The sequence below is a fragment of the Macrotis lagotis genome, chromosome X, assembly GCF_037893015.1.
Source record: "Macrotis lagotis isolate mMagLag1 chromosome X, bilby.v1.9.chrom.fasta, whole genome shotgun sequence".
In the NCBI taxonomy this organism is placed as follows: Eukaryota; Metazoa; Chordata; class Mammalia; order Peramelemorphia; family Peramelidae; genus Macrotis; species Macrotis lagotis.
Genome location: NC_133666.1, coordinates 252,967,180 through 253,039,268, shown reverse-complemented (window position 1 = coordinate 253,039,268; position 72,089 = coordinate 252,967,180).

Sequence of the window (72,089 nt, the reverse complement as noted above, 5' to 3'; positions counted from 1 at the left end):
AGTTCCATGAAAGTAAAGTTATCTTTAAATTATTTTATGCCACTCTAACATTGATCTCTCCTTCACCATTATAGAAAATATATTAATTAAGATATTAATATTTTTTGCTTGTTATGCTCTATTTTGAGTGACTAATGAAACTACTGATTACTTTGCCATAGTATTTTCTGTGAGACTATGATAGTCATATATGATCCTTAGTGAAAAATATCTTAGCCATAAAAAGCTGAACACAGCAAAGAAGGCTTCCCACTTAAACAAGAGTGCTGAACTGGGAATTACATTTGCTATCAATTTGCCATCATGACAAATGTCAATGAATAGAATTATCTTTGTATCAGTAGTTTTGGGGCACCTCAGACATTTCCTAAGAATCTTGTGGACTTGGGCACTGCCCACAGAGTAAACTCAGTCTATCTTTAGTGGTCAATACTGGAGTCTACAAAAATCCTTATGGTCTTGCTCATTGTTAGTGTTGAGGTAATTTTCTTGGTATGCACAAATAAACATTTTTCATGGATTACAAAGAAACATATGGAGACAGAGAAGCTTTCCTGTAGGAGAGATGGCACTTAGGCTACTTTGGAGGCTGCCAAGATAAATTGAGTGAATAGTCAGATTCCAGCATCCTCATAGCAGATATACATCCAAGAGAAAGGATGCCAGATGAACTTTGAGGTAATGGAAGGAATCACCTATAAGTTGCAATGGACTTGCCTGTCTCCTTTGAGTTGTGTATGAATGACTAAGATGAATCAATCTTTATTCAATATATGAAAATAAAAACTGAAGTTTTCAGGAAACCAACGATTATTGTATGTGAGGCTAAATTCCAGTTTCTGTTTTAAAGACATAAAGTCTGGAACTACAAAAGAATAGAGAGTATCATTTATATAAACTCTCTGGCTCATTCCAGAGAATTGTTGTTTTGCTTCCTTAGCCTCTAAGTAGGTTTGTCTCTACCTTTTCTCTGATGTGTGGTCTGAGAGCTGCTGATCCTTTTGAATATGTTGATATTATAACAATGATGAAAAGTACAGCAAATGACACCCTTTTACAGGGTACCTTGTTTAGTCTCCTTGGTTACACCATCAGCCATGGACTAGGCAATAAGTCAAATGAAGCTTAAATGTGGTCCCTGTACTCTGGCCTCATGTCCATTTGGCAACAATAATTTTGTTCTGTGGGATTAAGTGGCCAATTGTGTAGTTATGTAGTTGCAGATGCTTTTATCCACAGCCACAAAGTCTTCATGGGTGGTTAGTTGGGGGCCCACAATTGAGCAAAAAGGAAACAAAAAAGGTCAATCAGTGGCCCTTTGAAATTTGGGCCCCAAAATGCTAGTTAGTGTTAAGGAGAAACATGGTTACCATGGCAGAGATGAATTGAATTGGCAGATTTTTGAGGAAGGTATGCAGGAAAATGGAGTGAATGTAAATGCACAAAAGGCATGGTACAAGAGAAATGAATTTCTGATGTTTAAATTAAACATAGTCAAGGCCAATGCTTATGTCACCCAGATGGAGAGATGGTTGTTTGTTCTGTCCAAATGTTTGGATGAGCCCAAGGAAACATCTGGTTGGAAGCATTTTCTACTTAAGTACCCCCTTCAGGACCAACACTTTAATCAGGTAGAGAAAGTAGAAACACAGAGTGAAAGAATGTGTCCATATGTTGAACTAGGGAACATACTCCTCTGGTCACTGAAAATGAAAAAGGTAGAGGACAAAGTGAGGCATAAAGTCATGATGTAGTTGAAAGAACACTGGACCAGGAGTCGAGATCTTAATCCAAATCCTGGTTCTTCTACTGACCACCTGGGGATGTCCTTTTATTTCTAGGAATTTCAGTTTCCTCTTCTGTAAAATATGTGAGGGGCAATTTGATAATCTTAGATGACTAGGTGGGAGCACAGGGAATAGAGCATTGTTCAAAATCAACCTCAGACCCTTCTGAGCTGTGACCCAGAACAAGGCACTTCATGCTGGTTGCCTCAGTTTCCTAACCTGTAAAATGAGCTAGAAAAGGAAATGGCAAACTACTCTAGTGTTTTTGCCAAGAAAACCCCAAATGGAATCATAAAGAGGTGGACACAACTGAAGACCTTTTAGGTCTGATATCCTTCATAAAAATGATTTTGTGCCTAAGTTAATATTTGATGACTGTTCCTAGTACTGACTGGGATTAGTGTGGGCAAATCTTACATCATATTTTCCTTCCCATTAGTCAAAAATTCTGTCTGTCATGGTGGGTTCTGAAAGATCAGAACGCTTGTAGTTGGGAAGTTTAACTAAAAGGATTTAATATTTTGTAATAATTCTTAAGGAGGTTTAAATATTATAAATTTAAGTCCTTTGTTGTAAATATTGTATTGACATGCTTTTTGGGAAATGAAGGAAATTATAAGACTTTAAAAACAAAGTTAAGATCCATTAGCCCTCTCTCCCCAGTGTTCACCATCAGCTTTATGCTATTCCCAGAATGGAAAATGAGATGACAATAATTATTCAGTGTTTGTACAATAAATAAAGCACCAAGCCCTAGAAGTCTCTTTGATTGTATTTACAATAAACTTTGGTTTGCCAAAGTAGAACAGGCTTTTCTAATTAACTGGATGTTCTATTAAGTGAAGATTACCTTATATATCATAGATGAGAGATACAGAATGGTGAAGTCAGTGTTGAATTTCGGATGATCTAAGTTCAAATCTTGCCACTGACATTCTGGCATTTAATCTCTCTGGGGCTAGTATAACTCTTATTATAAGAAGGAATTTGCTTACTGGGAGTTTTCTATACCTGTGTTCTCCAAAGTAGAGGTTACAGTACTAGAGAGGCCATGGACTGACCACAAAAAGCCTATGTCCTCAGCCCCATGGTGTATCTCCAACCACTCAAACAACTGGAGTCTGGGAAGATGATTTGCATCCCACTTTCCCTGTAATAGCTAATTGCAGAGTTTGTCCACAAGACATAGATATCTACCCTTATCCTGCAACATTCTCCTTCTCTGCCCCCTCCTCTAGTGTGAAAGCTCGTAACTTCTCCCCATGCCCTCCTCTTTTCTGAGCCTGGCCTCAGCTCTGCAGGGAAATTATAGTCTAACCACACCCAGAGCAGTAGTTGTCTAGGTTGCATTGGGCAGTTCTTGATCCTTGATACTCCATAACATATCTCTACTAGCCAGATTTCACCAGAGTTTAGGTTCTGTGCTCCAGAGATATAACAAGTGATTAAGAGTCCCCCCTCCCCTTTTTCTTTGGAAGGAGACAGTGAGTAACATGATTACCTTGAGGTTTGTTACAAATCTCATTACCCACTCATCTTTTGTATTTTCCTGTTACTGTGGAGGGTCTCACTGTCCTTCCAGCACCCAGATTCCCCACCTTAGCCTCATTTTTGATTTCTAACTCTCCTTTACCTCAGCCTCCCCCCCCCCCATCTTGTCTCTATCTTGAAAATACTTATTTCCTCCACTCTGCTCACATAAGTGCCATCAAATAAAAGCCCTCATCACTTCTCACCTAGACTATTAAAACTGCCTCCTAATTGGCTTCTCTGCCTCAAGTTTGTCCCTCTTCCAACCCATCTACCCAAAGCTGTCAGAGTATAGGTCTCACAGTATTACTCCCCTGCTCAATAAAATCTGGTGACTCGTAAGGATCAAACATCATTTTATTTTTATCATGTTCTTTTAAAAAGTTCATTTATATATAATTCTATAATTTATATAAGTATTAGCAAAATAATGCATTTAATTTATAAATAGCTAAATATATATATTGAAAATATATGTATATATATATATATATATATATATATTTGACAATGAGAGGGATATATGATTAAAAACCATTAGAGATCATTGGACAATACCAAGAAATCTCATCTTTTCCCTCCTGCCCCTATGCTTCCCCAAATAATGTGAATATGAATATATTGTATTTCACAATTTATTTATGCTCTAGATAATTTAATTTTTCTCTGATTATTAGGAAACATCCTTGAGGCTTTGTAGGCATCTCAAAAATCATCATTTATGTTACTATATTATAGTACCATTAGAAAGTTAGATATGTTTTAAGGACATAGGTTTGAGCTCAAAAAGCCTAGGGATCATTGTGTGGATTCGATTGGATCTTTTGCATGATACTCCCTGGAAGTCGCCTTTTAAAAAAAATCTTGTATCTTGTTATCCAACTATCAGGTACATTTTCACCCTGAAATTCACTTCAGGTTCTGGGTTTTTCTCATAAATTTTCCTTTGCCATGCCAAAGACAACTGAAGGACAAGGGATAAGGTACTGGACCTGAAATCAGGAAGAACTAAATTCAAATCCAGCCTTAGACATTTATCAGCTATATAGTCTTAGGCAAGTCACTTTTTAGTTTCCTCAACTGTAAAATGGGAATATTGATAGTACCTACTATGTAGGATTGCTGTAAAGGTCAAATATTTGTAAAAAATGTTTACTAGAGAGGCAATTAAGTGGCACAGTGAATTAAATACCACCCTGGAGTCAGGAAGACCTGATTCCAGATACTTAATATTTGCTTAGATGTGTAACTTTGGGCAAAGGTCCTTTGCAAAAACCAATGGAAAAAAAATGTTTAGTAGAGTGTCTGGCACATTGTTGATTCTCTGTAGCTGCTTATTCCCTTCCCATTCCCCTCATGCCATTCTTCCCCTTTCTCCCCCATTGGTGAATTCCTTTTGTTATTAGTAATGTTAAGTCATTTTCAGTTTTGTTCAACTCTTCATATCCTCATTTGGCATTTTCTTGGAAGGGAAACTGGAGAACTGTGCTATTTTCTTTTCCACCTCATTTGACAGATTAGAAAACTGAGACAAACAAGGTGAAATGACTTGTCCAGGGCCACTTAGCAACATGTATCTGAGACCAGATTTAAACTTCTTTAGTCCAGGGCCTGTACTCTATCCACTATGCCATCTGGCTGTCAATTATACCCACTGTCTAGGATCTCATGCTTAGGAACCAAATCCTAGATCCCAGAGTCTACACTCATTGGAACATAGTGATATGAGGCATTTTGGGGGGGGACCCCTTCTTTTGGGCATGGCTGTGTTTCATTTCCTTCCTGGCTGTGGCTTTAATGCTGTGTACTTCCCCATCATACCCTGATGTGGGCAGCTTCAATTTTCCCTCCCTCTCACTATTCAACTCCTTTTTGTGTGTTGTCTTTTCCTATTTGAACTTAAGTTCTTTGAGAGTAGAGAGTCTTTCTTTCTGCTCATAGTGGTATTCCTAGCACTAGGAACAGTTAGGTTATTACAGTTGGAATATATTTTTTCCTTAGAAATACTGCTATAAATGATGAATAGCTTTCCAGGTTACACCACAAAATTCTATTTGATTAATAATATAGTTGGAATACATTTACATTGAAACATAGTATGAAACAATTCTGTTTAAAAGATAGTGTTACCTTAATATGTTGAACCATTTTAGTGGGGTAGCCTAGAAACCTAGCCATCATTTATAACATTGTTTCTCATGAAAAAAAATTATTTTATGTTTCTTGGGATAGGGAAGGTAAGTGAGAAGGCACTAGGAATGTGGCCCCTTTCTCCTCTCCCTAATATTTTACAAGCCTTTATGTTGTTATGTTTCATGATCTATCTACCTTCTCTAGGCATAATGTTCATTGATAATATCCCACATCTCTTATTTAATTTTGCACTAGAAATTGGTAAGCTATAGCCAACTCACTCTATCATGTATATATATTCAATATAGATTCTTTAGAGTTTGTGATTTTCTATGATTCACAGCCATGTAGCACCACTGTAAGACTATGGTTCTTGAAAATATTGATCTTTGTTTCAGAGAGAAACTGCACAGAACCTTGAGTTCTATTTAATACTGGATATACCTTGTTAACTATAGGCCACATCTGATAGGTCAGCTCTAGCAATTGTCCATTCAACTGCAAATTGGAGACTGAATTGTAGTTGAAGGGAATATTAAACATTTTTCATCTGCTTGGCTTTTCTACATGAAGAGTTAGTGGGGCAGCCTAGAAACCTAAACATTTATAACATTGTTTCTTTCTGGAGAAGCCATGGATCTTTTTTTTCAGAGAAGCCGCAGTATTCTATGACTTGATGCAATCAATACAAAGTCATCACCTGGAAAAAAAATACTTGGATGACCTCCCACTTAGCCTTTATTCTAGATGTCTTCCATGACAGGAAAAAAGAAATAACTTCGGCAAACTTCTCTTTGCTTTATGTCTTGCTTGATATTACATCTTAGTCATCCAGCATAATCATCTCTGTTGCTATATTTTTGAAGGAATTATAATTGTTGGAAGAGAGTATTTAAGGTAGCATTCTGCTGTAACAAATCAAATGCTTTTTTAAAAAAAAGTAATAGGTATATAAAAATTAGAAAAGGTAAAATCTTTTTTTCTAACCTGATGTATTATTGGTTGGTGTCTTTGGATATGGGCTGTTTATTAGGATAAGAAAACGTTGTGAAGAAGATTGAGGTAGGATTCTGTAGGGGGTCATTCCAAAGATTCTCAGGACATGTGATGACTGGTATATTCATGTGTAAAGGAAAAAACAAACTTCATTTTCCCAAATAATTTTTACATTAGGAAAAGACTAAATATTCTCATTTAGAGAGAGAAGAGATATCTAGGGATGACTGACTATTCTTTGAAGGAACCCAGCAAGAAATTCATAAGGTAGGAAATATGTATTCCAGTCTATCCCTTTTATTTTCTCAAGAGAATAGCTACTTCTCTATTTCTATGAATCTTTGGTTTCTCCCTATGCAAACATAATTTGGAATTTGTGTGTGTGTTTTCCTTTATTTTGCACATGAACATGTCAGTCATCACATGTCCCCAGATATTTCATTTTCAAAGAATAAATTCTCTACAGTGGCCATGAGAAAACCACAGTCCTTTCATCTCAAAGATGATGCAGCAATTAATTCAATTGCTTCCCTGCCTGCCTTCCATCTGCCTCTTTCTTTAGCTACTTTCACTAGGCTTCCCTAACTTGGTAAATGCCCTCATCATTCTCTTAGCCAAAGAGGAATTTAAGGTATTAACAGTGCTTCTATTTTGGAGTCACTACTATACAATATTTAATTTATATAAGAAAAGAAATTTAGATGACAAAAGAAATTCTACTAACATCATCAAGAGATGGCATAGAAAAGATGGTGTAATTTAGATGAATTTACCTTGGAACATCTGGACTGGCTGATACTTCTTATGTTATATTTTATAGGAGTATCAAGTTAGCTCTGGAAGGAATCTTAAGGAACACCAAAATTCACTATCATTTAACAGATGACAAGACTGAAAAACAGACTTTGCTTGACTGGCTCAGGCTTCTAGTCAAAATCTGAGGTAATATTAAATGTAGTTCTTTTTGGGTCCAAATCCAGTGTTAAATATACTATTTCACACCAGTCCCTCACACTCTCATAGAGAAGCACAAAACTTGAAGTTTTTATAACAGGATGAATGGAGGCATATGGATGTAAAAAATGTTCCAGAGGAGAAAGGACAGTGATGAGGATAAGGGGGCGGGGGGAGGGAGGGGAATTCAGTTACATCTTTGAAAAATTTCCTGAAAAAGATGAGAATTTAAGCCCTCCTCATCCCACCTCTGCTCTAACTTGATGCAGCTTACTCAAGTGAAAATGAAAATGAATTCTCTGTGAGATGCTGCATTAGTTTTTGTTGACTTTTCCAAAGTCTCCTAATAGGGCCAGTCCATGAAGTAGACACTGCATTCCACACAAATTAATCGACTAGGAAGTTGAATTTTGCACTTGGGTGCTGGGAGAACTCTAGGCAAGTAGGAGTCTATGCTCAAAATGAATGTCTTTTTTAGGCTGAGGAATATATGAGAAGTGGTCAGGGAGAAAGAAAAAAAAGATTGCCCATGGCAGGTCCTGAGAAAAGAAAAGACTCCACAAATGCAGGAAATGAAAATGATATAAAAATCCTAGCCAAGGACTGGCAGAGTTAAGACCCATGAAAAGCTTGGCTTAAGTGAAAAAGTTTTCACAGTAGAGGAATTGGAAAGAACAAGTGAGTTGGGTTCACAAGAAGTTGATCAGCACCAGATTTCTGGATATATTTATCTCTCATGATGAGTTAAAGTGACTCCCCATTCGTGGTATGTTGCTGTCATGGAAACTGACATCTCATAGTCTTTGCCTGAAGTAACAGGTTGTATGGTAGAAAAGAATCCTCATATACCTTGATACTTGGATAGCAACTCATCATCTTAATTCATAATTTATAGAATGCAGAAATAAAAATACAAAATAGCATTTCCCTCAAAACAACCTGAAGAGGTAGTATTTTTTGTTGTTGTTCAGTTGTTTTCAGTTGTACCCAACTCTTCATGACCTTATTTGGAATTTTCTTGGCAAAGATAATAGAATGGCTTGCTATTCCTTTCTCAGATGAGGAAAATGAGACAATTTAAATGACTTGCTTAGAGTCACACAGCTAATAAGATTTGAAGTCAAGAAGTTGAGTCTTCCTGTTGCCAGGCCCATTGTTTTATCCACTGCACCTTACCCATTTTACAGATGAAGAAACTGAACTCAGAGCCAGAAAGTGTACCTTCTGCCTCTCTGACCAATATTCTTTCTACTGCCTGCCACTACTATTCTCCTGTGACTGGGAAGGTCATTTTTTTAAAATTTTCTCTTGAAAATATCCAGCAAAGCAGCTTCCTCAGCCTCCCTTGAGTGATGAGTTATGGTGTCAAACCACCCACCATATGGAAGAAGAGAGAAAGGTCATCAATTTTGTTCTCATTCCTACTTTACAAGAAAGAATGCCAGCTATTTCAACACTAGCATCAAACATAGTAAAATATCCAATTCTATTCTGTTTTTGCCTTTCAGTGCAATGTCACAGGAAAACACCAATCTTTTCTTAGGTGATTTAAGGGGACTGGAGAAATAGCAGAGCATACTGGGAATTTTTTTTTATGAAGACAAGATTCCACCCCCACATTCTTTCTTAAAGAGTCCCTGGGTTTAAATAATTTAATCATTCATTAGGGTTTACTATGTGGAAACCATGTGAGCAAATAAATATAAGTATATGGCAAATTCCTGCCATCAAGAATTACACTTTGGTAGAAGGGATTAAACAAGTGCACAGATAACCAAAATAGAAGACAGAAAGTGATAAAAAAAAACAACAGTGAAGAAACCCCAAAGGAGGCAAAGGAGGAGAAAATGTGTTTCATGAAGATTTGTTTAACATTTGAATTTTCATCAAACTTGAGACAATCTTTCAATTCTTGATGAATTTGAGCTACAGAAATTTTTGTTTCTGCTGGCAAAATATATGTAATCTTAGAGGCTTTATAGATGTTTAAAGATTTCCATTTGAAATCACATCTTTTTTTTTCAACTTTATCTGTAATCTTTCTTCCTTGGATGGGGATTACATTATCTACCAACAACTAGAAAGACATAGGAGTGTGAAAGAGAGCCTTTCATCATCAACCTATCATCAAGTTGATTTTATTCTAAAATCAATTTGAAAAGGTCAGATTAGATGAACTAAGAGTTGTCTTGGCTATTCATGTAATAGATTTATTACTTATTGGAGTTTGGAAGAACCTCTTCTAATCTGTGGATTCCTCATTTAGATTAGAGTGAGGGATTTACACATTGAAATGCTGTTCCATGAGATGTCTTACCCATCTATGGGCATTAATGTGTCTCTGGCTTTTTGGACATATTTTACTTGACTTATAAACCAAAGAAACCCAGGGAAGTTTAGCTTAATATTTGAATTCCAAGATTATTCTAAACATCAAATTCTTTGAACTCTCATAGTATGTGATTTTGGACAGTTTTTTAAAATTAAGGTCTAATTAAAATCCATGGAATTTGAGGGAGTGCCCCAAAATTATGGATCAGATTGGAGTTTAGGAGGCTAATATTAATCAATCAGTCATTCAATGATCTATTAAGTGCTTACTAAATTCAAACTCTGTGCCAAATGCTGGGGGTAGGGGAAATAGAAAGAAATGATATATTTGCCTTAAAAAAACTTACATTCTAATAGGAGAGATAATATACAAAACAAATGTTCAAATATAAGATAAATGAATGAAGGAAGTAAACAAACAAACAAACAAATAAGTGGATGAATGAATAAATACACACCATGTAAAAGGAAAGTTGTTTCCTTAATTGTTTTTGCCCCCTCACCCTCAAATCTGAAAAGAATTTCCAAATAATTTCAAGCAGATCTGTCCTCCCGACAGGACTAATTTTTGTATGGAATATAAGAGCATGGGAAAAATAATCACACAAAGCACGGTGACCAGCTGTTGTTCTCGATTGAGAACAGAATGAGAGGAAATGGATTTAAGATGCAGCCGAAGATATTTAGGCTGTAATGTACGCAGGGCAGGCAAACTGTACAGGGCAGTCTGTCCCAAGTCCAGCTCCCTGGTAACAATCTGGAAAGTACAAAGGGGTGATTGAGGCTGTGATGAGAAGGAAAAGTGCATCAAATGATTGGTCTAGCAATATCTCTTTACATTTCTGGATTTGAATTAGATATAAGGGAAAATTCCCTGATAGATAACATGTATACATGTTTAAATGGAATGATCAGAATGGTTTTGGAACCTCCCTTAAATGGTTTTTGAAAGTGTTTTGAGTATTTTTTTCATTCAATATATTTTACTGTATGTCCACAAAATGCTGAGTACTGGTGGGGAAAAAGATGCATATAATACATGATCCTTGATGTCCAGGAAACTCAACTCTGTACAAAAAAATCAAGTTAGGGCTGGAAATCAGTTAATGGCAGAAACCCAAAGAAGCCTCCACAAAGCATGAGCATGGGAGGAGGATTCTAAGACAGGAGCACAAAAAGAGGATATGTAAGGCTAAAGGAAAAAGAGAATTGATTCCAAGGAATAACAGAGAAACAAAAGTGGGAACCTTATCACAATCTAGTAGGGTTAGGGGGAAAATGCTTAAAAACCAGCTCTCTGGAAATACACACACACACACACACACACACACACACACACACACAATTTTAAAGGGAATACCCTTGTAGGTAAACCAGTTCCATAAATAAGGACATTAAGGAAAATAAATTAAAAACAAACAAGCAAAGAATAAGGCCTCCTGACTAAGTTAGAAAAGGAGATGGGTTGTTGAACATTGTTAGGAGACCCCCAAAGGATAGATTCCAGTATGAATATCTGGTGTTAGAGATTTGGACCCCAAAACTAAGTCTGTGACTTTAGGGACACTGTTGAACTTTTTTGGGGAGGTCCATTTCCTCATATGAAAAATGAAAGAGTTGGACTAGATCACCATTAAGGTCTCCTTCAGTTTTAAATCTAAATTCTCTAATCTCTGATTTTGGGGGGTTCCATTTCCCTTCTTTGCATTTTCTTCTGTAAGTCATAAAGTCTAGTGGACTCATCTTTTCTATTTGTGTTGAATAGAGCAGTGACACTAACCCATTCTGTCTGATTGATTAATAAGTAACAGAAAAAAATTGGAAAACAATTCAGTGTTGGAGAGCGTCAACTTGTGACTAAAATAACCTAGTACTTCATTTACTAACCTAAGCTCATCAGTTGTATGTCTGAGACTTTATCAGCTGGATAGTACAAAGGATACTGGACCTGAAGTCAGCAAGATTTGAATTCATATTCGGTTTCAGACACTTGCTATATGACCCTGGACAAGCCATTTAGTCATTGTCTACTTCAGCTTCCTCAACTATAAAATAGATAACCTGGGAGCACCTACCTCTCAGGGTTTTTATGAGTTATCAAATGAGATAATATTTGCTTAACATTTGTTGCTGATCACTCATTTTTGGTCATATCCTGCTCTTCAGTATCCCATTTGGGTCACGATACTGGAATGGTTAACTATTTCCTTCTCCAGCTCATTTTCCAGATGAGGATCTGAGGCAAAAAGGATTAAGTGACTTGCCCAGAATCACACCTCTAGGAAGTGTCTGAGGCTGGATTTTAACTCAGGAAGATAAATTTTCCCAATTCTAAGTCCATCATTCAATCCACTTAGTCATCTACCTGTCTTAGAATACAAGGTACTTCTTAAATTATTAATAAATAATAAAAAAAATTCCCTTTTACTAGTGATAAAGGAAGAGAATCTGTGAGAAATAAATCTCATTTTAATAATGAAATATGCCTTGATTTGTTCTCTGTGATCCCCTTATTCCTCTACTGCTGGAGCTCTTGTGGTCAGAAAGTTATCTGAGGTTCTGGTAACCCGAGGTTTTATAACTCTAATTTCAGAGTAATTTACATCAAAGAGTTGGTGAACTTATATTGTATGGGATGCTATGGGAATGATGGAAAGTAAATTCCATTTTATGCTATATTCAACTAAGTTATAAATAGGTTGGGAATTGGCTATAAGGGAGAGTGGAGGTGCTTGGGGTGAGTTCATAAAAAGGTTATTAAATCTCCCTGTAACTAGAAAAAATTAGTATATTATAAGGTTACATATCTTCAAATATATAGATACCTTTTCACTTGACTTCTAAGGAATTTAAAAAGAGTGGAGTAATAGAGAACTGGTTAAAAGTAAGTATTGTACTGCATCTGGGTTAAGATGACTAATATCTATTAGAACTTCCTCAAATTCCTAGCCTTCTGTCCCTACATTAATCAGAAATAAGAAGCCTCTCTGGACCTCCAACCCTTACTCTGATTGAAGACTGGTTTCTGTGAAGATTTACTTGTCCTAGCTTCTTTTCACAGAAGAAAACAGGAGAAAAGGTTTCTGGACTGATTTAGGACATGTAGGTTTGGTCCTGAGATCTGAGCTCATCTTTGGTGTCCCTTTATTTTTGATCTCTAAAACTCCCTCTCTCCTTGATCCTTTTCTTGTTAGAAACTCTTGTACCTACATTCTTCTCTTTGAGTTAGATGATTGTAGGAAATCAACTTCTTTTCATTTGTCAAATTAAGAGATACAGAAGGAGTTGAAAGAAAAGTTTGTTGAACAGAACTGCATGGAAACTGAGGGTTCAGTTAAGTAGTCCTTGAATCAACCAGCCATTGTTATTAAATTATCCTATTGCTTTAACTCTTCCTCTGATTGTGAAGCTTATACAATATTATAGTGACAATTTCATAATGATTACTGAAATCAATTAATATGCATACCTATTTATTTTAATAAACCTTTTTTAATATTTCAAAACCAATAAATAAAGAAAACAGAAAGTCCCTTCCTTCCCTTCTAATCCATCTCATTTCCTTACCCCTTTTCCTTTATTCTCCTGCCATATTAATGAAATGGCCCCATAGAACCTGAAGCTAGAACCAAGGTTACACTCATTTTAGGTGTGATGACAACTTGTTTGTAAAGAATAAATTGCTTTCTAGAGAGTTGTTCTTGAATATTTCAATCCTATAAAGTGATGGTAAAAGTCTTAGTGTCATTTATTTTTGGACTGTGACTTATGATAAATGTAGTTTCATGTATATAGATAAAGGCAGTTTTGAGGTATACATTTTCAATTGTTTTCTCTGAAAACATCTGGGACTTTGCAGATGGTGTATTTGTTTGCAGGGGAAAAATATTTATTCAACACTGGATTATTAGTTGAGCATACAGTTTAGAGCTAGCCAGAGTCTTTCATTTTCTGCTTTTTATTCTTTTTTGGTTCTTATTAATTCCCCATATGTCAGATGGTAGAAAATATAAAAGCAAAAGAATCCACCTAGACTTTCTCTGGGACAAATGAATCACTCAAATTAAGAGAAAAGAGAGATAGTCACACAACTATTTCAAATACTCTGTATAACTATTTGCCAGACATAAATTCATTTTTCATTTTTTTTTATATTTGAGATCTGGCAGCTAAGTGGCACAGTGAGCTTGGAGTCACGAGTTTGGGAGTTCGAATCCAGCCTCAGACACTAGACACTTACTAGCTGTGTGACCTTGGGCAAGTCATTTAACCCTGACTGCCTCACATCTAGGGACATCTCCAATAATCTTGTTTCATATCTGACCACTGGACCCATATGACTGGAAGATAAAATGTGACTGGTAACTTCACATAGTATCTCCCTCACTCAAATCCAACTCATGTGTTTGTCCTGGCATCATCTCCCTGATGTCATGGTCTTCTTCAAGAATGAATATTCTTAGTTAAAAGTAAGTACTGTACTGGTTAAAGGTATCTGAGTGCAAGGTAACATAAATATATATTGTATAGTTAGGGAACCCTTCAACAGATTATTACTATGCAATATTGAGTATGGCTTCCTGGTGGTGCTGAGCTGATTCTGGAAAAGGAGAAAGATTATCCTTCGTTTTTTTTATGCCCAAAGAAATCACATAATTCAGAACAAAAAAAGTTTGGTTTTCCTTCACTAACTCACCCTGACCAGGATTTAATTAAGAAGAAATTGACATATTTAAGGATTAGTCAGAGGTACAAAATTGTAGCTTATCTTTAAACCTTGCTCTACTTGTGTATTCTATTTAAGGAAATCAATTTAGAGTGATGAATAATATTGCATAATACACAGGAATAAAAAACCCAGAGATAATTCAAAGCATAAACATAAACAAAGACTTAAGTTACCTGAATTAAGCAAAGTAGAGGAAATAAATTGAGAAATGACCAGAGTTGAATTACTGTAGAGAATAATTTAACTCTTGTCAAGTGACTTATGGTGACATCTGCTCCTTTCCTGTCCTTTATTCCCTAGAAAGAAATGAATGGGAACAGCAGTACCCTAATACCCTGGAAGTTTTGGCTAGTACTTAATAATTTGATGAATTTTGATTTCATTTTAAGTGGTTACTCTGTCAATATTATGATATTTTCCTTTCTGTTTCTATCCCTTCACTCAGGTGGTAGTTGTAGAAATAAATCATGTTACTCTGATAATTTAATCCCAGGACATGCTATATTAAGAACATGACATCTTCCTTCATTTGGTATGTACCAGAAAATGTCAACTGGACAACTGTTAAATGGACTGAGAGATTAATTCATTAAGCAGAAGTACATTTTAAAAATTATAGAAATAATATTTTGTGGTTTTAGGTTTCCTGTATCTAGTTTACATGGCAGTATGGGAATATTCCCAATAAATTTATATATGCAAGGTAAATTAACTGCTCTAAGACTGCAGAAAAGAAAAGGCATACCTCATAATTGGTGATAGGGATAGGTTAATGATGAGATATCAGGTCTAATTTCTCATGCATTGAGATTCTCAGGAAAATGTATCAATAGACATTACATTACTTCTACTGGAGTCATCTGTGATAATCTGAAACAATTGGTAAAAGTGCAGCCTATTTTAGTCTCAAGAACTTCCTATCATGGGGCTCAATAAAAGCCTAGGTCCTTCTAGTGAAATATGTGACAGAGAGTGCTTCCAACCTCGTTCAATTCATTCTCTTATTTGGAACACAGATGAAGCCAGCTTTTGTTTTCCTTCCAGGAAGGAAAGATGGGAGGGGAATGCTCTCCTTTTCCCATCTTAAAAACAATGACAACTACATGCATATGACAACTAGAACATGTGTTTCTCTAGCCCTGCCTGAGACTGACCCTCAAGTCCTCTGCTGCCTCATCTTGTCTGGTCTGCATTTTTTTCTTTAGCTGCCAATCTTGAGTTTCTTTTAGCAAGGGGTGGGGCAGACCATGCATTTCCTCACCACAAGTCAGATCACTACTGCCCCAGCTTCACTGAAGATGACCCAGTCTACTAGAGCAATGAGTTCCCTTGATCTCTGTAATATAAGGTCAGTTCAGGGTTTTTCTTTGTAATATTTAATGAATCAATGCATATAAAATACTGTGCAAACCTTAATATGCTATATAAATAATATCTATTATCTATAAACTTATTGCAGCCATACTTTCTGAATCAAAAACAGAACACATGGTCTAATAAAGGAAATTCATTTTACAAAATTTCTTTTCTTGAAATTTTAACTGTTCTAGAAAAATCTAGTGTCCTTGATGACAATCTCTGCCCTAGAGGGGTAAATATCTTGGCTTTTGATTCAGATTTTATTTCAACCCCAGGTTCCCTTTTTTCAGATTTCTCTGTAGACAGACTATGGAGTTCTAAAAATTGTTTGGGAATTATTAAACCTAGGCAATGATGATGAGGATCATACTACTCACATCTACATTACAATTTTCATGCACATTTATTTATTGCATTTGAATTTTACAGCAACTTCATAAGGAAAATAGGGCAGTTATGATTATACCCATCTGACAGATGAAGAAAAACAATCTGCTTCTGCTCACACAGTTAATTAAGGACAGAGTCAGGACCAGAACCCAGGTCTCCAGACTCCCAGTAATACCCTTTGACAAATCACAATTTATTCTGCTAATAATTTGTCAACTGCTTAGAGCATAGTTTCTGGAACCCTTGTACTCAAGTCATCATTATTTCTACTGATTCACCTTGTCTACTTACACATTAAACCAATATCATTCTCAAAACATTTCCTGGGCCAGCTAGGTGGTGTAGTGGATAAAGCCTTGGAGTCAGGAGTACCTGGGTTCAAATCCAATCTCAGACACTTATTAATTGCCTAGCTGTGTGGCCTTGGGCAAGCCACTTAACCCCATTTGCCTTGCAAAAAAACCTAAAAAAAAATTTCCTTCTGAGATATTTGTAACAATAACATGGCTTTAGATAACTAACTCATCAATGACAAAATTTTCTGATGGTTTAAACTTTTTTCTTGGTTAATGAACAAAGCACTAATTAAGTTATAATCACTGAAATATAAAAACAAATTGTAGATCACACACTGTTCCAAAAATGAAGCCAAGGTCCAATTATAACCTTAAATTCTTGTCAGGTTACTAATTTACAAGGGTAAGATGTGAATTTAAGAAAAATTGTAGCTAAGGAAGTTTTCTGGGCTCAAATTTACCTAACATTTTCTTTTTTCCTATCACTCATATGCAGTACAACTCAGGGGCAGGAAAAGATCTCATCACTTCCCACTCATCTCACCTGAGTCCATTCTTTTTATTTTTGACCACTTCTTGGATATTTTCTAAGTCACAAGTCACTAAGTCACTGCTTTGGGACACTCAGCTACACTCTTTTGATTTGAAAAGAACATTCCTAACATCTCCAGGAGTAAGTAAAATTTAACTGATTTGTGTGATTTTGTCTACTTATCATATATTTTACAATCATCTACTAATCTAGCCATGTCTAACATTAGCATGTGCCTCGAATTTTTAAAGAACTGGGTAAATGAACCTGATAGGATAGTCCTACCTTCACAGAAAGAAGATTTTTACTAGAAAAAGGAGCAAAGTGGCAAGACAGTGAAAACTGGAAGTAAACAAATTTACTCTAAGCTTGGTCTTTGGGGTCTATCATTAACACTCATTTATAAGCCAGTAGAATTCATACATGACATGATCTAGATTAGATGAATGATTTGCTTGACTGTCATGTCTTTGTTTTGGGCAAATGAATACTGCTTACTCTTTGATACTGCTTTGCCATTTAGTTTCCCTATTTAAAATGCTAAAGAAACATCATAGACAAAGAGCAAGTTATTGCCTCTATGGGTCTGGAGTGAGCCACTGATTGCAGATTGTTCTGTGTGCTAAAGAAAGTTTCTAGAATTGGAAGGAATTTTTAGAGTTCATCAAAAAGCTATTTCCAATGACATTCTGGAGAAGTGGCCATTCACAAGGAGAGAGATGTTCTCTATGTACCAGAGACCATGGGCTTTGCTTTAAGAAAAAAATTAATTTGTGCTCACATTTTAGAAAAGGCAAAGTTAAAAGAATGTTTCATTTATATAGTTCCAGAATTCCAATTTTAGCTATGCCAGCTATTAACCTATATGATATGGAGGATGTCATTTCATCTCACTGACTTCCATTTCTTATCAGTAAAATGAGGAGTCTGAACTCAATAGCTTCTCATACTTCTTCCTCTTCTGATTCCTAATAATTCAGTTAGGATTTATAGGTTGGACTACATAGCCTTTGAGGTCCCTTTGAACTCTGCTATTCTGTGATCCTGTGACTGAAATGCTTTGCTTCATATACTAAAGCCAAGTAAAAACCAGTACTGAAGAGAGACTTTGCTTAATTTCTGACTTTGAAATAGACCTTTTGCTCTTTTGAATTTTCATCCCATGATCAGTGGAGAAAGTGTTTGGTAGTAATTCTAGCCAAACACCGCTCTTATTTGTGGTACATTGCTAGTATTTGGGTCAGAATACCTTCCCATATGTACAAATTATGTGTTCCTTTAAGGTTATAATTGGACCTTGGCTTCATTTTTGGAACACTGTGTGATCTACAATTTGTTTTTATATTTCAGTGATTATAACTTGTTTAGTGCTTTGTTCACTGACCAAGAAAAAAGTTTAAATCATCAGAAAATTTTGTCATTGGTGATTTAGTTATCTAAAGTCTTGTTATTGTTACAAATATCTTAGAAGGAAAGGTTTTGAGAATGGTATTGGTTTAATGTGTAAGTAGATAAGGTGAATCAGTAGAAATTGAATAGTTGTGGTAACGGGATTTTGAGGAAGTGTTCCTTAATCAACAGAAAGTTGGACAAAGATTTTCTATCTTCTTTTCTTTCTCTATTTTATGGAAGAGGAGAGAAGATGGATGAGAAATTCTGTGCAAAGGAGATAATTTTAAGAAGTATTTATGAACTTATTTTAAGGGGCTGCCTAAACTAAAGGAAATTCAAGCAGCAGTTTATACTGATTTTCCAAACTGTGCTCATGGAAACCTACCTAATGCCATTAGTAGTTTATTTATACCTACTATTATAAAGTTATAAATTGACATTATGGATACAGTATAATATATATATATATATATATATATACACACACACACACACACACACACACATATATATATATATATATATACACACATATTAAAAAACTGTGTGCTATTTCTCTCCTGTTATTTAAGTTGTTCCACATTTTCTGACAGTTTTTTTAATGATTGCTCTCTACATGACCCCTTTTGGGGTTTTCTTGGCAAAGATACTGGTGTGGTTTGTCATTTCCTTCTTCAGCTCATTTTAAAGATGAGGAAACAGAGACAAATAGGGTGGGGTGACTTGCTGAGGGTCACATAGCTAATAAATGTCTGAAGTCAAATTTGAACTCAAGAATATGAGTCTTCCTGACTCAGGTCTGGTGCTCTATCCACTGAATCACCTAGCTGTCCCTCTGAAATCATAGCATATTTAATTATCAGTCCTCTGGAATCATGAATAATCATATTGATTATAGTTCTTAGAGCTTTCAAAGTTGTCTTTGCATTGCTGTTTTTACTATATAAATCATGCTTGTTATGCTCAATGCATTCTTTTTCAGTTTATAAAAGTCTTCATAATTGTTCATTCTTAGAATGTTGACATTATAATATAGATTGTCTTTCTGATTCTTCTCACTTCATCCTGCCCCCTTATATAACTCTGAAGGTCATTAAATCATAGATTTAGAAAAGGAATTCTAAAGGTCCTAAAGTATACTTTGATTTGAATTGAACTAAAGTTCAATTCTCTCATCTATTAGTTGAGGAAACTAAAACCCAGTGAAGTTGAGGGACTTGCCTAATATCACACAGATAGTAAGTAGCAAGATTGGAATATGAATCTAGGTCCTTTGATTCCAAATTCATCATTCTTTCCATTGTACTAGTTACAAAATAGGCCTGAGCTTCCCGGAAAGAAAGATAAGTAACATATGTCTTTGGGAGACAAATAAAATCCTTTGAAGTCATCCCTAGTTCATGTCTGCTATACATTTATGCTCAAAGAATTTAAAAGAGAGCATGCATAAAGTTGTCTGCATTCCCAAAGAGAACAAAAGGGGTATTATTAACACTTACTATAAAACCTCCTTTTTGAACTTGCTTCAGAACCTTTATCCCTGGTTGAATGTTTTTCTTTCCATAAAGTTCATTTCCTGGCCCTTCTCTTTAATATTCTTTTTCATGGGATAGAATTTAACACAATTGAGCAGATTAACCATAGATTTCTCTAATTCTGTGCCTTTGCATATGCTGTCCCCTATACAATTCTCTGCCTCTTCAGTTGTACTTGGAAGAAGCACCATCTCACTCAAAATCAAAATGACATCATTATGTCAGAGATGAGCTATAGTGCGCCTATAGTTATAAGTGACTGATCAGACCAATACAAGCTTGGAATGCTTTTCCTCAAACTGTGCATGTGAACACCTGGGCTGCTTACTCTAAATTTACTTTTGCAACATTTCTTTTGAGCTGCTTCAATTTTGCCTTCCTCATAGAATGCAGCATCGTCACTGATGAGGGCATGCCATGGTGGGCAGTCCTATGACAGTGTCTCCCATGCTGTAAATCATTTCTAGCATTCTTAAGAGAGACCTACAGGGTGTCCTGGTATAACTTCTTCTGCCCCTTTTGTAAACTTTTGCTTTGTATGAGTTCTCCATAAAATAATCTTTTTGGCAAGCATATATTTGGCATTCTAACAACATGCCCTGATCATTGTAGTTACACTATCTATAGTAATGTTTGAATGCTTAACAGTTTAACTCAAGAAAGGACCTCAGTATCTGGTATCTTCCTCTTCCAGGTGATCTTCAGAATCTTCCTAAGACAATTTAAATGGGAACAATTCAGTTTCTTGGCATGGCTCTGCTACACTCCTGGTTTCAGAGACATACAGCAATGAGGTCAGTGCAACGGCTCTGTAGACTTGCAGTTTGATAGTCTAATATCTCTTCTCTCCCACACTTTCTTTTGGAACCTCCCAGATAATGAACTAGCTCTGGCAATGTATGTGTCAACCTCTTTATCAATGTGTAGCTCCCTGCAAAGAACATTGCCAGGCTAAGTGAAGGAATCCACAATGCTCAAAACTTCTCCATTTGCTGTAACCAGTAGTTCCACATATGTATGGTGTGGTGTTGGCTGATGGAGAAAATGGGCAATGATTCCACAGAGTGGGCAAACATGGAGATATCAGTAACTCCCTCACTGAAGGGCATATTCATGCCAATGTCTTCAATTGGGGAGAATCCTCCTTTCCTCTGCCCCTTGGAATAACTAGTTCTTCAAGGGCCAACTCAAATATCATTGCCTATAGGAGATTTTTCCTTTATCAAATATCAGTAAAGCATAAGGTAAAAAGCAAGGGAAATAAAATCATAGTCTTAATTTGTGTCATTGAGAAGAACATTGAGTTCTGAAACTGGAGCAGTATCATCAGAAAGGTATTGCAAATATTTTGTCACCAGTGCACAACTTGGGAATTGTAGTTCTCTTTGCCAACAACAGTCAAATTTTTCAGAATTTGGCCTGATTTTCTTATTGGAATAACAAATGTTGTAGCCAAAGCTGGAGATTGGTCTGGCTTCTCAGCTTCAAGCAACATCTGAGTTTGAAACCTTAAACATCTGAGTTCTAAGTCAGAATTCAGGTATCAAATATACTCCCTTCTCCCTGCCCCAAATCAACAAGCCTCCTTAACCCTTTCCTAAACTAGAGACAAAATGTCTGTCTGTGGCTCCTTCTCTATAAGTTTGGATGCTCCAATTAATTATTTCAATTGCTTCCTTTATAGGAAAAACAAATCTATAGTATTCAAATTAATATAAGAAATAACTATTGTAATACTGGGCTCTTTATTATTAGACATGCCAGAAAAGTAATAGAAAAATTATCTGATTTTGGGGGGTTCCATGAGTGACCCCATGAATCTTTTTCCTTTAGTAGACTGAGGACTCAGTTTCTTAGAGTTCTCTATTGGTTTTTGGTTATTTTTTTTTAACATGTGGTTCTCCAACAGCCAGGTTGCCAGCCGGAAATGAAGCAGGTTCTTTTCTCTGTCTCTTCTCTTTAGAAATAATGTTAGAGTCTTCTTTTCTGAATTTTATTTTATTTATTTTTTGAAAGATTTTATTTATTTTGAGTTTTACAATTTACCCCTATTCTTGCTTCTCTCCCCCCACCCCCTCACAGAAGGCAGTCAGTTAGTTTTTACATTGTTTCCATGGTATGCACAGATCTAAGTTGAGTGTGATGAGAGAGAAATCATATCCTTAAGGAAGAAAAATAAAGTATAAGAGATAGCAAAATTACATAATAAGATAATGGTTTTTCCCTCATAATTTGAAGGTAATAGTCCTTGGTCTTTGTTCAAACTCCACAATTCTTTCTCTGGATACAGATGGTACTCTCCAACGCAGTTAGCCCAAAATTGTCCCTGATTTTTGCATTGATGGAATGAGCAAGTTCATCAAGGATGATGATCATCCTCATGTTTCTGTTAGTATGCACAGTGTTCTCCTGGTTCTGCTCATCCCGCTCAACACCAGTTCATGCAAATACCTCCATGCTTCCCTGAATTCCCATCCCTCCTGGTTTCTTTTCTTTTCTTGTCTTTTCTTTTCTTTTCTTGTCTTTTCTTTTCTTTTCAGTTAATATGACTTTATTTATATATTACTAAAATCTTGTTTAAAAGTAAACATAATACCCCCTCCCCCACAAAAATATAGAACCTCATGAGAAATAAAGTAATAGAAAGAGAAAAAGTGTATTTTAGTCTGTGTTCTGATACCATCATCTCTGTTTTGGGTGGATCACATTCTTTATCATAAGTCCATTATAGAAGTTATTTCCATATTTTTCTTTTTTTTAAGGTTTTTTTGCAAGGCAGTGGGGTTAAATAGCTTGCCCAAGGCCACACAACTAGGTAATTATTAAGTGTGTGAAACCAGATTTGAACTCAGGTACTCCTGACTCCAGGGCTGGTGCTCTCTCCACTTCACCACCTAGCCACCCCCTTCAATATTTTTCCACAGTTGCTGTTGCTGATTATAATTCCTTCCATCCATTCCTCCTGACTACCACATATTATTTTTCTCTCTCCTTTCACTCTGTCCCTCTTTTAAAATGTGCTGTAGGGTAGCTACAGCAGACAGAGCACCATCACTGGGGCCAAGAGGCCCCAAGCCCACATACAACCCCAGAGACCCAGTCGCCACTCTACCCCGTGGTCCCGGACAGGCCACCCAATCCCAGCACCTTGCAAAAAAGTAAAAAAAAGAAAATGTGTTACATTTGACTATTCTCTCCTATGTTCTACCCTCCCCTCTTTCACCCATATCCCCCCCTTCACCATGTCCCCCTTCTCTACTGTTTATTCTAGATGTCTCTACTGATTGTGTATGCTGTTTCCTCTCTGAACCATTTCTGAGGAGAGTGAAGGTTCCCTCATTCCCGTTCGTCTTCCCCCTTTCCATATCATTGCAAAGGCTCATTGTGAAACAAAAATATATCTTTTATATGAAATAGCCTATTCCATCTCTCCTTTCTCTTACTCCCTGTACACTTCCCTTTTAGCCATTGACTCCATTTTTACAAAATATTATATCTTCAAATTCAGCTCTTTCCTTTGCTTCATCTATAAAGCTCCTTCTACCTGTGCCTGATTTTGGGGTGCTTCCTGAGCTTTTCAGGATTATTGGGATACTTCCACAAGGACCTCACTGTGTGAGGCTCTGATTGCTCTCCTGGTCTGTGAATGACAACAAGTGTACCCTTCTGCCACTGGCTGGGGAGTGGGGTCCCTGTTTTATGGGAGGCCCAGACTGATCAGCATCTGAATGTAGTCAGAGTCCCAGAGTCCTGTTCCAGGGGCAGAGGACAGACCTCGGAAGTCTCCCTCCACTCCTTTACCTTCAGCTGCCTAGAGGCTCCTGCTTCCATTTCCTGGGATCTGGGCTATGTTGAGTGCTGCAGCCATGCTGAGTGTTGTAAGTGGCTGAAGGCCTAGGCTTTACGCTCGCTCTGGCAGAGGTCTCCCTGCTGATCTTGCAAGCTGTGCTTTGTGCTCTCTGGGGTGCAGGTCAGGAAACTGCTTCTGCTGCTGGGAGCCACAGTTCCCAGGCACCCTAGGGCTGTTCCTGGGAGGCTGAAGTTTCTTCACTCTGGTGGGCTGCCCCCCCTAACCCCTTGGAACAGAGTTTTTCCACTGTTTTCCAGGTTACCTTGGACTGGAGACTTGCCTCACTGGATATTTCTGTGGGTTCTATCCCTCAAAAATTTAGTTAGATTCATACTTTTAAGAGTCATACTTTTAAGATTTTTGAAATATTTTGGAGGGAGCACCTAAGGGAGGCTCTCCTTCTGCTGTCATCTTGCCTCTGCCTCCTTCTTTTATGAATTTTAAAAAGTCTTTCATTACTAATATAGTGAACCATTTGGGGGTTAAAATAACAAATGGAAGGAAAACATACAGATTTCATAGGATTACCAGTAAACTTTGGTTCTTTAAAAAACTGTTCTTTAGACTAGGTCTCATTATTGCTTACTTTAGAGTAACCTCACTGTCCTCCCTTCTGCTGCCTGTGTGACCAAGTCCCATCTTCCAGCTCTTTCTGGTAGGGGAGAGGGAGCAATCTATTAGATTAGGTTCTCTTAGAGTTTTACCTTCCATTCTTTTTTTTTAACAGAAGAAACAGAATTTTTAATTGCTCTCTCTACCTATGAGTTTTATTGAAAGCATTCCAGACTTTAAGATGACATAATAAGAGCATATGGGACATAACTAGCACTAGAAAGAATTAATTTATGTCTCAAGGGGGTTCTTTTAGTATGTCAGTCTTCAATCTAAATAACCTCCTGCTTTAGGTAAGAAAGTCTTCCACAGTTTTCACAAATAATTTATCCTCAATTTCTATAGGAGGTAAACATAAGGAAAGAAGCCAAGATATATTTGTTCTCCCCCTCTCATCTCCTTCACTTCAATAGATATTCTCTATCCTTATTTTTAGAGGGAAGGTCTATTATAGAATCATAGAATATTAATTCTGAAAGAACCTCAAGAAATCATCAAGTCCAACTCTTTGATTATAGATAAGGAAACAGAAGGCCATAGAGCTAATACCAACTCACCAAGTTCACATAACTAATTGTGACACATCTAAGACCTGAATTCAGGACTCATAACCACAGTTCAAGTGTTCTTTCCATTATGTAAAATAACCCAACACATGAGTTTTCTTATGAGGATTTAGGAAGCAAAAACCTTATTAAATAAGTGAGACTTGGAAATGCTTGTAGGAGATACCATGCTTAAGTGGAGTTCCAAGGAATGAATAGGAATTCAACAAATGGGAAATAAAGAGATAATCTCAGGGTAGGGAACATCATGAGCAAAGGGATTGAAATAGAAAAGTGTGGGTGAGTGGGTGGGTGAGTGAAATTTAGAATGGATGGTGTCATCACATTTGAATAAAATAATGATTATGTGAAGGGGTAGGATGAGTAAAATGAGATAAAGCTGAAAAGATGGGATGGTGCTATAATTATGTACTTCCTTGTATATTAGGCAAAGAAATATGAACTATACTTAGTTTAAGTAGAGAAATGATAACAGTTGAGAAGATAATGTCCCATCTGCTTCAAACTCTTTGAGAATAAGAATCTATAATTAAATATTTTCCATGCATATTAGCCCATCTCTGAGGCTTATTAGCTCAGGGGCTACTTGGTACTCCAGGTTAGGATCATCTGGGTCAATGGAAAAAAGTCTCATTTTTCTAAGACAGTTTCAGTTTCAAGAAAAACATGCAATATGCTTAACTTGACTTTATGAAAGGACTTTCATAAGGTCAAGTTAAGCATATTCTATTTTTTAATACAATTGACTAACTAAAGTAAAAGTAACATCTTAAAAACTCTGTTCTAGAAAGATACCTCTAATCCTTACAACAATATGATTTAAGATTCCTTGAAAAGTTAATGAGAGAAAACTTATTTGATGATACTCTGCTTACAATATCTGTGAAGTCATAAAACAGAAAGACAGAAACCTGCTGGTAATTTTTTGTCACTGAATTACAAGTGATTTTATGCAGAGTTCAAGTTGGAAAGGGATTGCCTATGGATGCTGAGATCTTCCAGACATTCCTCTTACAGATAGCATTGTTCTGTTTGTATCAAATCAAACACATCCTCCTGGAAGGGCTCTCTAATGACTCAAAAGAGTTTGATATACTATACATGCAGAAAAAAAGTAAAAATAATGGATGAATAATGCTATATTATCCAGATTAAGGCATGAAGCTACTGTATAGCTCATATACATATACAAATATACATGCCATATATATGTATTATATATATATATATATATATATATATATATATATATATATATATATATGTTTAGATTTATGTATTTAGCACTAAGGAATAGAGAGCCAACTTCAAATCCAAGATGTCCTGAGTTCAAGTCAAGCCTCTGATACTTTTTTGTTATTTGATCCTGTTAAAGTCACTTTAATTTGTAGGTTTCTTAGGCAGCTATCTAATACTATAAATTGCAGAGAAAACATTGACCTACATTGTTAAAAGAAGTTTCCTACAACAGTAAAAAAAAAAAACAAACCAGGTCCTACTCCTATACTGGTGTGTGCATGTATATATTTCCAATATAGTACTGTTTTCCATTTCTACATTCTCTTTTTTCTTTTTCCCTTTTCTTCTCACTTTTCTTTTAGGTTTTTGCAAGGCAAACGGGGTTAAGTGGCTTGCCCAAGGCCACACAGATAGGTAATTATTAAGTGTCTGAGGCTGGATTTGAATTCAGGTACTCCTGACTCCAGAGCCGGTGCTCTATCCACTGCATTACCTAGCCGCCCTCTTCTCACCTTTTCAATGATCAATTTTCTCTTATTTCCACAGACTTTCTCTATATCTCTATCTCTGTCTATGTCTCTCCCTCTCTCTGGCTCTGTTGAACACATTCCTTTGATGTATATCATATACATATACATATATATATATATATACATATATATATATATGTATATATACAAATATTAAAGGACGATAAGTTGGAACCAGAACTAAATGATGAGGGGTGGCTAGGTGGCGTAGTGGATAGAGCACCGGCCCTGGAGTCAGGAGTACCTGGGTTCAAATCCAGTCTCAGACACTTAGTAATTACCTAGCTGTGTGGCCTTGGGCAAGCCACTTAACCCCGTTTGTTTTACAAAAAAAAAAAAAAAACACCAAAAAAAAAGAACTAAATGATGAGCAGGGTCAGAGGGATATATTGTATTATCTTTTAAAAACTGAAAAAAAGGGTTCTTTTGGATCTCTAATTTTTCTTTTTTTTCTTTTTTTTAAAGATTTTTCAAGGCAATGGGGTTAAGTGGCTTGCTGAAGGTTACACTGCTAGGTAATTATTAAGTGTCTGAGGTCGGATTTGAACCCAGGTACTCCTGACTCCAAGGCCGGTGCTCTATCCACTGTGCCACCTAGCCGCCCCAATATCTAATTTTTCTCAGAAACATATATGCCATCTTTTTAATATTAATATTTTAATCTTGAAAGACATGTATTATATAGTCTACTAGATAGAGAGCTACATTATGTAACAAAGGACAAAGTAGGAGCATAAAAATCAGGAAAGGACATCATCAGGTAAATACATAATAAAAAAGTAAAATGCACAGTTAACAGGTCTAAATCCAAGAATGTCCTAATGGATAATCCTTGTACTCCAATGGTAGCATATTGATATGAGGAGAAAACTGGAAAGGCATCCAACACATTGGATAAAATTATTGTGAAGAACTTATAAGAAGAGATAGGACAGAATCACACATTATGTGTAATTATGAATAGACTGAAATGCAGAAGGAATTGCCCACCCTAGTGAGATCATAGGTTCAATAGAATGTCTGAGTATTCAGTAGGGGTCAGTAATATTGAAATGATAGGTATTCAATCAGAATAATATGATGAGGACAAGATAGCATGATAGAGTAGGTGAACAAGAGGCCTCAAGTCTCTTGCAACTATGTCCTATTAGATTTGTTGGGTGGTAGTACATGGGCCACATGGATGTGGTAGCTAAAGCCAGAGAGAGAGGGAGGGCGAGAGAGAGAGAGAGAGACAGAGAGACAGAGAGACAGAGAGACAGAGACAGAGACAGAAATGGAGAGATAGAGAAATTCTATGGAAATAAGAGAAGATTGATCATTTAAAAGATGAGAAGAAAAGAGAAAAAGAAAAAAAAGAGAAAAGTAGAAAAGAAAAACATATTTCACTTACTGCTGCTTCTTTCCCTACCCTCCACCCTTATTCAATCTTACTAGCTAGGTATCAGGCTTTATTTGACCTCCTCACCATTTTCTTAATTTGATTTATCCTTGTCCTATTGCTGAAGCAGCATTTGGTTGCAGCACCCCATCCTTTAGTTCCTGTTTCTTAAAATAAAGTTTCATTTGAAAAAGACAAGAAGTAAATAGAAAGATCAAGACTCAGAATAATGATATAAATTGTGATACCAAAAATAACTACTTGTATCTCAAGATTTGGAAAACTACTTTTAAAAATTGGTCTGTGTCTGTCAAAGCAAAGTATAAAACAACTGGATAGTTTTAGATGAGTGATATTCTGTGATCTTAAGCATGGCCATTTAAGAAGTCTCAAAGTAGTTAAAGAACTTTCTTTAAGAACTTATGATTTTTAACCATCAGCAAACATTATGTGTAATAGGAATAAACTTGGAGCATTTCCAATAAAATCAGGGGTGAAACAAGGATGCCCATTATCACCATTCTATTCAACATAGTATTAGAAATGCTAGCTATAGCAATAAGAGAAGGAAAAGAAATTGAAGGAATCAGAATTGGCAATGAGGAAGCAAGCTTTTACTCTTTGCAGATATGATGATGTATTTAGACAACCTGAGAAAATCATCTAAAAAACTACTGGAAACAATTAACAAATTCAGCAAAATAGCAAGATATTAAATGAACCCACATAAATCTTCAACATTTATATATATAAACAGCAAAGTCCAAGAGTAATATATAGAAAGAGAAATTCCATTTAAAGTAACTATGTACAACATTAAATACTCGGGAAATTTGCCTCCCAAGAAAAACCAGAAACTGTGCGAATTCAATTATAAAGCCCTTCTCACCCAAATAAAGTCAGATCTAAATAATTGTAAAAATGTCAATTATTCATGGTTAGGTTGAGCTAATATAATAAAAATGACCATTCTACACAAATTAAATTACATATTTAATTCCATATAACTATTTTATGGAGCTAGAACAAAATTCATCTGGAGCCAAAAAAGGTCAAGGATGAAAAAGGTAAATGAAAGTAGCCTAGTTCTACCAGATCTAAAACTATATTCTAAAGCAGCAGTCATCAGAACTGCCTGGATACTAGTTAAGAAATAGAGTAATGGATCAGTGAATTATGATAGATTCAAAAGAAACTGCAGTAAATGACTACTGCAATCTTTTGTTTTACAAACCCAAGGACATTAGATTCTGGAATAAGAACTCACTAACGAAAGTTGTTGGAAAAAACTGAAAAATATTATGGCAAAAACTAGGCATAGACCCACATCTCACACCCTATACCAAAATAAGGTCAAAATGGGTCCAGGATTTAGACATAAAGGGCAACACCATAGATAAATTAATAGGCCAAAAATACCCTACCTATCAGATCTATGGAAAGGGAATAAATTTATGATCAAACAAAATTTAAAGTATATTATAGGAGTGGCTAGTTGGCGTAGTGGATAAGGCACCGGCCCTGGAGTCAGGAGTACCTGGGTTCAAATCCTGTCTCAGACACTTAATAATTACCTAGCTGTGTGGCCTTGGGCAAGACACTTAATCCCATTGCCTTGCAAAAACCTAAAAAAAAAAAAAAAAGTATATTATAAACTGTAAAATGAATGATTTTGACTATATTAAATTAAAAGGTTTTTGCACTAAGAAAATCAATGCTGCCAAAATTAGTATAAGCTACTCACTTAGACATTTTGGGCCTCAGGGTACAATTTAGGAAAGGAACAGCATAGGCCATGGCATGGAAGTAAGACATGAGAGTCAAGCCCTAGGGAGAACAAGTTAGCCAAATTGACTGAAATGCAGATTTCATGAATGAGAGTAATGAAAAGAACAGCTGACAACATTTTCCCCCTTTTCCACTTAGGGAGATGCTGCTAAATTTATTTTTTTTGAAGGATCTCAGTTTTCTTATCTGTAAAACAGAGAAATTGAATTTTAAAGCAACTTTTTCAATTCGAGCAATTCACGGTTCCATAAAAAGATATATAAATATGCAAAGTATTTGTGATTTTGTTGGCTTTGAAATTTCAACCTGTCTTTGACTTAGGAGTCAATTTTTAGGGAGTTGTTTAAAGAATAAAGAGCTTAAGGGATTTATGTAGAGTAACACCAGAAATAACAGAGATGGTGTTTCAACCTAGACCTTTCCAGCTTCAAGTTCTGCACTCTCTCTGCTAATACAATGTTACTTCCATGCAAAAAGTTGTCATTGAGAAAATTAATGTTTACAAGTATAATTGATATCATATTGCTTGCCTTTTCAGTGGGTAGGAAGGGAGGAAGGAAAATAATTTGGAAATCAAAATTTGAAAAGAAGAGAATGTTATAAATAAATAAATATTTTAGAAAGAAAAAAAAAGAAAATTGATATCTAAATTCTTAAAATCCAGACTCCCTTCCCCAATTGTCTATTGTATATTTTGATCTGTATGTTTCATAGACATCTTATACTTACCATTTAGAAGATAGAAATCATTATCCTTGTAACTCTGCTCTGCAGTTTTTCTTAACTTTCCTATTACTGTTGTGTATACCACCACACTCCCAGTCACTCACTCAGACCCAAAACTTAAGAGTCATTCTCAACTTCTCTTTCTCTCATCCCTCATATCTTATCCGTTGCCCATTCCTATCATATCCCCCATATTCCTTTCTTTCTCTCCTTAAATTTGCCCTCATCCTGGAAAAGATTTAAAAGTTGCCTGCTACAATAACTTTCTGATTCTAGTCTTCTCTCCCCATTCAATATTCTCTAGTGATTCTTTATTGCCTCCAGGATCAAATATAAATTCCTCTGTTTGGATTCCAAAGCTCTTTATAACCCAACTTGCTCCTACCTTTTCAATCTTTTTTACACCTTACTTACCCCACTGTACTGTAGGTGAAGTACCCCAAGCCTTCTGCAATCTAATCATATTGGCCTTCTTTCAAGCACTTGGAAAAGGTCTCTATCTCCAAAATTCTGGACATTTTCATTGCCTCTCTACTATATTTGGAATTATCTTCTTCTTTATTCTCCTTTAAGGAAAAATGTGCCTTACTTTGGCAACCCTTTTTGGGTACTGAGCAAGGGAAAACCATGAATTTCCATGCCTGAACTATTTGTCTAAAGAATAGGATTTTCTTCTCCTATAGAAATATATAACATTGATGCTAAGGTATATTAATATTAATGAGATTTTCATATTAAAGAACTTACAATAAATACTGAACTCTATTTCTTCAGTATTAAGAAAGAAGAGACCTGAGAGGAACGGGTGGTTTACTGAATTCTATTTTTGAAGTCATTTGGCTAAATTTAATTTTTTGGATATTCATCTTTTATGTGGCTCAATTAGGTAAATCAGATAATGATGCTAAGCATAAAATGCTTTAATTAAATAAGATATATTTTCCTCCAGACAAGCCAGATGTAGAAAAAATAAACTAGAGATGATAGGCCTTCCTTGGCAGGTCAACAAACCAAGTTTCAGGAGTCAAAGATATGTAGATAACATTTTAGCCTTTCTATCACTTGGAGGCAAATGACTTTAAAAATATTTTTTTTTAGTTTTTTTGTAAATCAGTGGGGTTAAGTGACTTGCCCAAGGCCACACAGCTAGGTAATTATTATTAAGTGTCTGAGGCCGGATTTGAACTCGGGTACTCCTGATGCCAGGGCCAGGCCAGTGCTCTGTCTACTTCACCACCATGACTTTTTGACATTAGATACCTACATCTTCTTTTTTCACAGAGGACAAGAAAAGGTAAAACTAGATAATATGTCTTTAGCATAATATGGGGTGATGAAAAAATCTGATATATATATATATATATATTTGTTATTTTCTTTCCTTTGAATTTCAATGAAATATTCTACCTATTAAATTCATTGCTAGGACTTTATCTCAGAAACAATTAAAAAAAGAGGGAGGGGAGGGAACTACTCATCTGTACAAAAAATATTCATAGCTGTTCTATTATAAAATGTCAGAAAATATGAAATAGATATGTGTCTGGAGGTTATGGGAGTATGTACTTAGTGTGTATGGTTTGCCTGCACACTGCACACCTTGCAGGCTGCTTTCTTGGTTTTATTTCCTCTGAGGAAAGAAGAGTCTTGATAATGAGTACCCATATCCTCTACATCTATAATTGAAAATAGCCCTAATTATCAATTTATCAATGATTATAGAAAGACTGAATAAATCAAGCTCCATTAACATAATATTAGAGAACTAAAAAATATAATTGTGAATGAAATATAGAGAAATATATAGGAAGTGATACAAAGAAAATTCAGTAGAGGAACAGCCATTAAACACATTAGCTATATATGTATATATATATATATATATATATATATATATATATATATATATATATATATATATATGGAAGGAAGAGATTGAGGAATTAAAGGAAAGAGGGAAAGAAGAAAGGAAGAAGGGGCAGAAAGAAGGAAGAAAACAAAGCTGTCATTGTGTCCTTCTTCTAACCCATCCTCCACTCTGTTGTCAGAAAAATCTTTGTGATTCAGACTTGTTCATGTCAACCTCTTCCCCCAATTCAATGAACTGCAATTGCTCCTAATTATTAGCAGGATCAAATATAAAATCTGGCTTTTGAAGACCTTCAAAACCTCTTCCTTGCTTATTATTTTTTTGGGGGGTGGGTTGCAAGGCAGCAGGGTTAGATGACTTTTCCAAGGTCACACAACTAGGTAATTATTAAGTATCTGAGGCTAGATTTGAACTTAGGTGCCAGTACCAGTGCTCTTTCCACTGTGCCACCCAGATGTTCCATTCCCCTCCTTTTTGACCTTACATTTTATTGTGTTCCTCTACTCTTTCCCATGCACTTCATGATATGGTGAGATTAATTTGCTTGCCCAAAACATTCCATCTCCTAATTCCTGATTCTTACACTATTCCTTCATCTTTCCTTTGTTCCATAGTGATGAACTGATACCCAACTTCTTCATGTATTTCCTGATTCTATACTATTTATCTATGGTTATGCCCTAGCAACAGAGTTATTTCTGTTTCTCCCTTCATTGATCTTTCTATTGATAGCACTTATTATTTTTCCCTTCTTTGGTTCTTGCATTTCCTCCTCTAAATATACTTTCTTAAAATACAATTCTACTCTTTTCCTGTAGTTTTTATCTATTTTGTTTCTTTTAAATAAAGTATAATCATCTAGGGCTATATTCCAGCCTCAGTGGTCATTATGAAGAGGAATCTACCACTTTTCCTTTTATTTCTTTGTACTTGTTATATTAGCTTTGAGCATTTGAAATAGATGTGAGAAGTCATGGATTTTAATAATCGTTTCTTTCTTGAATTTTTTTCCTCCTCTGAATATCTGGCTAACTACTCTTCTTTCTTTTCCTTCATGGTAGCTGTTGTTTATGGTATCTAAATCAGTGGATATATACAAGCATATTTTGGCTGCCCTAAAGCTAGAATACGCCTTCATGGAAATTGAACTGAAATTCTAGAGTTTGAATTTAGGTTATACTCAAAATACTAGACACAAATCCTAGTAACGTCATCATAGTGCCTAGTAGTTTGGAATTCTGGATTCATCCATCCCTGCTATCTCTCAGAAACTCTGAGTGTAATCTTGGCTGAATAAGATAGATTTTAGACTTTTTTGCTTGCCTTGGTATAGCAATTTGTTTATAATGGGTAAACATACATGCAAAGGTAATGCAATCCATATCGATGTTTCTTCTTTCATCTATTTTCTATAATAAACTTCAACCATTCATTTACATAGGACAATTTTTTAAAAAATTACAAAATATGTATTTTCTTCATTTTAGTCTAACAAGATTTGTATTTGTACTTTTAATTTTTACCCTTATTTATTCATTTATTTTCTAATTACATGCAAAGATAAGATTTATATTTTTAAAAAGGTTTTTTTGATGCTCTTAGATATACTATCACATTCATTTGTGGATTTAATCCTTTTACAGCCTCTGGTCAATAAACTTCCTCTTGTAAAAAAAAATTTTTAATAATAAACAGCAAACCAACTGATGAAATGACCATATCTGAAAACATATGCAGTGTTTTATGCCAATAATCTTGCAATTCTTGATGACAGAGCTGATTTGTTCAAACTTGATTTTTGATTCAAAAATTCCTCTAGTCTAACCCTATCATTTAATAGATGAGGAAACTAAAGCCTCCTGACTCCATGACTTTTGTTTTCACTTTTTTAATATTTTGTCTTAGAAGGAAGTGAATAAGTATTTATTTTTTAAGATTTATGTATTAATTTATTACTTTTATAATTTTCCTCCTAATCTCTCTTCCTTCCCCACAACCCCCACAGAAGGCAATCTGATACCCTTTACATTGTTTCTATGGTATATGCAATGATCTAAATTGAATGTGTTGAGAGAGTTTTTCCTTAAGGAAAAAAATAAAATATAAGAGATAGCTAAATTACATAATAACATAACTTTAAAAAAATTAAAGATAATAGTCTTTGGTCTTTGTTCAAATTCCACAATTCTTTCTCTGGATATAGATGGTATTATCCATTGGGGATACTCCCAAATTGTCCCTGATTGTTGCACTGATGGAATGAGCAAGTCCATCAAGGTTGCTCATCAACCCATGTTATTGTTATATGCTCTTCTGGGTCTGCTCATCTTGCTCAGCATCAGTTCATGTAAATCCTTCCAGGCTTCCCCGAATTCCCATCCCTACTGGTTTCTAATAGAACAATACATACATATGCTACAATTTTTTTATCCATTCCTCAATTGATGGACATTTACTTAATTTCCAATTCTTTGCCACCACAAAAAAAGCTGCTATGAATATTGTTGTACAAGTGATGTTTTTATCCTTTTTCATGATCTTTTCAGGGTATAGACTCAGTAGTGGTATTGCTGGATCAAAGGGTATGCACATTTTATTGGCCTTTGGGCATAATTCCAAATTGATCTCCAGAAAGGTTGGATGAGTGCACAGCTACACCAATGTATCAGTGTTCCAGATTTCCCACATCCCTTCCAACATTGATCATTGTCATTTCTGGTCATATTGGCTAATCTGAGAGGTATGAGGTGGTATCCCAGAGATGCTTTAATTTGCATTTCTCTAATAAGTAATGATTTAAAACAATTTTTCATATGACTATTGATCGCTTTGTTTTCCTCAGTTGTAAATTGCCTTTGCATATCCTTTGACCATTTGTCAATTGGGTAATGGCTTGTTTTTTGAAAATTTGACTCAGTACTCTATATATTTTAGAAATGAATCCTTTGTTAGAAATACTAGTTGTAAAAGTTGTTTCCCAATTTACTACCTTTCTTTTGATCTTGGTTACAGTGGTTTTGTCTGTGCAAAAGCTTTTTAATTTAAGGTAATCAAAATTATCTAGTTTGTTTTGAATTATATTCGCTATCTCTTCCTTGGTCATAAATTTCTTCCCCTTCCATAGATCTGACAGGTAAAATACTCCTTAAACTTCTAGTTTGTTTATAATGTTTTTTATGTCTAAATCCTCTATCCATTTTGATCTTATCTTGGTATAGAGTGTGAGGTGTTGGTCTAATCCAAGTTTCTTCCTTACTAACTTACAATTTTCCCAACAGTTTTTATCAAAGAGAGAGTTTTTAACCCAAAAGCTGGACTCTTTGGGTTTATCAAGCAGCAGATTACTATAATCATTCCCTGCTATGGCATCTAGTCTATTCCACTGATCCACCACTCTATTTCATTAGCCAATACCAGACAGCTTTAATGACTGATGTTTTATAATAAAATTTTAGATCTGGTAGGGCTAAGCCACCTACTTTTACAATTTTTTTCATTAAATCCCTGGAAATTCTTCACTTTATTTCTTCATATGAATTTACATACAATTTTTTCTAACTCATTAATGTAATTTTTTGGAATTTTTATTGGTAGGGCACTAAATAAGTTGTTTAATTTGGGTAGAATTGTCATTGTCATTTTTATTATATTAGCTCAGCCTATCCATGAGCCGTTGATATTTGTCCAGTTATTTAAATCTGATTTTATTTGTGTGAGAAGTGTTTTGTAATTGTTTTCTTTTTTTTAATTTCTTTTTTAAATTTTTTTCTTAATTTCCACAATACTAAAATATACTTGTTTAAGAGTAAACACAGTACCCCCTCTCCCACAAAAATATAAAACCTCATGAGAAATAAAGTAAAAGAAGGAGAAAAAAATGTGTTTCAGTCTGTGTTCTGATACCATCAGCTCTCTCTGTTGGATCACTTTCTTTATCATAAGTCCATCATAGAAATTACTTCCATACTTTTCCACAGTTACTTTCGCTGATTGTAATTCTCTACATCCATTCCTCCCCATTACCATCTATTATATTTTCTCTCTCCTTTCATTCTGTCCCTCTTCAAAAATGTGCTGTGGGGCAGCCAAGTGGTGCAGTGGAGAGAGCACTGGTCCTGGGACCAAGAGGCCCCAAGCCCACATCCCACCCCAGAGACCCAGCAACCACCCAGCCCCATGGTCCCAGACAGACCACCCAATCCCACCACCTTACAAAAAAGTAAAAAAGAAAATGTGTTACATCTGACTATCCTCTCCTATGATTTACCCTTTCCTTTTCACCCACATCCTCCCTCCCCTCCCCCTGTCCTTCTCTCCCCTTTCTTCAAGATGTCTATACCCTAATGAGTATGTATGCTGTTTCCTCTATGAGACATTTCTGATGAGAATGAAGGTTCCCTCATTCCCCTTTTCCTTTCCCCTTCCATACAATTGCAAAAGTTACATGAAATGTCTTTTATATGAAATATCTTAGCCTGTTCTACCTCTCCTTTCTCTTACTCCCACTATATTTCCCTTTCACCCACTGACTTCATTTTTACAATATATCTTCAAATTCAGCTCTCTCCTGTGCTTCATCTATAAAAGCTCCTTCTGTCTGCTCTTTTAGATGAGAAGATTCATATGACTATTATCAATATCATCTTTCTGTGCAGGAATACATGAAGTTCATCATCATTAAGTTCCTCATAATTTATCCTTCTCATCCTCCCCTCCCTATGCTTCACCTGAGTCCTGTACTTGAAGGTCAAACTTTCTGTTCAGCTCTGGTCATTTCAACAGGGATACTTGAAATTCCCCTGTTTCATTGAAAGTCCATCTTTCCCCCTGGATGAGGTTGTTCAGTTTTGCTGGGTAGTTGATTCTCGTTTGCATTATAAGCTCTTTAGCCTTCCTGAATATTATATTCCAAGCCCTTAATGTAGTTGCTGCTAAGTCCTGTGTGATCCTGACTGCAACTCCATGATATTTGAATTGTGTCCTGGCTGCTTGTAATATTTTCTATTTGACTTAGGAGTTCTGGAACTTTGCTGTAATTTTCCTGAGGGTTGTTTTTGTTTTTGATCCCTTTCTGGAGGAGATCAGTGGACTTTCTCAATTTCTATTTTGCCCTCTGCTTCTAGGATATCAGGGCAATGTTCCTGTAGGAATTCTTTAAAAATGAGGTCAAGGTTCTTTTCCTGAATGTGACTTTCAGGTAGCCCAATAATTTTTAAATTATCTTTCAGGATCTGTTTTCCAGATCAGTTGTTTTTTCAATAAGATAATTCAAATTTTCTTCTAATTTTTCATTCTTTTGGTGCTGACCTATTATGTTTTAATTTCTCACAAAGTCATCAATTTCTTTTAGCTCCATTCTACATCTGAAGGACTTGTTTTCCTCAGAGAGCTTTCTTATTTCCTTTTCTATCTGGCAAATTCTGCTTTTTAAAGAATTCTTCTTCTCATTAACTTTTTGAACCATTTTATCCATTTGACCTAAGCTTGTTTTTAACATGTTATGTTCTTCAGCATTTTTTTATCTCCTTGACTAAGCTGCTGACTTCATTTTCATATTTTTTTCTGCATCTTTCTCATTTCTTTTCTCAATTTTCTTCTATCTAATTAATTTTCAAAGTATTTTTTGAGCTCTGTCATCACTTGAACCCAACTTCTACATTTCTTGGAGTCTTTAGATGGAGAAACTTGTACTTTCTCCTCTTCAGATTGAGTATTTTGGTCCTCCATGGGACCAAAGTAATTGTCTATGGTAAAGCTCCTTTTTTATAATTACTCATTTCCCCAGCCTGTGCCTGATTTTGGGGTTCTTTCTGAGCTTTTCAGGATTATTGGAACACCCCCACAAGCACCTCAGTGTGTGAAGCTCTGACTGATCTCTTGGTCTGTGAAAGAACACAAGCTGACCCCCTCTGCCACAGGACTGAGGGACAGAAGGTCCCTGCTCAGTCCCTGGCAGGTCTAGACTGGCACCAGGGTCTGAATTTGGTCAGAGCCCCAGAATCCTGTTCCAGGGACAGAGCATAGACCTTGGCAGTCCTCCTCCACTCCCTTACTTTTGGAATGTTGAGCACTCAGGGTTCAGCTGCCTAGATTCCACTAATCTGCATCCATTTCCTGGATCTGAGCTGCTGCTGCCATGCTGAGTGCCACAACTGAGCTGAGGGCCTGGGCTTTGTGCTCACTCTGGCAGAGGTCTCCCTGTGATTTTCCAAGTTATACTTGGTGCTCCCTAGGTTGCAGGTCAGGAAACTGCTTCTGGTGCTTTGAGCCACTGCTCCCAGGAACCTTGGGGCTGTTCCCAGGAGTCTGAAGTTCCTTCATTCTGGTGAGGCCACCCTTCCAACCCTGTGGAATAGAGTTTTCCCTATATTTTCCAGCTTTCCTTGGGCTGGAGAATTGCCTCACTGTATATTTCTGTGGGTTCTATCTCTTAAAAATTTAGTTGGAGTCATCATTTTAAGGTTTTTGAAATATTTTAGAGCGCGATCACTTAAGAGAGGCTCTTCTCCTGCCACTATCTTGGAAAACTCATGCCTAGGTTTTCTAACAATCTATTTACCTCCTTAACTTCCTTTTTGTTTATTTCATGGCTAGATTTATCTAAATCTGCGAGTTGAGGTCTCCCACCAGTAGAGTTTTTCTGCCTATATCTTTCTGTAACTCATTCAAACTTCTCTAAGAATTTATGCTGTACTACTTGGTGCATACCTATTTAGTATTGAAATTGTTTCATTGTCTATGGAACTTTTAAGTGGATATAGTTTCCTTCCTTCCTTATCTCTTTTAATTAGATCTATTTTTGTATCTGCTTTGTCTGTGATAAGGATTGCTATCCCTGCTTTTTTCTCTTCAGCTGAAGCCAAATATATTCTGCTCCAACCTGTTACCTTTATTCTCTATGTCTCCCTCTGCTTCAAATGAGTTTCTTGTAATCAGCATATTGTAGGAGTCTGGTTTTTAATCCACTCTATTAGTTTATGTTTTATGGGAGAGTTCATCCCATTCACATTCAAAGTTATAATTCCTAACTCTTTATTGCTGTCTATGCTATCTTCCCTCTGTGTGTATTTTCCACTTTTTTCCCACTTTATCCATATTCCCCAGTATTTTCTTTCTGAATACCACCACCTTCAGTGTGTTTGCCTCCTTATATCCAACCCCCCTCCTTTCTTTCCCTTTTCCCTTTTCCTCTTCTTCCCTCCCTTCCTTCTATTATTTCTTCTTTTCCCTCTCCCCCTTTTAATATTTAAAAGGTAATATAAATTTCTTAACTGATTGTATGTTAACTTTAAGCCAAGTCTGATAAGAGCAAGATTCAGGCAGTTCTTCCTCCCTTCTTCTCCCCTATTGCAATAGGTCCTTTGTACCTCTTTATGTATTGTGATTTATTTCTTTCAATCTCCTCCATCTTCCTGTCTCTTTACTGTACCCTTTTTAAAGGAAATATTGTTTTTAAACCATTCTATCAGATTCACAGTTAAGTCATGAGTATCCATAACTTCAGCTAAGTATATTCACTCTGATAGAGTTACAGTTCTCAAGAGTTATGAGAGTCTTTCTCCCAGGTGGTGATATAGCCATTTTTATCTTATTGGATAGCAGTTTTTTTCTTTACCCTTTTTTTACCTTTTCATGTGTCTCTTGAGTCTCCTGTTTGAGGTCCAAATTTCCTATTTAGCTCTGGTCTATTCATAAAGAAAAGCTGGAAGTCTCCTATTTCATTAAATATCAATCTTTTCCCCTGGAAGATAAGACTCAGTTTTGCCAGATAGTAAATTCTTGGCTGCATTCCAAGCTCCCTTGTTCTTTGTAATATAGCATTCCAGGCCCTTTGATCCCTTAATGTTGATGTAGCCAGGTCCTGTGTAATCTTTACTGTGGCTCCTTGGTATCTAAATTGTTTCTTTCTGGCTGCTTACAGAATTTTCTCTTTCATCTAATAGTTCTGGAATTTGACCACAATATTCCTTGGTGTTTTGATTTTGGGATCCCTTCCTGGAGGGAATTGATGTATTCTTTCAATAACTATTTTTCCCTCTGGTTCTATGATATCAGGGCAATTTTCCATCACTAAATCCTGTAATATTGAATCCAGGCTTTTTTTTTCTCTCTTTATTATTTTCAGGGAGCCCTGTGATTTTTAAGTTGTCTCCCCTGGATTTAATCTTGGGGTTTTTACAATGACGTATTTTATATTTTCTTCTATTTTTCTGATTTTTTTTTGGTTTTGTTTAACAGATTCTTGTTGTCTAATGAAGTCATAAGTTTCTGCAGACTCCATTTTTTAAGAGAAGAATTTTCTTCATTTAGCTTTTGCAACTCCTTTTCCAATTGGTCTATTCTATTTTTGAAGAAGTTTTCCATTTGTCCAATTGAGGTTTTGAGAGAATTATTTTCGGTCTTCACCTGTTATTTTCCATGGATTTGTTTTCTTGTTGCAAGGCATTAATTTTCTCTTAGATTTCTTTTCCTAAATTTCCCAAATGATTTTAAAACTCCTTCCTGATTTCTTCAAGGTAATCTTTCTGGGATAGAGATCAAATCATATTCTCCTCAAAACTTCAAGATCTCTCAGTTAGGGTCTTTGCCTCCAAGGTAATTTTCTATGGATCTTCTTTTCACTGGCTTTTCTTCATTTTCCTAAGATCTTGTGATGGGGGAGGGGTTGGTTCACAGACCTTTGGTTTTGAGGTCCTTACAGGCTTTGCACATTGGGTTTAGTAACTCCAAGTGGACCAGTAGGGGGTGCTGGTTTCTTTCTCTGGAGTGTCTGTGACCTTTATTGGAGGCTCTCTCCCTAGGCCTGGAGGGGGTAGGGATGCTGCTGGATACTGTTATCCTTGAATCATGTGAGCTAGGTCCTAGAGGGAGGCAGTTAATCTCCCTATTCAGCTAAGGGAGCTCTGCTGCCCATGCCTGAGCCCAAGGGGTGGGGTGGGGAGAGGGCTGTTACTGTGTTTGTTCTAGGAAGAGGTCTCTGCTGAAATGAAAGTATGGAGCCCATGGTCCTCCAGACCAGTCAAGACCAGCAGATCGTTGTCCAGCTGCACTGTGTAACTCTTTGTGCTGGAACTCACCCTCCAGCCCCACTGGGGTTCCCTAGACCACCATTCCCACAGCCAAAGCTTTTGCAGCTGATCTTGGCTCTCACCCTGCCCCCATTGGGTCACTGCTCACTGACAGCTTACCCATGGTCCCCTGAGATAGACCTTGTATATAGATGTTCTTCTCCTAGCTTCTTTTTCTGGGTTTTGTCAATCAAATTTCTGTTAAGAGGTTTTTTCATATTATATATAAGGGAAAGCCAGGAGACTTTAGCACAGTGCTTGGCTTATCTCATCCATCTTGGCCAGAAGTTCCTCCATGACTTTTCATTGCTTACCCCCCTTGACTAGATTGTTTTTATTCCTCATCTCTGATACCTGGCTTCCTTCAAGACTCAATTCAAATCTCACTCTCTGAAAGAGACCTTTCCTAGTCTCCCCCACTACTCATCCCTTTTCTCTCTGACTCTGTCTGTCTATCTCTTTTTCTCTCTGTCTCTATGTCTGTCAGCCCCTTGATCTCTGTCTCTAATTGTGTCTCTTTCTATTTCTGTGTCATTCTCTCTGTCTTTCTTTTCACACACACATACACACACACACACACACACAAGGTATACATGTGTATACATATAAAATATATGCACATAAAATACTTGGTTGCCAGTAATCTTCTCCATTTGAATGTGAGCTTCTTGAGAGCAGGTGCCATATTTTTACCTTTCTTTGTATCCATAGAATTTTACACAATGCCTGATGCATGGTAAGTCCTTAATAAATGTATGTTGATAAATTTACTGAGGTTAAGTAACTTATCCAGGCTCATATTTTACTTTTTTTCAATTATTTTCTATTACTTAAAAATGGATTCACAGTTATTACCATGTAATCATGAATCTCATTAAAATTTTCTTTCTGAATAAATAAGTAGTAATATTAAAACAAGATAGTTATGCAAATTTAAAATCCATACACATATATTCAATTAATACATCCATAGAATAGAAAAACAAATAAAAATAACTCTATACAAACAAACCATATGCTCAAAATCATGTTGACTGACTCAAGTTAAAATAATTTCTTTAGGGCCAACCACATGGCATAGCTGAGATTTATTTAGTTTTTTGAAATTTATTTTATTTTTAGTATGTGGAATAAAACAAGAATTTCCATAACATAGTATAATTAAAAAGATTGCACATGAAACTGAAATTCTATTATGTATGAGTTTTTGGTACATCTTTTTATATAAATAATATCAGATTTGAATAATTAGAGAAATATTAATCATTCATGTGTAGACAGAACCAATATAATAAAAATGAAATTTTGCCTTAACAAATCTATATATTCAAGGCCATCCCAATTAAAATACCAAAATTTATTTTACTGAATTTAAAAAAATAGCATGATTCATTTGGAAGAACAAAAAGCTGGGATTTGAATCCAGATTTTCTGAATCTAAGACTTTCCATTATACTACATTCTGGAGGGAGGTAATCCAAATCTCCTTCACCTCAGTTTTCTCTCTCTTACTGAATTTACATATGTATCTGTCTCTTTAATTTTGAACATTATTAAGTAAAATTGAATTAGCTGTCTGAGTGATAAGAATAGGTCCAGGTTCAGATTTGACAGGAGGCTTTAAGTGTTTGGAATCATGGTATATTCAATTCTGTTTGTCAATCGAATGTGGAGCTGAAACAACCGAAATTTTTGTCTGCCCTCCGACAACTTCTTTTGTACTGGGTTGGTAGGTCCAGACTTGCTTGTTGATGCTACTTAAAACTTCTGTTTTCTCTGGGCCTCCAGATGGCTCCACCATCATTCAACAAACCAAGATGGCGTCTCTTCACTGAGTCAACTAATTACTTACTTTTTCAATAAACATCCCACTGGAGAAAAACAAGGCCATCAGGAATGCCAGGGTACTTAGAGCATGAACAACTCAGTTGTGCCTGCTCCAATAAGTATTTGAAGGGACTAAATGGAATCAGTGTGGCATTGTTCCCAGGTTTGGCACAGACAATTCACGTAATGTGATAATCCCTGTGGGCCAACCTCGAATAGACAACCGCCAACATACTGTTCTCAGGAATAAACTTCTGACCTCCTGACTTCTCTCCCTTCTTTCCCTTTTCCCCAAACCATTTTATTTTAAAAATGTGAACTGTCATAAATTATTCTTTATTCTTTAGGTAGGGGTTTGGCTCCTGGTTAAATTACTGTGGTCAGAAAAGGGGGAGAAAGAGAGAGGGTAGAGGAATCAGGGCATCTTAGTTTAGCCAACTAGATGAAACAAAACCCAAGAGAAGCAGGAAAGGGCTGGCAAAAAGTAAAAGAAAAAAGAATATCAGAACAGAGGAAATTTTTTTTCTCATGAAATTTTAGGCTGGGGGTACATTGGCTCTTAGTGGTTTTTCCTTTCTATGTCTGAACTCCCCCAATGGGCAAACTTGAAGGTAGATACTTTGGCAATAAGCAAAGAATGGAAAAAAAGCAAAGAATTTAAAATTGGGGGACCTGGATTCAAATTTTACCTCTGACATCAATTTACTTATGTGACTATTAGTAAGTCATTTGTCATCCTTCTCATTTGTAAAATGAAGGATATTGGCTAAATGATTGCTGATATCCCTGTCAACTCTCTTATCTTTGATTATATGATACAGAAAACTTATTATTCAGAGCATATCCCCAAGGAATTAGAAATAACTTTTTATAATATGGAAGAATTTCATGGAATGAGTTTTTTCCTTGGTTTCAAAGAAATCCCTACAATTATAGGGAACATGTATCAGGGAAAACCCAATTATATCAACTACTTCTTGATGATAATCATAAATGTATGTTCACCTATAACATGATTAGATATGCAGAAGAGGACAAAAGAAGAAAGAAAATGAATCAAAAAAGGAATCAAAGCCCTATGACTTTTCTTCATCTATTTATTAGTTCTTAAGAAGATTGCTCTGCTAATATGGAAATACAATTTACATGATTGTATATATGTAACCTATAACAAATTGCTTACTGTCTTAGGAAGATGGGAGTTCAGAGAGGAAAATAGTTTGGAATCTAATATTTTTTTAAATGAATGTTCCAAAATGTTATAAAAATGAATATTATAAAAATGAATGCTTATAAATAACCTTTATGTGTAGTTGGGAAAATAAATACTATTAAAAAAGGAATTGTCATGAAAAGTCTACCTATTCAAATAAGTTTAGTAACTACAATGATTCTTTCTCAGACTGAACTTGTTCAAACATTTCATGAGGAAATTCCCTCTACCACTGCAGATTCATACCTACTCAATACTTGAGTCTGAATTTTCTGGGACTCTAAGAGTTAAGAGACTTGCCCAAGGTAAGAAAGACAGCCAGTAGGAGTCAGATGCCAGACTTTAACTCAGATATTTTTAACTCAAGGAATACTTCCCTATCCATTATCTCATTCTGTTTCCCAACTCCAAATATCCAAGTAAAGTGCTGTTTCTCTCTTTCTCCAAAACTCTTTTTTGAGATCTCTGTTCATTTGAGATCTCCTTCTTGGTTTCCAAGATCCTATATCTTTTTTCAACCTCCTAAAGCCCCTTCTGGTTCCTTGAAGGCTTATACCATTATGCCATAGTGTTCTCACTACCCTCAACTTTGACTTTCCAGGAATGCACTTACCTCCCAACCGTAACCAAAAATATTCCCTAGTCTAGGCAGTTACTTCATAATTTCCCACCCCCCCTTCCATCATGGGATCTTGGGAGCCAGTGGGTGGCTATTTAATGACTCCTGAATCTGAAATCAGGGGATGAGAAATGGAATCCCAGGACAGTTAACCATCCAATCAAACAATCAATTAAGAATTTGTCAAGCACATACAATATACTGCGTATTGTAATGAACATTAAAGAATGCCCATCTTCCAGAGCTCATATTTTACATTGGGAAAAAGGGATGTGGGATATAAATGTATGTGTATGTTGCATATATATTTATATGTATATACATATCTACATGCATGTGTGTATAAGTATGTATATATATATATATTAATGTATACATACATGTATGCAATACACCAAGTAAATAAATAATATTTCAAAGGACATAAGCAATTGCAGGGACAGATGAAGAAAGACATCATATGACCTGAATTTTGAAGGGATTCCAAGAGAAGGTAAAGACAGAAGGCATTCCAGGCATGGGGCACATTTGCACCACTATGGAAAGGGGATGAAATGGCTTGTTTGAGGATCAATAAAATGATCAGTGCATGAAAGTAAAGTGTATAAAGCCTAGAAACATAGGTTGGAGCAGGTTGTGAAGGGCTTTAAACTGCAGACAGAGGAGTTTCAATTTGGTCCTAGATTCAATAGGAAGCCACCAATGGGTTTTTTTGGTTTGTTTGTTTTTTTGAGAATGACGTGATCAGACTTTGAAAACTGGATGGATGTTTATCTTACTTCTCACTAACTCTATTTCCTAGTCTGTAAAATTAAGGCATTAGACAAAATGATGTTCAAAATTTATTCTACTTAAAACCAATGATTTTATTCCTCTTAATCTTGCTTACAAAAATATAGTATCTAGAATTTGATAACCTCTCTTCCACACAATATTCTACTCTGAATTCCCTCCTGCAATGATATTCATTTCTCCTTTTATAGCTTGCATTGAAAGGTTAGAGAAAAAAAAAAACGTCCTTAAATACTGAGCCTTCTTGTTCTATATTTTGATTCTGAGATCTGTCAAAAAATACAATGCAAATAAATGCTTTTGTTATTAACAATTAATTTCTGTGACCCAAAGAGACACAGAGAGTAAGGATGATAGGTGCAAGCCAATACTACCTCTTGCTGATGGTGGGAATTCTAGCAAAGGGATAAAGAGTCTCTTCTGACTGAAAACTACAGTTTTTACAATAATCCAGTTGGTTAAAGTGACTGGCACTAGAAGAAGACTGAATCCTTTTGCCTACCAGATGTGAAGTAAATGAAAACTCTTTCTTCAGAGATACACACAGTTGGTAGATTCTGATCCACTGCAACTAACATTGTTAATTTTTCTGAAACTATTAGCCACATGAAATCATTAACAGTATTGGATGGATGGGCATATTTTTGGAAGATGAAATATTCTTATAGACCCAACACTGTATATTTGTTTTATAGCCATCATTATATTATTTAGCTTCACACAATGAGAAAATTGTGTTCTGGGGTAAATCATGGATCATGAGTAAAAAGAGCTCTTTCTGCTTGAGGACATTTTCTTTACACCAACTTTCTCAAGGGGTTCCTCCATCTGCTCAATCTCATGTTGCCTTAGTCACATGTTTTGATGAGAGCCAAGATTTGCATAATTGACTATTCTGGATTAGAATAGATGCATCTTAACCCAGTTTAGAAGGCACATGTAGTGAAAAGTTTACATGTTGACATGTGCCTCATTGTTAATTTTTTCTTCCTGATCATCTCAGGGGGTTTCCATTGTTTTTTGCCTTTTCATTCACTGTACTTCCCCCACCACCACCTTGTGTCATTAGCTTGATTATATTCTTCAAGCACTCCATTATAGATTTCTTCTTTGTACTCTTGTCTGTGGGATTCTTTTATTAGAATTCTCCAGTTTTCTCAGCAAACAAACCTGATGCTTTACAGTGGGTAAGTTTAATGAACTAAATTTAATGAAGCAATTAGTCATCGTCTCAACCATGATGCTTAATTGGAGGGAAAAAACTGGTGGCAATCTGGAGGAATAAGGTGATATATAGGGGAAAGAGTGAATTCTCACTTCAGCATTTTCTTTCCAATGAAAGATGGGTTAGAGAATCAACAATGTGTACTGCTTAGTCATTGTTCTGCCTGAAGGAAGGAGAATGAATACACCTGTGACTTTACTCTGGATCTGTATGGACTTAGTGGAATTAAATATAATCGTTTATGCATCTTTAAGTGTCTCTAACTAGGAAGTTATATAATTGAGGAGGGAAAATTAGAGTACTGACATGGGAATGAGTAGATATGTAGGAAGGAAGAAGTAGAGAATAAAAATTTGAAATAATGTAGGTTATTCTTCTGAGTATATTTCTACCCTCATAACAATATCAAAAGATGTATGTAAATCCCTTCCTTTTTTGTACAAATAATTCTTAATTGACTGTTGGTTGCTAACATCTAATCTATTCATTTGTAAAGAGAAAAGGGGTGGAGGTTGAAGACCAAATGATATTTTATTTTTGGAAAATATCTCATAGACATTTTCTTTTATTTCACTTTTGAAGATCTGACAAAGAATAAAAGAAAAAAAATTACTCCTCCCCCCATATGATTGTTTTTAACGTCAAAAGGATATGAGGAAATATATTATTTAAGTCCAAATTATGACTTATTTTTTTAAAGTAAAGTAATACAATTTTAAAAGTCAACACCAAACTTTAATAGAAAATCTCATAGAGGTCAGGAGAGAGACTTATTGATTCCATTTTCACAGTGCATTTGTGTATCTGTCACCTCTCCAATCATAGTTTGCTTCTGGTCTTATCACCTCTCACCTATATCAGTTTTCTCTTTGCTTTTCCTGCATACCCTACAACATTGCCAAAGGGAGATTCCTCAAACCAGACTAGACCATGATCCTCAGGGATTTTCTTTTTTCATTCTTCACATTTATATCCCCAGAGTATCTGATACATAGTAGGTGTTTATTAAATGCTTATTGATTGATTCCCTCTGTTATAAGATAAAAACTCTAAAAAGGATTTTTACATTTTAGAAGAGCAAGAGGAAACCAAACAATTTCCCCTATACCTTGAGTATATAAGGTCTCCAGATAGCCTAGTTTCTGGGGAATTGACTTAATTTCTGCATGAAATTGGTCCTATCAATTTTATGTCCAAACAGAGTGGATTTCCTGACAATGTTTTTTTTTGCTGGGCAGAAGTTACTAAGGTCAGTTCCAAAGAGGAAATTTTGACCCTTTGAGTATGAGTTTTGTTATGGCTGCAAAACCTGTCAGATTACAACTGGCTCCCTAAGTCAAAAACTCCACACATTTTACCTGGAATGGAAAAGGACAAATGAAATGACCAAAGACAAAGAATTTTTTCTTGGGATTATAGAGTCTCAGAGGAGAGAGGACCCTATGGTCTTTTATTTTATCTCATGAGCTCTCTTCTAGGATGCCCAAAGGAAGTGAAGATACTTTTCTGACTTTTGAAACCTTTTATAGTATTAGCTTCAAATTAGTTTTCCAGTATCAATGCAAATTTCTTTCCTTCACATTCTATATTCCTTTTACTATAAATTCTTTTTGCTGTTCTCTGTCCACTATATTTCTTCTGTCTCGGTTGCTTCATCTAGCAATCCCCCATCTGAAATCTTCTCCTTCCTTTGTCTCCTGGTATCTCTAATTTCCTTTAAGATATGGATGAGGGAGGCAACTAAGTTGACTGGATAGAACACTGGCCCTGGAGTCAGGAGGACCTGAGTTCAAATTAGAGTTCAGACACTTATTACTTGCTCAGCTGTATGACCTTGGACAACCTCAATTGCCTTGCAAAAACAAAAATTAAATTAAATTAAAAAAACTCAAGCCAGGTCTGACCTCCAAGAAGTGATCTATTTTTTTACTCATGCAGTCAGTCGCAACTCCTGTCCCTTGACAATTTGTGTGTGTGTGTGTGTGTGTGTGTGTGTTTTAAATTTTAATGTGCATATATTATTTCCTCCTGATGGGATTTAAGATCCTTGAGGGTAAAGATTATATTTTGCCTTTATTTCTCAAATCTAGCACTGTACTTAGAAGATACTTAATGGATTTTCATTGAATGTATAAATGACTAGACTTATTTAGCAACTTGTTGGTACATAGTACTAAACACAAGGGAGTAATTTTTCAAAATTGTTTGATAATAGGTGTTAATATAGTCTTGTCACAACACAGCTGAAAAAGGAAACTCTGTATAAACAACAAAAACAAGGGAAATTCATCTTTTTTTCTTCCCATAGCCTCAGGAAAAGCAAAATAACACATAGCTTATGGATTATATATATTAAATCTCTATAAATAGTAATATGACAATATATTTACATATGGAAATTATGTAGGCTTCTTAATCAATAAGAATTTATTGAACATTTACCCTTTGTCAGTTACTATGCTAACTCAGAGTGGGGGAGATTGGGAAAGACCATCTCTACAGAAGATGGGATTTGAGCTGAGAAGCAAAATTGAGGAGGAAGAAAATTCCAGGTATGGAGGATAGCCCAAAGCTATTGAGTCATTAGATAGAGTACTCTTGGCAAATAACAGCAAGGAGACCAGTGTAGATATACCATAGACTATGTGGAAAAGTAAAAGGCCTGGAAAAGTAAGAAGGGTCCAGATTACAAAAGGATTTAAACTATTATTTTTTTTAGTTTTTTTGCAAGGCAGTGGGGTTAAATGGCTTGCCCAAAGCCACACAGCTAGGTAATTATTAAGTGTCTGAGGCCGGATTTGAACTCAGGTCCTCCTGACTCCAGGGCCGGTGCTCTATCCACTGTGCCACCTAGCTTCCCTGATTTAAACTATTATTAGACAAGTCTATATACAATATGTCCCAAAATTCTTATGCAATTTTGAAAGATGAGACTTTTTCTTTTTTTTAAACATTTGATATAGTTTTTATTTTTTTTAATTTATTTTCATCAATATGCACATGTATATTTTTAAGTTACAAAATTTCCTTCCATCCTCTCTTTCCACCCCCCCTCCCCTTAGTGGCAAACAGTCAGGTTAGCATTGTACATACATATTTTGATAACCATATTTACCAATTAGTAACTTTTGGTATGAGGAATTAGGATTAAGGGAAAGAGATACACAAGAGCTAATTTTTATCAGATTCTGAAAGGTTGGGGTTTTTTTATGAGTTTTGTTTTGTTTTGCTTTTCTTCCTCTGGATGGGGATAATATAGTCCATAGTCAGTCTAATAAAGTTGTTCTAGCTCAAAGGAGGCAGAGAGGAGCTGCTTCCATCAAGGCTGTTCATCTCACAATGTTGTTGTTGATGTGTACATTGTTCTCTTGGTTCTACTCCCTTCTCTCAGCATCAGATCCTGTTGAGTCCATTCTTCTCTAGAGTTCAACCATTTATGGTTTTTTGTAGAACAATAATATTCCTTAGTATTCATGAACCACAATTTGTTTAGCCATTCCCCAATTGATGGGCATCACCTCAATTTCCAGTTCTTTGCCACTACAAAAATGGCTGCTATGAATATTTTGGAACGTGTAGGACTTTTTCCTTTTATATAATTTCTTCTGGTGATAGACCTAGAATTGGAATTGCTGGGTCAAAGGACATGAACAGTTTTATTGATCTTTGGGCATAGCTCCATTTTCCTCTCCAGAATGGATGGATATTCATTCACAACGCCATCAGCAACATGTCAACCCTTCCACATCCTCTCCAATATTGATCATTTTCCCTTTTTTCCTCATCTTGGAGAATCTGATACATACAAAGTGATACCTCATTGTTATTTTGATCTTCATATCTCTAATCAATAATGATTTGGAGCATTTTTTCATATGATTATATGTATATAGTTTTAATTTCTTCATTTGAAAACTGTTCATATCCTTTGACCATTTATCAATTGAGTAATGATGTGACCTTATTAATTCTCTCTATATTTTAGAAGATAAGACTTTTCCTTGTATATAATATAAACAACTTACATATTGTAGTTTGTTAAACTTACATAACTGCTGTGGAATGAGGTTAAAAGCAAGCAGTATTTTTTGTTTAACCATTAATGTTCCCAGAATAAACATCTAAATTAAATAACTATGATGTTTCAAAAATTCTATCAAAAATTCTTCTTATTAAAGCAAAGATTTCAAAATGGATGATAATAATTAAGATATAAATGCAGAATCTAGGTAGACTAAGTTATCTCTAGCTAGAATAACAGTCATAGGAGGCAGTGGAGAGTATAGTAAATTTATCTATAAATTAGGGGTTTGAGCTAGTTGATTCCTGTTGACATTTCCAGCTCTCAATCTTGAATCTTATAAATAATGATTTTGAACTTAAGAGAAACAGAACAATTCCATTTTAAGGAATCTCATATTAGTAAATTTCAATCTAGAAAATGTAATCTAGGAGAGGGAGTGCTGGGTGCTGGTTCATTTTGCATGATCTGGAACTTCAACCTTAAGGACTTATAGTAATGTAATGTAATGTAATGCATAGGTTTACTGGGCTAATCTGAGTAATGGACACTATTCATCTACTTGATCTTTTCTATGTGGATGGTTAAGCCAAACTCTTTTGAGTGATTAAAGATTTCAACTAGAAGGCATCACAGTGTTTTGAGGCTTAGTTCAAACAACCTAATGTCATCTACAAAGAGAAGCATCTAAAGGATCTTGTTTTTCACAAGGAGTCCATCTGAAGAATCTTGTCATTCAAAAGGAGTCCTTCTTTAACTTGGAGTCATCTCTGCTTTTTTCTCAATCATAGTTTTGAACACCCTTGACATCCTTACATCTCCCTGATCTTCACATCATCAGAGAACTAAGGTTGGAAGTTCACTAAACTGCTATTTATTTTTACATCTTTCAAAAAAATTGAATGACTTTGTTGTAAGGATAGGATATGCCTTGTTGAAAATGAAGATGCTTTTCTCTACCAATTATATATTTTTCATAATTATCAAACAATTATCACAGTGAAATATATTTTCAGTGTCGTTCATTCAATTATGAAATGAAATATACGATCCACTTTAGAATATTGGTGGCTTGCTCCTACATATAAGATACCCTCACTTCTTCTACAGATGACTTATATAATAATTTAGTATAGATGGGAGGGTAGAGTTTAATAATTATTAATGTTCTTTCTATTGTTCTTTTTCAATATTAGGAAGTTCTCTATTTCATGCTAATGTATTTACTAGCTTCTCCTTCAGATAACTTTTCTATCATCCATTCTTGTTCTAACAGTTAATATGGCTTGTAGTACAGATCTCCTTTTTATAAACTTGATCCAATTTACCTGCATTTCTAAAGGTGCTGTGAATACATCTAGTGATCACAACTGTGATAGTCAAGTCCAGGTGAGGCAGGTACTATTATTCTCTGTGATGCAGGCAATAGTTTGCTATAATAATTATTTTTTCTTGCTGATATTCTTCAATTTTTAACTTTAAATGCCCCTTAGATGACTTTAAGATCATAACATTGTAGATTTAAAATAAGACAAGATCTCTGAGGTCATCTGGTACTAGTCTCCTATTTTATAAATAAGATCCATTAAGGCTCAGGGAGATTACAAGATCGTATTCAAGGTCAAACAGATAGGAAACTTCAAAGGGAGGGTGTTTTGCAAAGCTTTCTTTAAAATGATTTTGCCCTCTACTCCCTCTCTCTCTTTATAAGATGCTATTGCTCATACACATTTAATAAAAAGGGATAGTGTTCAAGATAAATGTTCTAGTTAATTCCTAACAAAATTGAAAACTGTTTTTGTTTTGTTGAGAATCCTTGAATGTAGCAACTCACCTTCTTGCCTTAGGAATTATAGTTGAGATTATAACTTGAGACTTTCTTTTAACTCTTAACTAGATGCAGATGTAGAAGGACGTTATAAAAGATACTAGGTGAATATCTCCAAATTCAAATATCCCTCAAACACTTTTGGGTGGTTGAGGTTGTCTTTTTTTTTAATTCCTAACATCAACTTTCCTTCTAATTTTCCTCTTTGTTCTAAAGTGAAGTGCTTAGAAAATTGTGGTTAATTAAAGTTTCTTGTTAATTAGGTTCCACTTTAAGTTTTCCTATAGATATCTCACCATATGTTGAGACAAGCCTTGCTAAATTCGAAGTATATTAAGGGTTTTGTTGTTGTTTTTAGAATAGCATCCATATAAATTTTAAATGAGTTTATCATTCCTATAAGACAGGATATGCCTCAAGTTACTACAGCTCACGGCTCAATTGGCAACCTTTCTGGGAACCTAATTAACTCAAAATTAATCATAGCGTCTTATTTCTCATTTTTCTGTGAAGTGACCAGTGTTAAGCCAGGGGCAGGTTGGCCTAAGTTCATTGAGCTTTCGTCAGTGAACCATCTCCTTGATTATCCATTCTGAGTTAAAGACAGTGGCTGCCTGATATATCTCTGGGGAAGAATTTCCAGATGGCCTACTGAATAATCAAGCTAATGATTTTTTTTCCTATGATACTTATGACTTGATATCAGAGAGAACAAAGTTTATCCAAACAAATTCTATACCTCAAATATGCCATAGGGATACAGTAGAAGAATAACTAGGGTGTGTTAGAGAGGGGCAGCTATATAGTGCAGTAGCTAGAACTTTGGCTCTGATGTCTGAAGGACCTGAGCTCTTCTACCTCAGATATCAACTAGCTGCATGATCCTGGGCAAACCACTTAACCTTGACCCCCACATCTACAAATGGAGGAATAAACTAAAAATCAATGTTTGAAAAAAGGAAGGTGGTGTGATAGAACTGGACCAAAGAAATTTCACTAGTACCAGTAACCCCTAGTAATGGAACCTCTCAGCCAATGAAGTTCTTCATTTGTTCTACAAATTCTACACTTAGAAACTTAACTGCCTGAAATGGTTTGTTCAGGGTCACATAGTAGGTATATATTGGAGTTGGATTCAGTTATTCCTGACTCAAATCACCTGTCTCTTTTACAAAAAATGACATGCATCAGATCACCAGGAAAGTCACAACAAGCTTCCTTTCCCCCTTATGACTCCCTGAAAGAAGTCCAAAGAAAGAGTTTCTGGTACTCATCTGATCTAAATTCTGAAATGAAATCTTAAGGGTTGTTGCAGTTCAAAATTGGGCCTGAAAAACGAATATTTATTTTGTCATTTGGGAAAGGAATATTTCCAAGGCACGGTATAACTGCAGAAATTGATCTGGATGTTGCCAAAATATATCAGTCTTTTGACCTGTAATCAGAGGACTTTAGGGACAAAGGCAATATTTTATCTCCTTTGGTTTAAACAAAAAGGCTTGTTAATATTAGAAATCAGGTAGTTTGCAGAGATGTCTCTTATCCTTGGGTCATAGTTTTTGTGTTAGGCAGGTCTCAGAGGCTAAACCCCCTTTATTGAGTAGGGAATAGCTTTTGAGACCATACTCTGTCAAAACCTATCAGGAAAACAGAAAAGGAATATGAGCTGGGGAGACCTACTTTTCTAGGTGAATTGTGAGAATGATAAAATACATTTTCAATTGTTTAGTTCTAATTATTCACATGAATATTGTCATCTTTTCCTCCTCCTTCTTCCTCTTTCATTTCCTGTCTTTTGATTTTTTTTAAACTAAAGTAATGAGTCTTTTAAGAGAGTGAATAGATTGGGGACTAGGAGAAAAGATATAGCTGTAATCACTCCATTCAACTCCTTGTCTGTACTTCTGATTAATCTGGAGGGGAAGGAGGTGGAAATGAATGGCTAATGATTTTAGAGAGTGTGATTACCATTCTAATCCAATTAATCTACATTTATTAAGTGCCTTTTCTGTGTCAGACATGTTAGGTGCTGGGGAAACAGAAATGTAGCCCTTACCCTCAAAGAGCTTGGGATCTAATTAGGTAGAAGGGCACAACTCATAAAAGGCACATGACAATTAGGACACACACACACACGGGGGGAGTAGACATCTTGTTCTGTGAGGTTGAAAAAACAGACAAGATAGCAGATGAGTGGAGAGACATAATTAAGAAAAATCTAGTAAGAAAGTAAATAGCATTGATTGGTTGACTATTATATATGAGGTCTTGTGTGAAGTGTTTTCATCTTATTATTATCCCCTTTATTGTTGAGGAAACTGAGGCAGAGGTTAAATGATTTGCCCAGGATCACACAACTAGTATGTGGAGTCAGGTTTTCCTGATTACAGGTCTGGCTCTCATAGTTGTGCTTCATAATTGTAACGAGATGAAATTAGATGCACTAATTTAGCAGTATGATTCTGGATCACTCTTTTCACTTCTCTAGAATTTAATGTTCCCCTTTATAAAAATGAGGGAATAGGGTTAAGTGAACTCAACAGTCCCTTTTCCAACCTTGAAGAACTATGATTCTCCCTTTAGAATTCCTCCCTCCCTGTGATCTTTTTGGATCCCCATTGACAGGGATATTTGAGAGTGCGTTATGCATATATTTACACATTCTCTTTCACACATTGAAATGCAGCCAAAGCAGATCTGAGAACTCCATGTTCCATCTTGTGCATCTGGGAATAGTTAGCACACCCAAGCTGATTCCGTACCTTGACTCTCCTCTCTCATTTATTGTCCCTTTGAGTCCTTGTTTTCCTGCCCAGTATAATTCAGGAGCCATCTCCTCTATGAAGTCTTTTCTAACAATCCAGGTTCTCATAACTTGGATGGACTTATTGGTAAGCATGTAAGCATTACCTTCTCCAATAATAGAATGCATTAGTGTTCACGTAAGTAATATATTCTCCCCTGTAGCATGGAAACTCAATGAGAGCCACATCTGTTTTGTCTTTGTCCTTGTATCCCCAGGACCAAGCACTATTTATTAACAGCAACAAAAGCAGTAATAACAATAATCAGTTAGTTGTTTATTTAATTTACCATTAAATGATTATTTTATTTAATATGAAATAAAATTAAAATTGAATATTAAACCATTAATACCTATTATGTGCCAGGCACTTTGCCAAACCCTGAAATAAAAAGGAAGGCAAGACAGTCCTTGTTTTCAGGGAGCTCACAGTCTAATCAGGAAGACAATGTTCAAACAGCAGTGCACCAACAAGATAAAATAGACAGGATAAATTGGAGGTAATCAAGAGGGAAGGTAGAGCAATGAGAGCTGTAAAAACAAATGTGCCAGATCCTGGATATATCTTGTACACATTTCTTGTCAAATTGAACTGAGTTGAAATTTCCCTGGATTTTATTATGCTGCTATGATTCTGCTTGAATGAATTTTCATATGCCACAAAGGAAGTAATTTATTTCAGGAAAGTTGTAAAAGAATTTAAACTTCACACCAAAAATGTTTTCAAAATGTGGAATGTGATATTGTATTACTCTAAAAAGTTATTTGATAATTCAAACAGCACTCTAATTCAGTTCTTTTCAGTTCAGTTCGATAAAAATTTAATGAGCACCTACCACACAAAAACATTTTTGCTTTCAAGGAGTTTACATTCTACTGTACAATATGTATGCAAGTAAATTAACACACAGTTTTAACTCCTGGAGGGATGAAGAAAGTCCTTTTGTAAGAGGTGGTACCTTCACTTTGCTTTGAAAGAAGTTAGGGATTCTAAGAAACACAAGTGAGCAAGAAATGCACTCCAGATATGGACTACCAGTCATGCAAAGTACTGAAGGTGAGAAATGGAATGTGTACAGGGAACGACAGGTTTGGCATGAAGAGTTCATAAAGGACAGTAATATGAAATTAGACTGTAGAAGGTTTTAAATGTCAGGCTGAGGAATTTGTATTTTATTCTAGAAGATTTTTGTGTAGCGAGGTGGTATAGTCAGATTATACAATCTAACAGTTGTATGGAGGACAGCTGGAGAAAATGGAGGTAGGGAGATCCATGAGGAGCCTATTGAAGGACCTTGGGCAAGAAGTGATGATGACCTGAACCAGGACAGAGGTCATAGAGGCAGAGAGGAGGAGACAGCTGACATAGAGATGTTATGCAGAAAGAATAAACATGACATGTTTATGGGTTCTGTGGAGAGAAAGGCATCAATGATGACTCCAAGGTTATGAATCTGAATAACTAGCAAATCAATGGTGCCTTTAGGAAGAAGAGGGAAGTGGTCTGTGTTTATGTTAAGTCTGAGATGCCAGTGGGATAGACAAGGAAGAACTGTTATTTAGGAAGTTCATCATATAATAAAATGGGTTGTGGCAGGTTAAACATTAAGGCTGGATATATAGACATGGAGTTGTTAAACAGAGAAATGTTATTTGAATCTATGGAACTGATGAGGTCACCAAGGTAATAAGATCAATCACTGTGGTTATGAGCTACAGTATAAAAAAAGCCTCTAACTCTTATAAATTCCCAGCCTCCAAGATGGTATGCCAAGAAGGAACAATATTTTATTTTATTTTTTAAAGAAAGATTTATTTATTTTTGAGTTTTACAATTTTTTCCCCATTCTTGCTTCCCTCCCCACCCCCCACAGGAGGCATTCTGTTAGTGTTTACATTGAGGAACAATATTTTAAAATCATTAAATTTTAAAGCTGACAGGGACCTTCTGATTTTCTTCATTTTACAGATAAAGTGATCATTGAGACCTCAAAAAACCGCATTAGTCCATAGTTGTTGGTAGAGAAAATTTGAAGCTTTCTACCCACAGGTGTAGTGCTTTTCTTAGCTATACCAGTCAGTGGATTAATCCCTGAGCCAGTTCCCTGAAAAAGACCAGCAAAGTAGTCAAGGTCATATGCAGCACATCTGAAAAGCTCTGGGTATCTAATTCTCTGAAAATGATTCAGTCCCATTTTTCTCTTTTTTTGTAAAGTACCCAGCAGAAATACTTCTAGTGAGACATCATCCATGTATATTTGAAAGAAGATTAATCATTGAATTTGGGTAGAAAAGGGTGTCACAAGGAAAGTTTTAAAGCTACTACTTCATTGTCCTACAAGCTCTAACATTGTCATTTTGCCCTGAATCCTTCACTTTTCTACTGAGTTACACTAATAATCATTTCATTAAATTAGCTACTTACTTCAGTATCCGGTATTTGGCTTCCACTCAAGTGATACAAGTGGCTCTCACTCCTCCCCCCCTCATATTACTCATTGAGTACCATGAATTCATCGTCTATTCAAGTGACACAAGTGGTTCTCACCCTCCCCTCCCCATCCCACATTCCATATCACTTTTGAATAGTGTCCAAATAACAGCTTTCATTAGAAGACCAAAGATTACCTTTTAAATATGGCAATCATACTTGAAATCTCTGTGTAGAAGTGTTCCTTTGGGAGGAAAACATGGTGGGGATTTTGGAATCATTGTTTTTTTGTAAATGGGAAAAAACACTAATTTAATTATGCAACTTGTTTTCCTTTGCCAAATTCACTCTAGTTGAGTGCAAGTGGAGTCCACAGATGGGGACAGACAGATTCTACAGCTGTTTCTTTGTCAGTGCACACAATCCTTCTGTGGGTGGTAAGGGTGGGATGGAAAGGAGACAATACTGGAACTGGATGGCAGTTTAATTATGCCTACCCTAAATCTAATGTAGTGTTCTGTGGTGTATTGTTCAGTGGGTAGTCTCCAAATTAAATCCAATCTTGCCAAGTTGAACCAATTAAAGCATTGGGTTTTGCAGAAAATGTTCCATTTGAAAAGAATTTCCTAGGGTTCTATCCTTCTGAGGATTAGACCATCCTAGAGAGTACTTGGGCATTATCTCATTGGTCTGCAGAATAATCCATCCCTTGGAGGCGGGGATTGGGGAGATCAAAAGGTAGAAAAGCAAAAAACTACTTCAGATCTCTGACCTCACTCTTAATTATCCCTTCAAATGTTATAAATTTGAACCCATTACCAAAACATGATGCAAGAACTGAAAAAAAATGAATGGTCACCCAAGGCTCAATAAGGAGAGGGAACAGAGGGTTTAGAATCATGCAATAGTTAATATGTTTTTTCAAAGGCTTGCACTTCTAATATATGACATGCAGGTATTTATTTTGTGGTAAAGTCTAGTCATATGTTACAGTAAAGGTTCAAAGCAGGTATGGCATAATGAACCATGTGGTGAGGAGAAGGGAGGGCAATTTTCACATCTTGCCTAAGGCTCAAAAATACCTAGTCTTAGCTCTGCTTGAATTTCCATCACAGAGAGTCTTTGGAAGAAATTCAGCCAACTTTATGGTCAAGAGTAGCTTAACTCCAAGTCAATGATGTTTTTCTAATTTTTAAGATCAGAAACTCAGATGAAGACTGGTAAAGTCTTCAGGGTTTTTATGCAGTAAATATAGCAGAAAATCATAAACCTTAGAGTTGGAAGGAACTATTCTTTTACAAGATGAGGCTATTGAGATCCTAGAGAAGTATTTCTGCTATTGGCTTTGAACAAGGATAGTTGAATGAGAATGTTACTGTCTTATCATGAAGTGTTGGTATATTTCATTTGTTATATTAAGACACTCTACAGACAAATTGGTAATAAAAGAGTTTAATTCCCTGGAAAATTTTTAACTGAATTACCATGTTATCCCTTTTGGTTCTTTTCTCTTAGTATTTTCTTATCATCATGGTTTCATGTACTTCATCAACAATTCAATTTCAAATCAACAGACATTTGCTGATCAAGATCCCATGCTAAATATTAGAGATACAGAGAAAAACTCCATCTCTGCCTTCAAAGGGTTTATACTCTATGGAAGAAAACAATTTAAGTGAAATCCCTTATTGTCAGAAAGACTAATGAAAAGTATAGTTTGTTCTCAGTTGGAAGAAGAGACTGAAGGGTAATGAGAGGTGAAAGTCAGATGGAATCAGGTAAATCAGAGAACTTTTGAACCACTCAGAGAGGATGATCAACTACTTACAAGTAGAGGGTGCTGCTACCTTAAATTAGATATAATTAAAATAAATAGGAGCCTTGTCTGGCTCACCGATACATGTAAAGAATGATATCATGGAAGGAATTAGTTGGTTTCCCTGACTTCTGTTGCTACTAGAACATGGTGAATGTATCCTCTCTGCCTTCCTCCCAGTCCATCCTCATTATTATCTAGTGAACTGGCAACAAATAATCACTCTTTGATACTACTCATCTGACTTGTTCTTTTATATTAAGTTTTGTCTTCAGATAAAGAAAAGCTAATTTCTATTGCATTCTGAACAAGCTTTCTTTTAAAAACAAATGAAAGGGGAAGGGCAAAGGGAACCTTTGGACTAGCAGTCTTAGATTTAACTATGAGACTCTCATTAAGTACAAAAAAGAGGCCTCATAATTTCAAAATAGAAAAAGCTGAGGAGCCATATAATATGGCAGATAGAGAGCTGGTCTTGATACCAGAAAACTTAGGTTCAAGTGCAATCTCTGATACTTACTGGCTAGGTGACCCTGGGAAAATCATTTAGCATCATTAGATTACTTGTAGCAATGAACGCACAGATCTTGGCCCTAGTCATTATCCCTATAAAAAGCAATATAAAATAAGAAAGAAACAAGACAGAGAGAGAGAATGAAAGTGTGTGTGTGTGTGTGTGTGTGTGTGTGTGTGTGAGAGAGAGAGAGAGAGAGAGAGAGAGAGAGAGAGAGAGAGAGAGATCAAGAATATAGGGAAATTGGAAAAAAATCATTCCAGGGGTGCTGTGAGGGAAGGATGATAAGGGGGAAATATTTCAGAAGAATATCATATGTAGAGGATAGAAATCCATAGAATATGGAAAGGACAGTCATATGAAATGAGACTAGAATAAGAGGTGAGGGTGAGATTGTGGAAGGTTTTAAATGCCAGATTTAAGAGTTTGTATTTTATCCTAGAGAGACTGAGGAACCACTGAAGATGACCTGGTCAGGTCTGTTTTAGGAATATCAGTTTAGTATCTCTGTGGAGGATTAATCTAAGAGGGGGAGAGACCAAAGGAAGGGGAACCAATGACTTCCAGTAACCCAAGGGAAAAGTGCACTAGGGTAAAGGCTGTATGAGTAGAGAAAAATGGACTTATATGGGATATTGTAGAGGTAATATTGATAAAATTTGACAGCTGTTTGGATAAGGGGTTTAAAGCATAAGGGAAATCTCAGAATAAGTCCAAGGTTCCAAACCTGTGTAACTGGAAAGGGAGAAATGCTCTAAACAGAAAGATGAAGTTTAGAAGAGGAATAAGTTCCATTTTGAACATTGTGACCTGACTGTGAAAGCCAAGTAGAACCATTTCCAAGGCAGTTTATGGTACAAGCTTGGATTCCAGGAGAGAAAACTAGCTTCACACTTCCAACCTTGACCTTCATCAGAATTACAGATTATTTCTAGAAAGGAACCTCAGAAGACATCTCATCTAAGAAGTTTCTAAACAGGAATGTTGGCTATATACAACATCTCTCAGAAATATTTGTCAGACTCTGCTTGAAAACTAACTATGGAGGTAAATCAACCACTTCTCTTAACCCATTTCATTTTTAGAGAGCTTTAAGTTTGCAGAATTTTTTTCTTATGTCAAATAATTTTTCCTTTCTTTTGGAGGAAATTAGGGTTAATTGACTTGTCCAAGGTCACCACCTAATAAGTGTATGAGGCTGGATTTGAACTCAGGTTTTCCTGACTTCAGGGTTGCTGCTCTATCCACTATACCATCTGGCTGCTTCTCAAGTCAAACTTAAATCTCCAATTTCATGATTTCTGCCCACTGTTATTAGTTTGGTCCTTTGGAGTCAAATAGAACAATTCTACTCTCTCTCTCTCTTCTACTGATAGCTTTTCCTATACTGAAGGAAGCTATTATGTCCCCAGTAGCAAAGCCCACACAGATCTTTTCTCTTCTACCCTAAACATCACTGGCTCCTTCAGAAAATTCTCAAATAGTGTCCTAATGATTACATCCCTTTGGATTTATTCCAGATTGTCAATTTTCTCTTTTAAAATGTGGTGTGTATATGGGAACAGATTCATTTTTGTCCATTTTTTCATTTTGGTTTTTATATCTCCAGCATGTAGTTCAAGCATCTACCACTTAAATGGCTTAATAAAAATGATTATTGATTGGCTGACCAGCATTTAGTACAAAGGGATTATTACATCTCCCAATCTGGACATCATAGCTCTCTCACTGCAGTCTAAAATCTTATTAGTCTAGGCTTCCCAGATAAAGCCAGGATGCTTAGACTTGCCCATGAAGTATTTTTTCCCTCAACTATTTGGCTATTTATCTTGTCTATTCCTCAATATAACCATGGAAACCTAACCAGTTAGTTGATGATTCCCAGAAGAGGCAGCGTGTTTTGTCATTAGATTTATGATGTCCTGGAAGAATCCCCCAGAAGCAAGCCCCTTCTCATAAAAAGATGTCATATTGTCAACGGCAGAGCAGAAAAAAAGGTACCAAACAAAGCCTTAAGATGTTCTCATCATTGCTTCCTACATCTCTGGTGCTATAGAGTCTGTTATTTTCTTTCCCAATCAAAAATCATTTGCCTTCTTTGAATATTTTCTTTTAAATTAACATACATTGTAAGAGTCACTCTTTAAAAAAAATCTAACTCCCTTCCCTATTTCTGGAAAAGCAAGGTGTTGGACTTTGCTACATAATGGAGGAATATTTTTCAGAGAATTCATTAACAAGACACAAATGCAGTCTCACTAATGTCATTGGGGCTAAGTGCCTCCAAAGGGAGAGATAAGCTGATATTTGTGTCCCCACTTTAATTTATATAGCACTTTGCCACAAGGAACTCGAAGATGTTCAGTGTCAAGGGGAAAAAGATAATTAACCCTCATCACACCATAGTGAGATTGGGAATTAAATAAGTAAATGGGTCAAAGTGAAATGCTATTTTAGCACAGTACCCTGCAGACCCAGGAACTAGGAGTAGGTTCTGAGATAGAGCTCCAGAAAAAGGAAGTTCTTCTTAGGTAGGGGTTCAAGAGCAGGGAAAGAATTTAAATAGCTACTAATTATCCTATCTAGCTTTCCAGATTAAAAATAAAGTGAACATGTGACCTTTGAAGTCATACTCTTTATATCTTGGGTATTTGGGGTGTTCATGGTGGACTAGCAACTCTGGTATGAGAGTTTCCTGAGCCTTTTCAGGGCTACTCATTCACTTTTGATGTCTTCCTCCACCCAACTCCCACTTGTGGCTCCATGCACAGCAGCCATACCTGGTAAAGCCATCTTGGTAGATGGCTAAAATAGGTTGAGGATAACTAAGAGACTTCAAACCCATCAGTGAGTTGGGGGAGAGCGTGTCTAACCAAAGAATATGAAGACTCCTCCTAATGGGATGGATGGATGAAAACAGTTTGTTTCAACAGCCATGAAGGAGGACGAAGAAGATACTATAGAGGGTTCAGAGACATCAACTACATCCTGGGTCACTCCAGTTCTCTTGACTTTTGTCCTGCTTCTGGACTTTGCTGACTGTGGAAGAGGTGAGGCTGTCGACTTTGTGCAACTTTGTGTCTCTTAAATCTAATTCACACGGGAGTCAAGGCATAACTCATTCTGACCCCAACATCATGATGCCATTAAGTCTCTTAAAAATGAAGGACAAACAACAATTCAGTTCTTCTTGAAAATCTTAAATGTCCTTAAATAATTACAAAATAATGAATGGAATCATAGGAACTAAATTTGAATTTGTACTCTGTTCTATATTGTTTGTAAGATCTCAAGGACGACATTGAATGCTAGACCTCAGTTTCTTCATTTGTAAAATGAATGTTTTGGAATAAGTGATGTTTGAGACAAATCTCTGAGCTCTAAAGCTCAAGTTTTTAAGTTGTTTCTGCTTATCTGTCTTTGTCTCTGACTATCATTGTCTCTGGCTCTGGCTCTGTCTCTTTCTCTCTGTTTCTTTGTCTCTCTGTCTCTCTGTCTCTACCTTTCTGTCTCTGTCTTTTCTGTTTGGTCTCTTTGCCTGTCTTTCTGTCTGTCTGTCTCTCAAATTTGTGATGTCCTTATCTATCTGCTCTCTCTCTGTCAACCTCTGAGAGTCCTTTCATCTCCAGATCTGTGAATCTAATAATATTATGTATTTGTTTTGAGATGGGGGGGTGTTAAGAAAGTGCAGAAATAAAATAATCTTTGAATGAAGATATAAATTTATTTAAGAGTTGTTGTCTCTTTCACTTTAATTTCTCAGATTTCAGAAGCTCTGCTTTTGCCATCACTAAACAAAAGGGGAAACCTGATGCCAGACCCCCTGTAGTCAATTTTTGTAAACCTGTTTTCCTTTCATATGGAGTCATATTCTTGAGAATTCAAAATCTAAACCAAAAGATTCAACAACTTATTTCCAAAGTTTCTATGCCCTCCATTTTGTCACCCCAGGAGTAACAAAAAGGTGGGAAAGTATTGTTTACCTAATAGATGGAAACTGCTCTCACTGTCCATCTGGTGTGCCATGCTTTGGAATAATTTAGATGTGCCCACACTTTCATTTCTCTAGTGAATCTGAAAATGTGTGTAACAGACTGCCTTTATTATACAAGAAGCAGTGTTCAAGGATCATGATATTCAGCCTCCCTTTAAGAAAAAAAAAAACTGAAAGAAACTTTGTTTGGCTACAAAAGACAGAAACTTCACTGAGCTCTGCCAAGGACACCCAATCCTGGGCTGAATCGTTTTTCTTTCCTGTTGCCTTGTCCTTGAGGAAAGCTCTTACTCAGCACTTCTCCCCCTTTTCCTCCTTGTCATCTGGGCAATTCCAAACACATTTTATGGCACGTATAAATGAGAACATTGATGGGAATATTTATACCCTAAAAAGCTTTCGACAGCAATATCCCAGTTACCCTAAGGGTTTAAAAAGTCAATGATTTGCCTTCTTTGATTAACAATTTCAGTGTACTAATATGCTGCTTTTATAAATAGCAATATCATTATTAACTATGAATTCAATTGACTCGGTTTATGAGATGCTTAAGTGTGTGTGTGTGTGTGTGTGTGTGTGTGTGTGTGTGTGTGTGTATACTAACCTTATAGCAATGATTTATCCAGTAGGAAAAGGAAATTGTTTGTCCTGGCATAAATTCTCATGCAGCAATCTTTTTTTCTTTTTTTCTTTTCAAGTCACATATTCAAGTTTAAATAATGATTCCCTGAAGGATTTTACTTTACAATACAATACAATACAATCAGTACCATTGCTGTCAAGTATGTAGTTGCAATTTAAGTCAACGTGCATAGAGAGGTAGAAAATTCAGATTATATAAGAAAGGTTTTAAAAGGAGAATACATTGATTACACAAATGAAAAATGTGCAGTGGATAAAATGGTTGAGAGGCGAGAGGAGAAAGAAAATGAAAATCCTTGATAGAGCATTCATTTCATGCCATGAAACCATTAAAATCCTTTCCAGTGACTTTTAACACTAATTGATATTTCATATCTTCATTTTGAGGATGAGGGGGAAGATAAGAGTATGTGTCTGAGCAGAGACTATTTTGTGCTTTAGGAACAATCATAAATTTCAGTTTTATCACTGGCCATCTGAATTAGAATAAAACTTTAGTGACCTTGAGGAATCATTTTACTACCTTTGGATAAACTACATTCAAACCTTCTGAAATTATAAAATGTTAGAGTTCTGCATTACAACCTCTCTGGGTCTCAGTTTTCCCCACTGTAAAATGAAGGAGTTAGACTAGATTCTCATTAGGATCCTTTCTAGTGCTAACATTCTGTGATTCTGTTTTCAAGTCTAGTTTGAGGTTTTTTCCCCTAGGTATTTTGCCTGAGAATTTTGTTGTTGTTGTTTAGTTGATTAGTCATGTCTAATTCTTCATGAGCACATTTAAAATTTTCTTGGCAAAGATACTGGAGTAGTTTGCCATTTTCTTCTTCAGCTAATTTTACAGATAGAACAACAGAGTCACATCTGAGTTCAGATTTGAACTCATTTTCTACTGACTCTAGAGTCAGTGCTCTATCCACTATGCCACCTAGTTGCCCAGATTGCATATAATAGTTTTCTGATCATGGATAAAGAGTTTAACCTTCTTGGGCCTCAGTTTTCTCATCTCTGAATTGAGAATGTTGAACTTGATAGAAGATGAGGTGGTTAGATTTGCACTTTAGGAAGGTTAATTTAACACCTGAGGGAAGGAGATACTGGAATGGGAGGAAGGAAGACCAACTAGTTTGCTATTTCAATGGTCCCTCTATGAGGGCCCAGTTGAGATATGTAAATCCAATTTGTGATGGACCAAGTCAGCCTGATTTTATAATTTTATCCAACTTCATTCAATAGCAAATGAGTAGGACCAGAGGCAGTGGATGTTGAAAGCAATGCAAGGCTGAAACTTGGCAGGGAAAAGTCATCAATAGGAAAAGGAGATGAGGACAGTGTAGAGGTGAACATGTTCACTTAAGGAGTCAAGATGGAAAAGGCAAGAGAATGTAGGGGGAGTGTCTTGTGAAAGAACTGAGGGGTGGAGAGATTGTAGGATGAATAGAGGGTACATTTGTGGATGATGACAAAATCAAGACAATGACCTTTGTGTATATCTGATGTGAAGTGGAAACAGATATCATGGGAAAAAGCAGGTTAAGGAATTATGAGTTAAGGGTGTTTGAGGAAGTATCAGTAGGTATATTGAAAACCCTTAGTATGAGATTAGAAATTGGGGTGGAGAGAAAGATTTAACTAGCATAAGGGATTCACTTATCATTTCTACCCTGATGCTGAGAATCACTACATCAAGTAATAAGCTTGAATTATAGAGCCACCATTCAATTCTGACTCTATCCATAAAATCTTTCCAAAATGGTGGAACCTTCCAAGTTCTGACATTACTTGTCTGGGGTAATTTCTGAACCATGGTACGGCATCAAAGAAAGACATTAATGGAGACCTATAGGGGGTGTATAGATTACTTTTAGTGGGAATTTGAAAAATATTTACTGAATGAATGAAAAATCACATGAAGGAAAAATTCATGTGCCCTAAGGCTATCATCACTAGGGTGCAGACAATAGCAAGGATACCTGTAAATCTTGATCAGTCAACAGAAGGATAAAGGATGGAGATGGTTAGAAGAGAATAAGCATTTATTCAGTGTTATCACATACTAGGCACCATACTAAGTGTTTTGCAAACATTTTCTCATTTCATCTTCATGATAACCCTCCAAGGTAGGTGCTATAATTATGGCCATTTTACAGTTCAGTAAACTGAGGCAGACAGAGATTAAGTGAATACTCCCAGGTCAAGAAGTTAACAAATGTCAGTACAAGAGAAAGATTTTTTACAAATTGATATTATATTGCTTTCCTTCTCAGTGGGTGGGGAGGGGTTGAAAGGAGTAAGAATTTATAATTCAGAATATTTTAAAAATAATGTTAAAATAAATGATAGTTTTTAAACTTTGATATGTTTTGTTTTATAACACATACACACACACACACACACACACACACACACACACACACACACACACATATATATATATATATATATATATATCATAATTCCAATTTTCCAGTGGAAGAAATAAATTAAGTTAGATCAAGTGATTTCCTGAGGTCCTATAGCTAATAACAAACAGTCAAGGCTAAAATCAAGTTCAGGATTATTTCCTCTGAACCATGACACATTTTTATTCCTCATTACAAGGAAATTCTTACTGATAACTAACTGAAAGTCCGTGATTGAAATCCATTCCATCTGGGTCTAGTCAAAACTGTAAAAAAAGTGGGTCACCATTCAAATAATAATTATAATTAGTAAGTTATCCCCTGGCTTTCTTTCTCAAGTGAAATAATCCTGATCCATTTAAATAAGCCTTTGTGGTCCAATTTTCTACCTATTTAGTTATTATTTTTCCTTACATGTCCATGTAAGATTGGAATGACTATATTTGAATCCTGACTTTCAACTGAGGTACATTTGAGTTTTTTCCAGGGGTTCAAGAGGAGACATTAGATAGCCTAGACCAACTATAGACAGTAGTCTCATATAGTCTCACTTTCTCACTGGAAAACTGGATTTGAATTCAAGTCCTTCTGACTCCAGAGCTGGTAATCTATCCACTCTGCCACCTAGCTGCCCCTCACCCTGGAAAATTGGCTATATATATATATATATATATATATATATATATATATATATATATATATATATCTATATATATATATATATATATATATTTAAATAGTAGAATTATTAAAAACACAAAGAACTATAATATGAAGAACATAACTGTGATAGGTAATATGTAATATGGAAAGACCTGGAACCTGGACCCAAAGGCTCTGAATTCAAATCCCTACTCTTCTCTTAACTAGTAAGATCTTAGTAGTAAGTTGGCCTTTTTTCAAACCTCACACCATTGATCATTCTCTTCTCCCATTCCCTATTTTTTCCTCTTGTGGATGGTGAAAAAATATAAACATGTCACCCATAAGTATTCTGATATTTGCCTAATTGAAAAAAATTTGTAAAAAAGAATTTCAGTCTATTTTAAAATCATCCAAATGAAGAGTTATAGTGGATTTTGATTCCACTTGCTAAAAGATTTTTTTGCAGTGCAGCACCCTCTGATTGATTTGCAAGAACAATCAATTGCCATAATAGAAGAAAGAAATTTGTTTGATGAATTTAAAAATCTTGAAATAATTGGTGGATGAAATAAATATTATAATTTAAGTATAGTCAGTGGTCTGTTTCCATTAGGATCTATGTACTTCTTTGATGTATCAATGAATCAATAAATCAACAAATATTTAATTCACCATTCAGTATTTGCCAAGCACTGTACTAGGAAGTAGTAGTAGATCAATTTAATTATTATATTAAATTTTAAAACAGTTTTGTTCTCAGGGAGATTGGATGTTATGGAAGAGACAACATGGGGTGACCACCCCTCTTTCTACTCATTACTAGTTCAGTTTTCCAATTCATTCTCACTATACTAACTTGAAATAATCCAGCAGGATTTGTTTACTCATTAGATACTAATATTGAAACCTTCCTCATATTAATTAAATAATCAACTATGAATCATTAACACATTTAATCAACTATTGTTTATTTAAATAACTGGGGAAAACCTCATTTTTCAAAAGCAGTTATCATTTTCCCTTCCCTATAAAAATCCCTACTCTCCTAGGCTTGATAATAGTCAACAGTTATGGCTACATACTTTAACAGAGGTATCAAAAATGATAAAGCAAAAGCATAAAAATTATTTTAAATGTTTCATTTGTAGGATGGATCACAGAGTCTCTTCTAAGCATCACTACTACTCCTCATTTCTGAAACATGGTCCCATCACTCATTATGTGTGTCTATATGTATGTGTGATTATGTATGCATGCACACAGGCATATATGTAGGAAATATTTTTTTTTAACAATAACGCAATCAACAACAGTGTGGAAAACTTTATGCTGTGCCAAAGGTCCCACCCTCCCTATAGTACATCTCCTTTCCTAGTGTCATGCAAGGGAGCATTCCCCAATTATCATCACCATTACAGCAGCTGCTCTGATTGTCTACTTATCACATGTAATTTGGCTAAGCATAGCTTCCCTTTGCATAGCACATGTCCTTTGAGGCTAGGGATTGGCTGCATTTCAAGCTGGGTGATGTGTGGCATGAGTGTTAGGTATGTGATTGTCATAGAGGTTGAATGTGGTATCATTCATCTAGGCTGTCCTGGATCTTTCTAAGCTCAGTGTCCCATGGGAGAAAGCTTTCCTGTAGATTGTCAAAGCACTATGAGAAAAACTGTAGAAATATTTCTTGGTTAAGGACTTTTCTTTCTTACATCTTAATTTAGTAATTCATTCTATTTGGAATGAGTAATCTAGGACTGCATTTAAAATTTCAAACCTTATTTTGATTACCACATAGATTATAGAAAAAATGGAGAAGAGAGGAAATAGATAAAGACCTTGATTTGAGGCAGGAGGATGGCTCACTTAAAGCAGGGGATCTATGTAATGAAATAAGGGAAAAACCTATTTATCGTTAATAAAAGTGCTTGGAATCTGTGAAATTCATTCTAACTGTGCAATTTTTTAAAAAAATTTATTTCTAGTGAAGAAATCCTTTTTTATCAATACAGATTAACTTGGTCTCCATAATTTACAGAGAGAACACAAAGACTTGCTCCAGGGTTGAGTGGTCTTGAGTGGGACTTTGAACACATATATTGGAGATTATTAGCTCTTCATCCTTGACTATACCTCAAGACCATTGTATAGAACATGCCTTTTCCCAAATTCTTTTTCCTACAGCAGGGGTCCTTGATTATTTTGTGTGTTATGGACCCCTTGGCAGTCTGGAGAAGCCTATGGACATATCAAAAAAATATTTTTTAAAATAAAAAATATTTAAAATAAAACATGAGGTATCTAAAATAGTATCACTTAAAAAAAAATAAATCTACAGACACCATATTAAGAAACCTTGATAGAATGAGTTACAGTAAATGATTTATCCCATGATACAATGCAGGAAGTTTGTAAAGTAGATGACTTCTAGGTCTGCAGAATGCCTGAATTAAAAATACTTTGATTTGGAGTGATCATCTCCAAAAAGAGAAGATGAAAGTGGTTCTTACAGAAAGCATCATGTCTTGGTATACCATTTGAGTCTTTTGACCTCCATGGTTTTTCAGTCAGAGAAAAGCAATACTTTTTGGAATTCTGGGAGTTAAAGAAGATTGTTTTTAGGCGCGGTCCTGGTTATATAATCACACCACCCTTTCCAAAAGACTATGAGGAGTCTGGTGAAAAATTCAGGAAAGTGGGATTAAATAAAATGTACTCGAAAACGAGCCAGAACATTGGGTTGGATGTGGCCTCTTTCTGTCCCTAAAATGTTCTTTCTTTTTTTTCCCCTCTCTTTTCTCCTTAGCTAACTTGAAAACAGATAAAAACATCTCCTCAGGCTAATGACTTTTGTAGTTCAGGGAAGCTAGAAGTTTCCAGTAGGCTTATCCTGGATGCCATTTATTTGAGTCTATTGATTAGAAGACTAAGTTAATTAATGTGATATCAAAGTAGGAAATGGTGCCAACTGCCCTGAAAGCAGTCAGAGTAATTAACAGGGGGACCTCCTAGTGAAAAGGCATTGCTGACCTGTTTCTTCATGTTGCAGTAAATTAAGATTACCTTTGATTCAGTACTTGGCTCCAGTCAAAGACTAGCTTGCCTAAGATGTGTCTTCTCTCAAAGGTTACAGGAATGAATGCTCTCAAGGAAACAGTGAAGGAAAATTCAAGGGCCAGGGAAAGTCAGTGTATATGTGTGTGTGTGTGTCTATACATATATATATATATATATATATATATATATATATATATATATATATTTAAAACCAATAAAACCCCAAAACAAAAACACTGGAATAAACAGGTTTAAATTCTACACCTCCTCTTTGGGGTGCAGGGGGGAGTGAACAAGAAGAGGCAGACAACAGTTGGCAGACCTTGCCAGCCTCTTCTGGTTGAACTTCTGGCCTGCCAGAATTCTTTGTGTGTGTGTGTGTGGGGGGTCATTACTTTTTCTCCTTATTGACAACAAGGTATTTAGTGAGGAGGGAGGGAATAGGTTGTACCAAGGATTAACTAGAAGTCTGGTTCAGCTTTGGCCTTCTTAGTGGGGATAGATGGACCTTATCCCATGCTCTTGATGTCAGTATTTATGAAAGAGATTGGAGTTTTTCATTAAGCCCTAAAAACACCTCAGCAAAAGAGTTTGGGCTACAGACCTAAGACAAGGGCTTTTCTTTGCTGTTCATTTTTCCCAGTGGAGATGGGGAAGTAAAGACATGAG